At 41.7% G+C, this 72,089-nt stretch overlaps 1 pseudogene; it reads left to right on the forward strand.

Moving 5' to 3' along the window:
* Positions 1-35,388: 35,388 nt before the first annotated feature.
* On the forward strand, positions 35,389-36,522 carry LOC147435121 (uncharacterized; annotated as a pseudogene).
* Positions 36,523-72,089: the final 35,567 nt, after the last annotated feature.

Consider the following 72,089-nt stretch of genomic DNA (forward strand, 5'->3'; position numbering starts at 1 on the left):
GTGTTTAATAGGACTTATCCTGCAAAGTTTTAATAAATATTTTTGTTTGGAATAAAGTTTGCTCATTCCAGCATTCTTCCATAGTATAGGACTTCATTCTACTCGTTTTCGTGACGTTTCAAATTTTGACCCGGGACACCTCTCGGGAGCCAGTTTTGAGGGTGTTATGGTCAAAATTTGGAAACGTTTTGTACGCGGCACTTGTAGTCCTCAACACGAGAAAAAATATTGCTTCTTTGAATTTTACAGATTCCTTCATTTTGATACCCGTTTCAGCCCGTAGATTAGAGAAAAAGTGAGAAAATGTTGTTTTTATAGAAATTGCTGACTTGTAGGTAAATTTTCGGGCAAACTAAGCAGGATATGGATTTTTTGCATCACACAACTTTTGAAGAGCTCGACAAGACAAACAACTTCATATGAGACAGCCCCGATCAAATTCAGAACCAATTGGGAGTTACGGCTCGCTAAAAATTAAATGGTCAGAAATTTGCTAACTCGCGAGTGTGGGTTGCGTTTTTGTGGTTTCTGTGCGTTTGAATGCAAGACGTCTCTTTCCGATATTTTTGGGACCCTTTGTAAAAGACTAGAAGAAGGTAAAAATAAACCACTTTTTGGTGTGAAGAAGACATCCCGTATGCAAAAGGAGGCTATTCTACTATGATGGCGCCTTGAGATTGAGAGTGAAAGTGAGAGTGAGAGTGAGAGTGCGATTGAGAAGTTTGCACAAGATTGAGAGTGAGATAGCTCGGTGGTGGTCAGGAGGTTTATACGAGCTACACTCTTCTTGTACCCGTGAATTGATAACAATATAGATCTCTGATTTCCTGCGTCTACACTGTGTACTTGCAAATTTGTGTTATCCAGTTGTCTCGTCACAGCGTGATAAGTAAAACAATAGTAGCATGCCTCCCTCATTTTCACTTTGGCTTGTTCCATCTTCAAATCTCCTAGAAGAATGCGACTTAGATAAGGCTTGAGTCGATAGCTATTGACCTTCCTAGGGTGATTATTTCCATCCAAATTTATCAGTTGGTAGTAGAAGCATGTATAGGCTTTCTCACAATGTAAGGCTTTTCCCATTTATTCTCAAACTTAGCACCAAACCTATTGTCAGACGTACTATTGTAGCGAAGGACTAGGCTCTTCTCTTTAGTCCCTTTGCCATTGAGACCGTTTTCAAGGTTCTCCTTGAGTTGCAAATGTTTCTTATCGTAGAACCTGTATGCCGACTCTCTTTTACACTCTAGCTCCACCATAATGAGGATCCTATTGATCCATGCTTCATCGCCCTTCTATTCCAGTTTACTTGTAAGCTTTTTAGTAGGAATGTCTCGGGTGGTGCACTATGTAATTAGGTTAATGTATAACGTGTTGAGAGAGAAGGAGAGAACACAGAAGTAGAACCCCAAAGTGTGTAGAATACACACATGAGATGATGTATATATAGAGGGGACCTGGGTGCCATATATAGAGAAGCCATATATTGAGTAGCTTCACATATAAGCTCAACACCCCCGCTCAAATAAGGGTCCCTAACTGTGGATGAAAAAACCCTTGGGGGATCAAGGGAAAAACCCACAGCTCTATATACACCCACCGTTATATTATAAAAATCATTGAGCTACATCACTCCTTTTACATTGAATGTTTTATGAGGAGTTACATTACTCCTATCCTATCAAATACAATAATGAATACAAAGGTTCAATAAAGAGGTGTAAAAGCTATCGATTAGCTTGTAATCAAAAGTGTCTCCGTGAATCTGCTGTGTAGCTTGTCATCAATATCGCATCACCAAACATGTCTTCATGTTGTCATCAATATGGCATCACCAAACATATCTTCATAAATCTTTTATTGTCACCAAGTTTGTCTTCATAAAATCAATTCTTTGATCAATCCTACATAGATCATAGACTCCAAAAAAAAATATGTCATGAAAATTATTAGCATCGTTAATGAAATAATTACGTTCACAATGCCATAAGAGATGGTTCGCGACGCCACTCTTTTGACGACATATATACACACGACAACATATGGTACATAAAGTATAAACGTAAAAGTACAAAATGTGTGATTACGTGATACAAATGATATGTGTATATACTACATAAAACAACATTTATCAATGTAGTGATCAATGAATACCATCAAAGTATTAACAAAATATCATCATTATATCAATAAAAATGAATAAATGATCATGGTATCAACGAAAAGCATCATGATATCACCGAGAATAATCATTGTATCAACGAAACAACATCATGGCATCACCGAGAATAACCATGGTATCAACGAAACATCATCATGGCATCACCGAGAATAACCATGGTATCAACGAAACAACATCATGGTATCACCGAGAATAACCATGGTATCAACAAAACATCATCATGGTATCAACAAAAATCACCATGGAATCAACGAAATATCATCATGGAATCACCGAGAATAAGCATGGTATAAACGAAATATCATCATGGCACCACCGAGAATAACCATGCTATGCTATCAATGACATATCATCATGGTATCAACGAAAATCACCATGACCAAAGTATTAACAAAACATCATCATGGTACCATCAAAATCACTATGGTATCAACGAGAAATTATCAATAAAGTGACGTAAACTATATCTCTAAAAGAATAATTATACGAGAATCAATGAACGAGTATATCATATAACAAAAGATCATGTACCAACAGTAGCTCAATAGAATTTGGACGATCATCAACGGCTCGACTGAATCGGAACGATGTGTAACTGGCTTCTGCAACAAAGTTACGCCAGTAACAAATATATGATTGATGAAGAAAAATATAATTGAGAAGTTTTCAATTATGAGAAAAATCAAAAGCAAAAAGTAAAATTTTGATTTTCAAACATATTCGCAGTCCGAGACGATAACCCAAAATCGGTGCAGAATTTAGAGAAACTTTCCTCTGCAAAGTTATAGACCACATCGATTCCAATCCCCATCGCGGGTAGTTTCTTCTGCAAAGTTGTAGAACACATCGATTCCGGTCTCTCACGCGGGTAGTTTCTGCAAAATCGTTTTCAATAAGCAGAAAAATCAAAAACAAAAAACGAAAATTGCTTTTCAGGTATGTACGCAGTCCGCGAACGATAACTCAAAATTGGTGCAGAATTTGAAAACACTTTCTTCTGCAAAGTTGTAGACCACATCGATTCCAGTTTGTTACTTAAGTAGTTTCTGCAAAATCGTTTTCAATAAGCAAAAAAATCAAAAACAAAAAACAAAAATTGCTTTTCAGGTATGTACGCAGTCCGCGAACAATAACTCAAAATCGGTGCAGAATTTGAAAACACTTCTTTCTGCAAAGTTGTAGACCACATCGATTCCGGTCTCTCTCGCGAGTAGTTTCTGCAAAATCGTTTTCAATTAGCAAAAAAATCAAAAAACAAAAAGCAAAAGTTGCTTTTCAGGTATATACGCAGTCCGCGAACGATAACTCAAAATCGGTGCAGAATTTGAAAACACTTCTTTCTGCAAAGTTGTAGACCACATCGATTCCGGTCTCTTTGGCGAGTAGTTTCTGCAAAATGGTTTTCAATTAGCAAAAAAATCAAAAAACAAAAAGCAAAAGCTGCTTTTCAGGTATATACGCAGTCCGCGAACGATAACTCAAAATCCGTGCAGAATTTGAAAACACTTTCTTCTGCAAAGTTGTAGAACACATCGCTTCCGGTCTATTGCGGGTAGTTTCTGCAAAATCGTTTCCAATTAGCACAAAAATCAAAAATAAAAAGCAGAAGTTGCTTTTCAGGTATGTACGCAGTCCGCGAACGATAACTCAAAATCGGTGCAGAATTTGAAAAAACTTCCTTCTGCAAAGTTGTAGACCACATCGATTCCGGTCTCTCTAGCGGGTAGTTTCTGCAAAATCGTTTCCAATTAGCACAAAAATCAAAAAACAAAACGCAAAAGCTGTTTTTCAGGTATGTACGCAGTCCGTGAACGATAACTCAAAATCGGTGCAGAATTTGAAAAAACTTCCTTCTGCAAAGTTGTAGACCACATCGATTTCGATCCCTGCAGCGGGTAGTTTCTGCAAAATCGATTTTTATCAGGAGAAAAATTGAAAACAAAAACGTACTGCTCTGATACCATGTTGAGAGAGAAGGAGAGAACACAGAAGTAGAACCCCAAAGTGTGTAGAATACACACATGAGATGATGTATATATAGAGGGGACATGGGTGCCATATATAGAGAAGCCATATATTGAGTGGCTTCACATATAAGCTCAACATAACGTGAGTTTGAAAGGAGGGGTTTTAAAATGTAAAGTATTTTAGGTAATTTAACAAAGATACATTAAAATAAGGGGTTTTTATATTCAATTTTGGAAAAAAGTCCTAAAATAAGAGGTTATTTTACTCATTCAAAGATGTTAAAAGAGGGGTTTTTTTAATACCCCGGAATATTGGATGGTGAATCCCCAGAGAGGAATGTGAAGTTTGAATGGTTGCAAAACTTGTTGTCCATACACTAAGTGGAAGGGAGTGAATTGTGTAGCATCTTTGTAAGTTGTCCTAAATTCCCATAATGCCCTATCCAAGAAACCATCCCATGACTTTGGATTACTTTTTTCCATTTTCCTTGTATTTCCTGCAATGACCCCGTTAGCTTTGTCAACCAAACTATTTGAGTAAGGATAACATGGTAAAGGTGTGCGGATTCACCACCATACACACACACTCTCTCTCTCTCCCTTTCATATTCCTATCATCTTGCTACTTCCATCTTGAGGTGTGCGGATTTGCCACCTCTTGTATGAGAAGTGAGCATACTCGCAAGTTTCCCCTACCTCATTATCTTCCTTACTAACATGCACGAGTAGCAAGCCCATTCTCACTCATTCACCACTCCTCTCACCTTATTCTCCAACCACTCCATTCCACATTTGGCCGTGGATCTTGAAATTGTTTTCCATGGCATGCTTCATTGTGTATACGCCACCAACTAAACCAATTATTGAAGACCCTCCCGAAGTTGAAGACCAAGAAGAGGTGCTACAACCCAAAGATGTCCTTCGGCATGAAGACAAGGTACTACGACATGGTAAGATAATCCGACGGTATCTTATTAAGTTCAAAAATTATCCTTTTGAAGATGCTAAATGGATGCAGGGAGTATAGCTTAAGGATAGTATGAACCTTGTCAATGCTTACAATGCTACATTAGAGTAAGCAAATGTACAACTCTCTTTTAAATGACTCATGTTTTTGTCTTATAAGACTAATCCTCTTTTTAATTGTGCACAAATTTAACTAGTATGCATGCTTAGAATCATGTTTGTGATGATGACGTCTCTCAAACACCAAGTAGAATTTGTCACTCTACTTTGGGAGAATGAAATGGACTAAAGAGCAGACATGCTTGCGGCAGCTATGTCTCCCAAGCACCAAATGGATTAGTCATCCATCTTGGAAAGATGTTGTAGGGTACAAAAGGGATCCTCTACCCGCTAAGTACGATTGACTAATGACTAAGGCTTTATCTCTTCTACGTCATAGTCGAGGACGACTATGATTTTAAGAGAGAGGTAATGTCATAAAATCTAATATCTAACCAACCCAAATGATTTTCTCATATTAAATTGATCACTTAATGTGGGAGAATAAATGGGAAAAAGTGTTAAGATATAGATATGTGCTTATAGATCTATCTCAACACGGGGCCAATAGTAAAGGGGCCAAAATGGGAGATGCTCTATCAAGAGCAAGGCTAACCAATGGAGCATAAGACCTTAGGGTTAGCTTCATTGAAGACCTCCAATAATGTGTGTAAAAGTCCTTTGACCTTAGGTAAGCTAGGGCTGAGCTTGAGGTGGAAACCCGGCCCAAGCTCAAGGTGCTGGTCCTGCTTGAGGTGCTTGATTAAGATGCTTGAGGTGCTTGAATGGCTCCATGCTTGAGGTGCTTGACTTGGTGCATGATTAAGGTGCTAGAGGTGCCTTGAGAAGCTTTCCTGAGATGCTTTTGGGAACACCCCCTACTTCAAGTGCTTAGTCATGCTTCATGACTAAGGGGCTTGCTCATCCAAAGTTAAAAATATCCCTACAAGGAGGGGGGTGAGCCTACAAGGGGGGGGGGATGAGAGAGAATACACACACACACACACACACACACACACACACACACACACACACACACACACACACACACACACACACACACACACACAAGGGAAGCCCTAGCTTGAAGAGGCAGCAAGGACACTTGTCAAGTTCCTCCCCATATTTCCCTCATGGTGTGCCTGAAGCCTATTGGTTGGCCACCCAAGGGGTCCAATGATAATTTAGGATATTTAATTAATTGATTTTGCATTTATCAAGTCCTCTCTCTCAAAGGAGAAAGGGGGACACTTGTCCCAAGGCTACCTACCCATGTTGCTTGTAATGGCTCCTGCTTGTGATTGGCTAGGCCTGGAGGGGTCCAATGAGCTTCAAGCATGAGCTACAAGGGGGGGTCAACCCAAGAAAGCTAGGGGGGTGCTTAGGTGGTATACTCACCCACACACACTCAAAAACACTCTCATTGTGTACTATGCAAAGTGCAAGAACTCCCTCTCCTTCTCCAAGCAAGTAGAGGTTGAGAGCCTACACCAACACTCTTGGCTATGGAGTGCAAATCCATCCAAGATCCATGCTTCAATGCTTGAGCTTGCCATCTATTTCTTCTTCATTACTATGCTATTATGTATGCTAGCACAAGAGTTATGATAAGTGAGGAACTAGCTCTTTCTCGTATGAAATGTTTCTTCTTCCTCTTCCCTACCCTCATTCCCTGCTAGCTCTCTACACCTTCGAAGGTGTTTGAGGTCTTGGGACTGAGGCTTGGTATAGTTAAAGCTTTCTTTAAGTTTAGGTTATGCTATGATGGTGATGCATGAAGCTTTCCATCTTCATTGCTTCACCTAGGTCACAAGGAACACAAAGAATGTATTGTAACAAGTCTCTCTTTATGGGAGAAATCATAATACAAATGCCTATTGGAGGGGGGACCAGCTCCACATAAATCCGGTCCTCAACTGTTGTCATGTTCTCTAAATTCTCTCTCTTGCAAAAGTATTGTCCATGCCAAGTTAACTAATTGCTATAATTATGTTGCTATCTTCAATTATGTCTACCCGCTATGCTCACAAAATCATTTCTTGAAAGTACTCTCATTAAATTCCGCAACTCTCAAATTGAATAGGCAAATTCCATTACATTGGTATCAGAGCATTTGGTTTCTCTTTTCTTGCTTAAGAAGAGAGGTCCATAAGTAGCCTATAAATGGTTGATGTTGTTAATTATAATAGAGTAAGTGGAACTGGGATCTAATATCGGTTTTGTTAAGTCCACTATGTGGGGGATGGTGCACACCTCGGAAGCTTTGGACTTAATAATGGAGTCTTTTTAGACTTGCCTACGGCTTTACCATTATTGAGCCATAAGAAGTCCGAAAGGAGCTAGCCCTTGGCAACTCTGCTATGTTAGACCTACTCCTCTACTCTCTATAATTAACCACTTTGAGCCGTGGGTGTAGATACTTAAGAGCCGATTTCCAAAGGCTAAGAGGAGTGGCAACTAAGGTTTTGAACTGCCAAAGCATACACTAAGTATAAACATAAATTTTGTTAACATGGCTGACAATAATCAAGAGAGTAGAATGAACATTGATAGCTTTGATTTTGCACATGAAGGTGCTAATGATGATGCTCCCATGTTTGTGAATTATCTCGTCGCTAGGTTGCAGCAAGCTATGGGCAACTCTGCTTTGCAAGCCGAAGTTACTCAACAACTTCGTTCTTAAGGAATTTCCCTTCCTCTCCCAGAGGAGAGAGAGCTTAGGAGGCCTCTTGAAGAGACCCCCAAAAGAAGACTCTCTCCCATTCGAGAGGAGTAATCCAAAGAGAAAGAAAGCAATGAAAGTCTAAGTTCTTCTAAAGAGGTGGCTCCACAAAGACGGCGGTCTAAACGATCGCCTACTCCTCCCAAGAGGAAAAGAGCAACCTATAGTCCTTCTCCTCATCACTCTGAAAGGCAAGACAGGAAACAAAGGAAGAAAAGGGCTAGGAAGAGGTCACCCTCTTCTCCTTCTTCTTCACCTTCCTCCTCTTCCGATGAAAGTTATGGCTATTCTCCTAGAGAATACAAGAGGGGAGGACATCGCAAATCATTTCCTGCATGGCGAAGGTCACAAAAGCTAAAGAAGTTCAAGGAGGGAGGAAAGAGTATCTCTTTTCTCACCTACGATGGCACCTTTGGTGATACCGACAAAGTGTTGGCCTTCATCCAACAATTTGATGCGGCCTTTGGGGACGAGGGCTTCACAGAGTCCTCCAAGCTACGCCATGTAGCTATGCACTTCCAAAAATCAGCTCGTCAATGGTGGGCTAGCCTTCGTGGAAATGGAGTAGCCCCAAAGACATGGAAAACTCTACGAGTTTCCATCATGAAGCAATTTTTTCCAAGCGATACTAAAGATAAAGTTCTTACCGAATGGCGCGGCTTGAAGCTTCTCTCTCATGAGTCTATCAACAAGTATGTAGACAAGTTTTGGGATTTACATCTCAAAGCTACTGTCTTTCAAAAGATATACTTTTCCGAGCAAAGACAACAATTCTGTGCGGGATTACCTCAAGAGATGGCCGAATACATCAACTCTCAACGGCCTGGTACTATTACCGAAGTAATGCATCACACCATGGTTGCTTCACGCATCAATTTCCATCAAGGGGCTAGAAGTAATGTCAAGCCCATGGAAAACAAAGATAAAAATGATGCAAAGGGGAAATCCAATGCTTAAAATAAATTCCAAGGCACTTCCAACAACAACAATAACAACAACAACAATCGGTCAAAGGAGAAGGGAGTTTACAAAGGTAAAAACAAACTCTCTCCTGAAGAGCTTGAAGCTTTTCTCAAGGACCATAAATGTTTCAAGTGTGGGGAGAAAGGACATGGCTATCGTTCTTGCCCCAAGAAGAATACTCGCAATGAGACTCCTAGGGCTTCCACCATCGAAGCTCCAAAAGAGGATCCTCATTGCAAAGGATCATCACTCTCCTATGCTTGGGGAAAGGTAAGAGAGAATGATGCCTTCATCTTGTTTGACCCGGGCTCTACTCTCAACTTCATATCAATAGAGTTTGCCACCAATTTGGGCATTCAAGCTTTTGAGATGGGAGATATAGTAACAGCTGATGCAACTTTCAAGGGACAAAAAGCCTCCGTTACTCCCTTGATTGGGAAGTTGAGGCTTCATGTCCAAAGCTATGTCGACAAAGAAGACTTCTTCATCTCTCCTCTCCAACATCAAGATGTTATCCTAGGGGCACCATGGTTTGATCGCATGGCTCCAAACATGAAGTTCCCTGAAAGGAGAATTTACTTCACCTACAGGGGAAAGAACATGTATATAGATGCTAGTGAGCGTGGTCGCACTATTCCACTTGTAAATCCTCTTTCTTTTGATAAATCAATGAAGAGCTCAGTTTCTGCGTACATGATTTATGTCAAAGAGTCTCTAAAAGCTAATAATGTTTCATCAAATGAAAATGATAGGAATCAAGAAGAGTTAGACTTGTCTACTTTTCTAAAAGGATTCCAAGATGTGTTCATCGATGATATCCCTATGGACCTACCTCCAAAACGAGGGGATGATGACCATCGTATTGAGCTCCTTCCAGGAAGCTCACCGCCTAACAAACCTCCTTATCGAGTCTCACAAGCTCAACAAGAGGAGATTATGAGGCAAGTACAGGAATTGGTAGACAAAGGGATGGTGAGGCCTAGTTCCTCTCCCTTTTGTTCTCCAGTACTTTTAGTGAGAAAGAAAGATGGTACATACCGTATGTGTGTGGACTATCGAGCACTAAACCATATCACTATCAAAAACAGATTTCCCGTGCCTCGGGTAGAAGATCTATTTGATAAGCTACAAGGCTCTACCTACTTCAGTAGGATTGACCTTAAGAGTGGCTATCATCAAATAAGGATAGTGGATGAAGATATCCTAAAGACCGCGTTTCGCACAACATTTGGTCTTTATGAATATGTAGTCATGCCTTTCGGCTTGACTAATGCACCAGCTACTTTCAATCGTCTCATGGAGAAAATTTTTAGACCATATCATAAATTCACTGGAGTGTTCTTTGATGATATCATCATCTACTCCAAATCTTTGGAGGAACATAAGCCACATCTCCAAGTGATTTTTCAAGCCTTGAGGGAAAACAAACTTTTTCTCAACCAAAAAAAAAGTGAATTCTTCCTTCAAGAGATTCAATATCTAGGTCATATTATCTCTCACGATGGTATTCGTATGGATCCATCAAAGTTAGAGGTAATAAAATCATGGCCTAACCCAAGGAATCTACATGAGCTAAGAAGCTTTATTGGTATGTGTGCATACTATAGACGCTTCATAGCAAAATTCTCTCAAGTAGCAGGACCACTACACGACTTAACAAAGAAGAACGTTAAGTTTGTATGGACTGCTAAGGAGCAAAATGTTTTTGAAAAACTCGAAGAGAAGCTTACTTCCCAACCAGTCCTCGTGCTTCCGGATCTCTCAAAACCATTTGAGGTCCAATGTGATGCTTGTGGTGATTGCCTTGGAGCGGTTTTTCTTCAAGAAGGGCGTGCCATAGCATATGAGAGCCGAAGGCTCAATAGTGATGAACGAGTCTTGGGCATTTATGAGAAAGAGCTTTTAGCTGTTCTACATGCCCTATATACATGGAAGCACTACCTATTGGGGACTCCATTTATCCTACGAACCGACCACCAAAGTCTCAAGTATTTCATGACGCAAACCAAACTTTCTAACAAACAAATGAGGTGGGAAAATTTTCTTTCGCAATTTAATTTCCATATTTCTCACATAGCTGGTAAGCACAATCAAGTTGCCGATGCACTTTCACGACGACCAAAAGTTAATGCGGTGTCTATAGCTACTCACAATGATCTATCCTCTATGATAAATGAGTATGCTACTGACCCTGACTTTAGAGACATAATGTCAGCCCTTGCTTTGGGGAAGAAAGAGGAACCATTCACCTTGCAGGATGGTTATCTTCTCCACGGCAATAGGCTATGTGTTACCCATTCCCTTCGTGAGAAGGTTATGTATGAATCCCATGCTCCTCCATATGCAGGGCATAGAGGTATTCAACCTACTCTCCGAGGAGTAGAGACTTATTTCTATTCACCTACCATGAAAGTGAACATACAAGAGTATGTTTCAAAATGTGTAGTATGCCAAAAGACCAAGTATGATAGAGGGAAGCAACCTGGATTACTGCAGCCATTGCCTATTCCAAATTCACCATGGGAGAGTATATCCATGCATTTCATCTTTGGATTACCCAAGTCTATCCATGGGAATACAGGAATATGGACAATAGTTGACAGGTTTAGCAAGCAAGCACATTTTATTCCTGTCAAAAAGACTATTAAGGCACATCAAATGGCAACTCTCTTCATATCTCAGATTTTCAAGCACCATGGATTACCCACATCCATCGTGTCAGATAGAGATCCTAGAATGACCAGTAATTTTTGGAAAGGTTTTTTTGAAAATATAGGAACAAGATTGAATTTCTCTCCGGCCTATCACCCACAAACGGATGGCCAAAGTGAGATAGACAATCTTACGATACTCGATCTACTCAAGACTTATGTTACCGAAGTAGATCAACGCTCACAATGGGAAAAGTATTTACCTCTAGTAGAGTATGCGTACAATAATACTGTACATACTTCTATGGGGAAAGCACCTTTAGAGATCATAGAGGGAAGACCTAAAAGTCCCTTGCTACTCAAAGTACATGGGAAGATCTTCGCCGCCGATGAGTATAGCCGTGACCTACAAGAATCTTTTCAAAAGATTAGGGAGGCTATAGCCATCTCTCAACAAAGGCAAAAAGATGCTGCTGATAAGCACAGAAGAGCCTTAATGTTCAAAAAAAATGATTGGGTCTTACTCAAGTTTCCTAAGGCTCGATTAAGGCAAACGACGGGCAAAAATCCTACGGGCCATCAAAAGTATTATGCTAAACTAGAAAAAAGATACTATTGTCCTTTCCAAATCTTGAAGCCCATCAATGAGACGGCTTATCAACTCAAGTTGCCCAACCATTGGCTTATACACAATGCCTTTCATGTAAGCCTACTTAAGCCCTACAAAGGAGAGCCACCAATTGAACCAATTATTGAAGAACCTCCCGAAGTTGAAGACCAAGAATAGGTGCTACAACCCGAAGCTATCCTTCGGCATGAAGACAAGGTACTACGACATGGTAAGATAATCCGACGGTATCTTATTAACTTCAAAAATTATCCTTTTGAAGATGCTAAATGGATGCAAGGAGTACAACTTAAGGATAGTATGAACCTTGTCAATGCTTACAATGCTACACTAGAGTAAGAAAATGTACAACTCTCTTTTAAATGACTCATGTTTTTGTCTTATAAGACTAATCCTCTTTTTAATTGTGCACAAATTTAACTAGTATGCATGCTTAGAATCATGTTTGTGATGACAACGTCTCTCAAACACCAAGTAGAATTTGTCACTCTACTTTGGGAGAATGAAATGGACTAAAGAGCAGACATGCTTGCAGCAGCTATGTCTCCCAAGCACCAAATGGATTAGTCATCCATCTTGGAAAGATTTCGTAGGGTAAAAAAGGGATCCTCTACCCACTAAGTACGATTGACTAATGACTAAGGCTTTATCTCTTCTACCTCATAGTCGAGGACGACTATTATTTCAAGAGAGAGGTAATGTCATAAAATCTAATATCTAACCAACCCAAATTATTTTCTCATATTAAATTGATCACTTAATGTGGGAGAATAAATGGGAACAAGTGTTAAGATATAGATATGTGCTTATAGATCTATCTCAACACGGGGACAATAGTAAAGGGGCCCAAATGGGAGATGGTCTATCAAGAGCAAGGCTAACCAATGGAGCATAAGACCTTAGGGTTAGCTTCATTGAAGACCTCCAATAATGTGTGTAAAAGTCCTTTGACCTTAGGTAAGCTAGGGCTGAGCTTGAGGTGGGAACCCGGCCCAAGCTCAAGGTGCTTGTCCTGCTTGAGGTGCTTGTCATGCTTGAGGTGCTTGATTAAGATTCTTGAGGTGCTTGACTGGCTCCATGCTTGAGGTGCTTGACTTGGTGCATGATTAAGGTGCTAGAGGTGCCTTGAGAAGCTTGCCTGAGATACTTGTGGGAACACCCCCTACTTCAAGTGCTTAGTCATGCTTGATGACTAAGGGGCTTGCTCATCCAAAGTCAAAAATATCCCTACAAGGAGGGGGACGAGCCTACAAGGGGGGGGGGGGGGGATGAGAGAGAATACGCACACACACACAAGGGAAGCCCTAGCTTGAAGAGGCAGCAAGGACACTTGTCAAGTTCCTCCCCATGTTGCCCTCATGGTGTGCCTGAAGCCTATTGGTTGGCCACCCAAGGGGTCCAATGATAATTTAGGATTTTTAATTAATTGAGTTTGCATTTATCAAGTCCTCTCTCTCAAAGGGGAAAGGGGGACACTTGTCCCACACACACTCACAAACACTCTCATTGTGTACTATGGAAAGTGCAAGAACTCCCTCTCCTTCTCCAAGCAAGTAGAGGTTGAGAGCCTACACCAACACTCTTGGCTATGGAGTGCAAATCCATCCAAGAGCCATGCTTCAATGCTTGAGCTTGCCATCTATTTCTTCTTCATTACTATGCTATTATGTATGCTAGCACAAGAGTTATGATAAGTGAGGAACTAGCTCTTTCTCGTATGAAATGGTTCTTCTTCCTCTTCCCTACCCTCATTCCCTGCTAGCTCTCTCCACCTTCGAAGGTGTTTGAGGTCTTGGGAGTGAGGCTTGGTATAGTTAAAGCTTTCTTCAAGTTTAGGTTATGCGATGATGGTGATGCATGAAGCTTTCCATCTTCATTGCTTCACCTAGGTCATAAGGAACACAAAGAATGTATTGTAACAAGTCTCTCTTTATGGGAGAAATCATAATAAAAATGCCTATTGGAGGGGGGACCGGCTCCACATAAATCCGGTCCTCAACTGTTGTCATGTTCTCTAAATTCTCTCTCTTGCAAAAGTATTGTCCATGCCAAGTTAACTAATTGCTATAATTATGTTGCTATCTTCAATTATGTCTACCCGCTATGCTCACAAAATCATTTCTTGAAAGTACTCTCATTAAATTCCGCTACTCTCAAATTGAATAGGCAAATTCCATTACAAAACACGCTAGGCATGGTGAATCTTCCCAAAAGGAAGAAAACATGAAAACTAAAGGGGAATCTAGCAGAAAGCCGTCCAAGTCACGACGTAAAATTGACATTGTAGACTTCTCTTTGGGTGAATGTTCTAAACCATATGATTTGGTTCAAGATTTTTCTGTGCAGGGCCCAAAAATCATCTGGCCCCAATTACTCCACCTAGCACCTAGGGTGAGGAGACAATGGACAAAGATGGTTAGCACGATACAACCAAAGCCAAAGATAGCTTGGGCTATCTCTGGGAGGAATCTAGATGACATACTACCAGTGATGGATGCTTACATCAAAGGGCAACACATCTCCAATATCTAAACCGATGGTGGCGCACAAATATGCGTCATGAGTGAAAAAATGATGCATCGTTTGGGTTTACAGGTGAGTCGGCCGGCACCATGCCGAGCCAAAATGGCAAATAATTTAAAAGTTAAATGTGTTGGTGTCATAAATGCAGTTAGGATAAAGGCATTCAACACCAAGGTAGATGTGGACATCTTTGTCATGCCACACAAAGGGGAGGGCTATACTATCATTCTAGGGAGGCCTTGGCTTATGGCTATGAGAGCTAAGCAGGACTGGGACACCGGCATAATCCAGATGAAGGATGCAAAAGTAAGGCCAATACTTTACGACATGAAGATAGGTCAACAACGCGACATAGATCTAGAAACCTCCGAGGATGAGTTTTCTAGTGGTGACTCTTCAACCACTTCAAAGGAGGAGTCAACAGTGAGTGAAAAAAGTGACAGTAGCATTGAGGTGATGGGGATAATTCTCAAGGACCCTAAGAAGATGGAGCAACCTGATGCCTCATCATCAAACCAAGGGGAGACACCAGGTATGCAACCTCTGGTACAAGCAAGTAATCTACATCAAATGCTCTCTAGTGAGTTGTGTGGGAAGGAGCGTGAAGATTATATTTTGATGCTAAGTAATTTTACCACATTGTTCATTGATGAATATGATAAAATCACTGGCATCACAGTAGTTCAACATCACATTAAGCTCAAGGAGGGAAGTAAACCTGTAGTGCAGAAGCTCAGGCGGCTAGGAGTAATTCAACAAGACGCCCTACTCAAAGAGGTGAGGAAATTGCTAGAAGCTGGTTTTATCTATCCTGTTGAAGACTCAGATTGGGTTTCTCCAGTGGTAGTCACACCAAAGAAGAATGGTAAGTGGAGGGTTTGTGTTGATTACAAGCCTCTTAATGCAGCCACAAAGAGGGACCATTTTCCTCTTCCTTTTCAAGACGAAATACTCAATGAGGTAGCAGGACATGAGCGCTACACGGTATGTGATGGCTACTCAGGCTACTTCCAAATTAGCATCGCTGAAGAAGATCAAAAGAAGACAACCTTCATCACACCATGGGGATGTTTTGCTTACAGAGTTATGCCTTTTGGTCTCACTAATGCTCCAGCCACTTTTCAGCGATATGTGACATTTGTTTTTCAGCCATTCTTTGGAAAATCAATCCGTGTTTTTATTGATGACTTTTGTATCTATAGCTCTCACTCTCTTCATTTGGAGAAAGTTTATGAAGGTCTAGCTAGGCTACAAGCTTTGGGGGGCCAACTCAATGTGGAGAAATGCAACATTGGTGAAAGCAAGGTTACTCTTCTTGGCCATGTGATCTCGGCCAATGGCATTGAAGCTGACCCAAGCAAGGTTCAAGCCTTGTTGGCTTTGACCTCTCCCGCCACAACAAAGCAGTTGGTCTCTTTTCTTCAAAAGGTGAGGTATTTGAGTAGGTTCATTCACTTGCTCTCCCAAGTGGTTCTTCCTTTACAACAAGTTACCCATCAAGAGATTTTCACTTGGAGTGAAGAAAATGAACAACAATTCAATGAGGTAAAACAAATTCTATCTTCACTTCCCACCATAGCACCTCCAAAGTGGGACGAGCCATTTTATGTAAACCCTAGTGTGGGAAATGACACACTTGAGGCTGTATTGATGCAAAAGGATCCTCAAACTTCGTTCATGCGTCCTATCTACTTCTCTAGTCGAATGATGACTCCATCAGAAAAGGGATACATGGCAGTGGAGCACATGGTGCTTGCATTAATGTTTGCTACCACCAAATTTCGCTCTTATTTATTGTCTAGACCATTCATAATCTTAACAATGGAAGAAGTATTTCCTTATGTAATGCAGCACATGGATGTTTCTTCTAGGATTTCCAAATGGCTCACAAGGCTACAAGAGTTTGACTACACAATGCAAGTGGATAACTCCACAAGGGCCAGTCTAGGAGGTATTCTCACTCATCGCCACTATGAAAAGAAGCTAAAGATAAAGCCAAATGATCAAGATATTACACCTGTGCTGGAAGTCCCTAAGGTAGAGGAGGCTCACTCTCTTTTCTTTGATGGAGCCTACAAGAGGAAAGTGGACAAAGCTGCAACAGGCATTGTCATCTTCAACGAGCAAGGGGATAAGGTTTTCTCCATTGGGAATCTCTTGGATTCTCACTCTGACAATGAGGCAGAATATGCAGCCTTAACTCTTGGGTTAGAGTGGTGTGTGACACAGGGCATTCAACGGTTAAATGTATTTGGTGATGCCATGCTTTTAATAAAACAAATACAAGGAACTTGGGCTTGTAAAAATCATAGCTTGCTAGGCCATTTGCGCAAAGTCAAGGAACTTTTAGGGAAATTTCAAGTTGTACAATTACATCATGTCCCTCGAGTAGAAAATCAAGAAGCAGATGCTCTAGCTAGAGAGAAGTTGCAAGATGTTTCAATGGTGGGTTCTATCAAGTTGAAGCTGCCTCTCTTCCAAGGTAGCAATGCTATGCATGACATCATGAGTTTCTTGGACACAGGAGAGTGTCCTAAAGATCTTACTAAGGGCCAAAAGCAGTGGCTTGTGCGCAAGTCAACAAAATACCGCCTTATCAATGACGACCTCTACTGCAAGGGTAAGGATCAAATTCTTAGGCGGGTACCTCTCTCTAGAGAGATCACTGAAATCATTTCAAGTTTCCATGATGGTGTTTGTGGAGGACACTTTGCACTTGATATCACTAGTAGAAAGATTCTACAAGCCGGGTTTGTATGGTCTAGTCTACATAGGGATGTGCATCATTGGTGTAAAACATGCAAGGAGTGTCAAAAGGCAGGGGATAGGAGGCTCACATATGAGCCACAGACTCCTATAATCTCATATGGACCATTTGAGAAATGGGGAATTGATGCTATTGGGCCTTTGCCAAGGAGCCAATCAGGTAAATTTTATATCATCATGGGTGTGGACTACATGACCAGGTAGGCTGAAGCAGTTGCCACCACCCGGATTACAACTAAGGAAGTGGCCAAGTTCGTATTTGAAAACATTTGTTGCCGTTTTGGCCCTCCTCTTGAAATAATTTCTGACAGGGAACCAGGTTTTAGAGGAGACCTTGTAGGAGAGCTAATGGAGAAGGTAGGTATCTCACGACGACACTCAACTCCCTACTACCCACAATGCAATGGTTTGGTGGAAAAGGTAAATGGTATGATCTGCAAGATCATCACTAAACATGTAAACAATCACAAAAGTGATTGGGACAAGCATCTTATGGCTACACTTTGGGCTTATCGCACTTCATTTCGCACATCCCTTGGGTTCACACCATATCACTTGGTGTTTGGTAAGGAAGCCATTTTAACCATTGAAGTACAATTGGCTAGTCTCAGGGTGCTAGCTGGGCAGGTGGAACGTCCTAATGCTCATCTCCACAACCACATTCTTGATCTAGAGAGGCTTCAACTAGACAAAGAGGATGCTATCAACTATTATGCAGCACAGTCAGAGCAACGTCGATTTACCTTCAACAAGGGACTTAGGTCAAAAGGTCTCAAGAAAGGTATGTTGGTCTTACGATATGATAACAGGTTTGACACTAAGAAGGATAAAAAGTTTTCACCCAGATGGGAGGGGCCATTTGTCATTAGAAAGCGCTATGCCAATGGCAGTTACCAATTGATGGATGCAGATGGTAGGCTCCACAAAATACGTGTCAATGGATGGAGGTTGAAGCAGTACTTTTTGAGATTTGATCAAGTACCTATGATGGAAATCCCCAAGGAGGGAGACTCCTCCACCTCAATTGAAGAAGAATCAAGTACAACGCTAGAGGCATGAATACCTCTAGCCTTAGAGGGAGGGCTAATCAGGCAAGCTTTTCCATGCATGGGAACCCCCCATATATTTTTGCCCTTTTACCAAAATATTTCTTATTATATAAGTTACTTTTGATTTTTTCTTCCTTTTTCACAAACGTTTTAGCCTTTATTAAATAAATAATACTTATGCTAATCAATCACGATGTAGCATAAATAATTAAGCTTTCTTTGTTGATCTCTCTTTTGACCTTAAATATTAAATATATATATTCTAAATTACATTATATATTTTAGTATTTCTTAATATATTTTTCATGTATGTATATTATTCCACCCTACCAAATATTTTATTCACTAGTTTTCATTTTCAAACCTCAACCCCACTTTCAAATTTCAATCATTAGAAAATTTCAGAGGTCATTTGGAGGGCCTTGTAAGAAATTGTATTTCTCTCTCTAGAAACTTTTTTTAAAATGCACTTGCACCTTGTGAGTACGTCCAAAAGGAAAACCAGACACTCTGAAAAGTAGATTTATATTCCCAATCGTCCTTGAAAACGGTCACTTTTTTATTTAATGCGAGCGTCTTTTTCAGGAGGCAGAAGCGGCGCATTCAATGCAGCTTACGTCATCACTGAAAGTTGAAAAGTCACAAACTTTAAAATAGTGATAGATTTTGAGGATTTTGACACCACCAATGCATCCGGAACGCCAAAATACCTTAAAAACGAATGTCTACTTGTCTCATTCCGACATCCAGAGAGGCAAAAAATGTCAAAAAACCCCAAAAAATGGGCTTTTTACTAAAGGCGCGCGAGGAGGCATTCTAAAATTTTAGAATGCCCCTGTGCGCGCCGTTAGTACAAAGCCCATTTTTGGGGGGTTTTGGACACTTATCTTTCCAAAAAGGCCCTTTTTAGAGGTTTTTGGACATTTTTCTCTCAAAAAGCTCCCTAAAAAAAAGAAAAAAGGGTCTTTTTACTAACGGCGCGCGAGGAGGCATTCCAAAATTTTGGAATGCCCCCTCGCGCGCAGTTAGTACAAAGCTTTTTTTAGTGATTTTTGGACACTTATCTTTCCAAAAAGCCCCTTTTTAGAGGTTTTTGGACATTTTCCTCTCAAAAAGCTCCCTAAAAAGAGGAAAAAAAGACCTTTTTACTAACGGCGTGCGAGGAAGCATTCCAAAATTGGAATGCCCCCTCGCGCGCCATTAGTACAAAGCTCTTTTTAGTGATTTTTGGACACTTATCTTTCCAAAAAGCCCCTTTTTAGAGGTTTTTGGACATTTTCCTCTCAAAAAGCTCCCTAAAAAGAGGGAAAAAGGGCCTTTTTACTAACGGCGCGCGAGGAGGCATTCCAAAATTTTGAAATGCCCCCTCGCGCGCCGTTAGTAAAATGTTCTTTTAGGGGTGTTTGACATTTTTGGCCTCTTTGGATGTCTAAGCGAGGCAATTGGACATTCATTTCTAGGAGATATGTGTGTTCCGGACGCATTGGCAGTATCAAAAGTTTCAAAATCTTCCACCACTTGATAGTTTTGTGACTTTTTGAGTTCTAGTGATGACATATCCCGTATCAAATGCACCGCATCTACCTTCTGAAAAAGGTGCTCGCATTAAATAAAAGAGAGTGCTCGTCTTCAAGGACCACTAGATTATTAAATGAGGAGAGGGACACCTTTTATATTTTTGTTAATATCAATCTATTTTTCTACGTAACGTAGGCTCTTCTCTCATTGGAGGAGCTTATTTTTCTCTCTCTACCAAAAGGCCCTCCAAAAGACCTCCGAAATCTCCTAATGAATACCTCCATCTAGATGATTGCCACTCTTTTCAAAACTCTAGGTCATGTTTTCATACACATGAAGGAGCTTACACTTGAAGGGAAGAGAGAAGTCCACTCAAAGGGACCAACAAAAGACCTTTGCAGCCACAAATAATACATTATTTGGCTGAATTTTTTAAGTAAAGAAGAACCCCGAATCTGAAGGAGCGTTCAACATGAAAGATGTAGCTCGTGATCTCAACTTTTAGCTTAATTTTTTTCAGAATTTTTGGAGTTATGAACACGGAGATATGATTTTTGTAGTGGACCCTAGTTTTCTCGTGTAATGGTGATACAGGCCATCCCCAATTTTCTTCCCTCTAGAATGGCTATGGTTCTACAAGTCTTCAAGCATGATTACAAGAGACAAGGCTCTTTTAATGAGGTCTTGGCAAGTCTAGAGTGATTCTATCACCATTTTTGGAGGATCCATCCTCATCAACAACTATCCACCTTTGACAATCTCTCTTGTAAATTTCTTACCTCTCTCTTCTCTCCCTAATAAGCTTATGTCTAGCCAAAGCTAGACTATTGTAAATATCTCCTATCCTCTACATCCTACCCACATTCTCTCATCTTCTCTCTCTATTGACTCTGGTATTTTAAATAATGAGGATACAAGATAGAAGCCACAGTCACATGCACACCATTTTCCTAGTCACCAAAGTGGGACACTCACCTCAAATAGAAATATTGCTAAATCCTCCCCTCCTTCCCTATATAAGGAGGCCATGAGAGCTCACTAAGGGAGAGAACACACACACACACACACACACACACACACACACACACACACCTATCCATACACACTCTTGTGCTACATGCTTGTAGCATGAACCCTAATCACATAATCACAACACCATCATCATCACCATCACCATGCACAAAAGATGAGCACCACACCTCCACACCACTTGTAATTAAGGGTTGAAGGCACAATTTCAAGAAGAAGAAGGGTGGACACACTCATGATATTCCTCGCCATCAACTCCCATCTCTCCATTATGCCTCCTACGATCTTGTCCCCTTCTCGTTTTCCTACCATACGCTACCTATTGTATTCATCTTTTGCAAGCAATCAACACACTCCATCTTGGTGCCATACTTTGTGTCGCTTTGGATACATCTCATTCTGAGTATGGTATATGCTTGTTCCTTGCCTTTTTTTTTTGGCTTATGTAAAGGTGTGCGGATTCACCACCATACACACACACTGTCTCTCTCCCTCTCATATTCCTATCATCTTGCTACTTCCATCTTGAGGTGTGCGGATTTGCCACCTCTTGTATGATAAGTGAGCATACTCGCAAGTTTCCCCTACCTCATTATCTTCCTTACTAACATGCACGAGTAGGAAGCCCATTCTCACTCATTCACCACTCCTCTCACCTTATTCTCCAACCACCCCATTCCACATTTGGGCGTGGATCTTGAAATTGTTTTCCATGGCATGCTTCATTGTGTATATGTATGCGTCCTAGCCGCATATCTTGCTAGGTGGTGCCCCTATTGCGTATTCCCCATGATGAGGCCATTGTGCATAGTCTTGGTGTAGAGGCCACCGGGTCTATTTTTTCACTTCCTCCTCTCAGCTCCTTTTGTTTCCATATCCACACTTGGATTTACAAAGAAAGGAAAATCCAACACGGTGGAATTAATGTTGGAAGCTTAGATAATACCATCATTATGCCCTTGAAATACTCCTCTAATTCATCACAGCATGAAAAATCTATTGGTTGTGTTAGCTTTTGGAGTGGTTGCAAAAACTCAAAAGACAAACGAATGAACCTTGCCATGCAGTTTACATTGTGGATAAATGATGTAACCTCCTTGATGCTTCTAGGCGATGGTATTTCCATGAGAGATTTTGTCTTGGATGCATCCACTTCAATTCCTCTTTGTCATATCCTATGGCTAAGCAAAATGACTTTTTCTTCCCTGCTGTGGCACTTGTTTGGGTTGAGCTGCCTCCCAAGGTTGTCTAGTTACTGCATTCCTTCTTATACCTTTTGCACATGTAAATACTTTGAGATATAAATACAAATTTCATGAATGAGCACCCTTACGGGATTCCCAAAAAAATCTTGGAGCACAAAATTCATGAACAGCTGGAAGGCTTCCGGTGCATTAGTTAGGCAAAAAGGCATGCATGACTCAAAATGCAAAACATCCCCATCCGGGGGGATTCACCATGGAAAACTTACCGCACCACGTAAGTGTAAGGGAGGGGGATTTTTTTACAAGCTACATAAGCATATAAGTTAGGGGTAGGCCCCCAATAATTTATCCCCAAGCTTAAAAATAAGGGAGGGGGGTATCATTTTTTTCTTTTTTTTTTTTTGGGGGGGGGGGGGGCCACAGATACTATTACCTATACTTTTCTTTGTTTTATCATGTTCTAGATGCTTGAAGATCTAGCCTATAGCCTTTATACTATCTTGAACCAAAACTGAAGGCCACATGTCAGTGCTCGAAACAAACCTCATTCTAGTGTATTTCCACCTACAAATTTTAAATTTTACCTCTTGAAATTAATAATGTGGGTTTTGGCAACTTTTTAAAAAAAAAGCCTATTAGGTTTTTTAAGTGTATGCAAAGGAAGAGGAGATAAACTACCTTTTGAATATACAAGGATACGATAAATATAAGGGAAAATAAAAAAGTTATGTAGTTTTTTTAGAATTTTAAAGTGCATTATGTTCTTGAAGTGAGGAATATGACTAAGGATAGTGGGAATAGAGAATCAGGATGCCTTAATCAGGTTAATGTAAATTTTAAAGACTTTACTGTTGCTACTAGGCTTACCTAACATTCAAATCTAAATAAACATTATTTTTGGTTGGCAAGGCTCCCGCCCCTTCGTGTCATCTCGACTCTTTACAATTTGCCTTGTGAGCTTGTGACTTGTGAGCGTTGTCTATGAGTCCCCTCTCACTCTCTCTCAACATTTGTGGCACACGTTGTCAGGAGTTTTTTGGAGCAAGAGATTGCGCATATGTACATATACATGCATGGTGCATCAAATAAAGGATTGCCCATTTTCCTTAGCCAGGTGGTTACGTGGGGCCCACATGTGTACAGGTAGGACAGCATGTACATAGTGCATCGATTTTCACTATTATCAGTACTAGTGTGTTTTTTCTACAATAAGGAGGAGTTGGTAGCGCGTAAAACTTCTCGAGGAAGCTATCCGCGGGCCGACGACGTGAGGTCAGCAGGTGCGTCAGATGGCATCTAGTGGCGTCAGGAGGGCGAACGAGGTCAATATTTGCACGCGGATGAAGACGGACACAACGTGGGTGTTTTCTTGTGAGAGTTACGCAGAAAGGTCATCATTAGGACCACTTTTTGGGGCCACTTCACGTGGTGGCGAGATGCATTATTGGAAAAAAGCTGAGTGCCAGGTGTGCGAATGATGCAAAAAGGTGACAACTATGCACTGCGAGGTCAGTTTTTGGCCCGTTCGGGGTCCGTTTGAGGTCATCTAAAAGGCCAAGGGTGCCCAAGTGATAAAGCTAAGTGTGGGAACTGAAAAAACTGAGAGAATACCAGAAAAAACGTGGAGAAGAGAGGAGGAAAAGCCGCATGTGTGTTTTTGCTCATTTTGGAGCCTGTTTTGGCCGTAAACTGCTCATCCTACGTCGGATTTGAGCACTTTGACATTGTAGACTGGGGTTTTGGGCAGTTCCGGACGCGATGGCGCTGTCCGTTTTGCCAAATTCCTCCCTCTTTTTTTGCTGTTTTGGCTGTGTAAGTTTCTCCTATGAGCGAAGTTTCTGCTCCAGTTTGTGATTGTATCTGGTATCTTTTACCCATATTGTGTGAGTTGTTTGCCCCATTGGTGTTGGCCCAAGCTCATTTGTATCTAAACATCAAAAGTTCTCCTCTTTTGAGCTGAGTTTTTTGGGTGTGTGTGTGTGTGTGTGTGTGTGTGGAGTGGGCAAGTGGATAGTCTCTCTCCTCTCACTCCAGAGGTGTGTTCCCTGTCTCGGCCAGGTGTGTTGTCTAAGCCTAGTGGTGCCCCATAGTGTGTGTGTGTATCTTCCCAAGAATGTGTGTCGGGTCGTTATAGAGGCGCTGTGTGTGTTTTCATCCCGCTCACATTCTTTTGGTGCCCCCACTGAGGATCTTCTTCGAGTACCTTCTGCTTCGAGCTTCGAGCTTCGAGCTTCGAGCTTCGAGCTTCGGGTTTACAGGTTGCAGGTTGCAGGTTGCAGATTACAGGTTACAGGTTACAGGTTACAGGTTACAGGTTACAGGTTACAGGTACAGGTACAGGTGATTCACACAGGTACAGGTAGCTGGAGTACAGTGATATACTAGCAGTGATGTCACTTGCAGTTGTTGTGGGAATGCATCACTTGGCGCCTATTTGAGCGCATTGTCGGTTGGGTTGTACGTTACTTGTGGAAACTGCCATTGTACGCATTTGTGGAGCCATACTTGGTTGTATTTGGCAGTCCCAGCCATTTCTGAGACTTGGTCTGGAAGATAGTCATTTCTGAGACTTGACTATATGCGATTTGCATTAGCCTTCGTGTGAGGGTCGATAGCGTGAGGTTTTTATTAAGCTGGGGGATTCTCAAATGTGGAGATCCTTTCGGTGATACAGGTAGCTGGAGCACCCTTTTTGTGACCTCGCCATAGGCTATGTACTAGTGAGTCCAACTTGATGCTCGGGTTCTATTGTTGGCAGTTTATGCATACAGATACAGTCTATATTTTGGGTTCTCATTGCTCTACTTCTGGGGAAACTCTGTCAAAATTTTTCCAAGTTATGATTGCTGGTTTTTTGGTATTTTGAGCCATTTATGCTGTTATGCTGCTGAAATTTTGGCAAAATCAGAGGTTGAGTCAGGTGTGCCTTCTTGGGAGCTTCATGGTTGGCTTTAATGGATGATCAAAATGGCCCTCAGTTCACTCCTTTTCATTTAACTCAAAGAATTTAGATTAATGTTCATGTGTCTAGGAAGATCTTTTTCCAGCAGCGCCTAGTCTTTATGTTCGGGCCAAGAAGATTAAGAGAGATACTGGAATGTCCTTTGCCTGTTGTAATTCCGATGATCAACTATGAAAACTCATTTGATGTACATGTGTTTGTCCTTATCTAAAGTTGAGCTCCATTGAGGTTTCTGGGGATTCAGTCAGTCAAAAGTTGTGGGTTCTTGCGCGTGTGTTCGAAGGGGTTCTCAAAGCATCATAATTTGGGTAGCCATGGCTTTCTCTTATCCCGAGTTTCATGGAAGAAGTGATGAAGATGTGGAAGAATTTTTGGAAAAGATGGAGGTTGCCTGCATTAGCAACCAGATTCATGACCCTACGCAAATGTTACGCCTTCTCCAAATTTGTTTGAAGAGTGATGCACGAGTTTGGTCTAAAGCATTTGAAGAGGAGTTGCATGTGGCTGATCCACCTGTAAGGTTGAGTTGGGACAATCTACGACATGGGTTGGAAGTGGAGTTTGTGAAGATAGAAGATCCTAACAAAGTGTGGCAAGAAGTATAGGCTTTGGTGCAAAAGGAAGGTGAGCCAGTAGATGCGTACATACATAAGTTTTCATTGGCATGGGAGCAAATGTGCAAGGCTTTAGCACCACAGGTACCCCCGCCTGACATGATGAAGAAGGACAGGTTCTTGGCTGGTCTTTGGGAGAATATACGTTGGAGGGTGGAGCTAAAGAAGCCTAGGACATATGAGGATGCACTAGAGGTAGCAAGGAACAAAGAGTGGAAGCTGAGGAAAATGAGCCAGTTAGGGGTGGAGTCTTTGCCAATGAGGTCTGAATTTCAGCCTATAGAGTCTTTACAAGGGCGCATGTCAGGGGTTCATCATGAACCAGTGGTTCCTGTTACTACTCAGGTTATGCCAGCAATGGTCACTACAGCAGTGCAAGATGATGGGCTAAGGCAAGACATGAGGCAAATGGTAGATTTGATGAAGAATCTCAGCCTAAACATGCTAGGTCAAGTGGGAAATAATCGAGGTCGAGAGAGGTTTGCAAATCAGCAAGGAGGTGAAGAAAGGCCTAGGAATGGTGTTGGACAAAGTAATAGTAGGTTTTGGAGGCAGACGCCCACGTGTTACAATTGTGGAGAGTTGGGTCACATCAGCCCGCAATGTGATAAGCCACCAAGGATGGGGGGAGACATGTATCCATTGCCAAGACAGGTGTTAACTAGGTCAAATGATTATGGCATCGAAATTAAGGGAGATGAAGGAACCAGTGGACTAACCCAAGAGGAAAAGGGAAAGACAAAAGTGCTAAGTGTAGTCACCTTGGAGAAGGCATCAAAGCTAGAGGATACATTAGTGATGCCTATTGGGAAGAGGACCACAGAGGAAAAGGAAGGAAGAAGTGCCCCAGGTCCTAGTAAGAAGAAAGGAAAGAGCCATGAAGGCGAGGATGTCAAGGCCAAGAGGAAAAGAAGAGCTCGTCGAAAGTTTCATGTTTCAGATTTTCCACTAGGGGATGGGCAATTAAGCTATGACTTGAAGGAGGATCTGACGAGCAGGAAGGCAGATGTTACTTTTGGGCAGCTTATAGAGATGGTGCCTAAGCTAAAGCGACAGTGGAAGAGGATGGTTAACCCAATGGAGAAAGAGACAGAGAGAGGTTCAATGAAGGTGTTGGCAATGGACGAGCTACCAGACATTTGTCCAATAGTAGATGTGTGGCATAAAAGGAAAAATTTGGGACAAGGTTATGTGGATTGCGGAGCCCAAATATGCGTCATAACACACTCATGCGTTGAGAAGATGGGTCTCACAGTGGCTGGGGTGCCAGGTTTTCGGATCAGATTGGCAAACCATCAAAAAGTAAAATGCTTAGGTGTTGTAAAGAGCTTAGAAGTGGAGGCATATGATGCAAAGGAAGTGGTTGATTTTCATGTGATGCCAGCAGGGTTGGGAGCATATCCTATTATACTGGGCAGACCATGGTTACGTGAAGTAGGAGCTATTCAAGATTGGCGACATGGTACGATTAGCCTCTATGGAAAGACAAGTACCAAGAAGCTTTATAATATGGACACAAGGAAACTATTAGAGGAGCTTTATGAAGATGAGGATGAGTCTAGTGATGAAGAATCTTCCACGGTGACAGATGAGGACAGTGATAGCACTACTAGCAGTGACGAGGATGCTGATGTTGCATTTCTTTTGATGGACAAAGAAATCCAGGAGGTTGGTTTAGTTGCATTTGCGAATGAGGTTGAAGATGAAAGTGAAGGGCCTTATGAAGTGATTGAAGGGCTGATGCAAACCAAGGTTGAGTTGTCAAAGAAGCAGGAATTAATGACGCAAATGATTAGTGGAGACCTCTCAGCTATGGAGAAGGATATATTTTTGCATATGCTGGCTAGTTTTCCTGATTTGTTCATTACTTCATATGAAGAGATCAGAGGGTTCAAGGGTGGAGAGATGCATATAGAGCTGAAAGAAGGTGCTAAGCCAGTGCGGCAAAGGCTAAGAAGGATGGGTCAAGAGCAAATGGAAGCCTTGCGGGTAGAGGTGGACAAGTTATTGAAGGCAGGGTTCATAGTTCCAGTGGAGACCACAGAATGGGTGAGTCCAGTTGTAGTCAGTCCAAAGAAGGATGGGAAGTGGAGAATTTGTGTGGATTTTAAACCCTTAAACGCAGCCACTAAGAAGAACCCATATCCTCTTCCATTCATCGATCAGATCTTGGATTCAGTGGCAGGTTATGAGAGGTACAGTGTGTGTGATGGTTTTTCAGGCTATTTTCAATTGAAGATTGCTCTTAAAGACCACACAAAGACAACTTTCATTACGCCATGGGGCTGCTATTGCTACACAGTGTTGCCGTTTGGGTTGTCAAATGGACCTTCCTTCTATCAAGAGAGAGCAAATTGGGTGTTGGAACCATTCATTGGTAGTTGTGTTAAAGCTTTTATGGATGACTTCTGTGTCTATAGCAATAGGGTTGATCACCATGAGAAGCTGCAGATGGTATTGGCTCGATATGATGAATGTGGAGGACAACTAAATCCAAAGAAATGTCATCTAGCACAGCCAAGGGTGAATTTATTGGGCCATATGGTGTCAGAAAATGGCATTGAGGCTGATCCAGATAAGGTGAAGTCTATTATTCTTCTTCCATCACCTATGAGTGCGAAGAAATTGGCAACCTTTATACACAAAGTGAAGTACATGGCACGGTTTATTCCATTGTCTTTGCAGCTTCTTTATCCATTACAGCAAGTGGCAAAGCATGATCCATTGCAATGGGATGAAAAGTGTGAAGAAGTGTTTCAAGAGGTGAAAGAGGTGTTAGGGGGGTTGTCAGCCATGCAGGCTCCTGATTGGAAGAAAGTGTTTTATGTAAATCCATCAGTAGGGGATGAAGCCATTGGAGCCATGCTATTGCAAAAGGGGAAGGGCAGCCATTATATGAGGCCAGTGTATTGTGCAAGCCGAGTGAAGTTGGTAGCGGAGAGAAAGTTCTCGGAAGTAGAGCTAGTCATGGCCAGTGTAATATTTGCTTGTCGACGATTTCGTCATTACTTGCTACCACGGCCTTTTGTTTTCTTGACGAGTTATGCCTTTTTGCCACAGTTAATTAATGGTACTAACATGTCAAATTTGGTGAAGAAATGGGTAATTGAGCTGCAAGAGTTTGAGTTCTCTTTTCTAGTGGAAGATAGTACAAGGGCTACCCTAGCTGATTTGTTGACCTACAAGGAGAATCCCCTTATTGTTAAGGAAGAGGTGGTGAGAAAGGTAGTTGAAGAAGTGCCACAGATCAGCAATGCACATGTGTTGTTCTTTGATGGTTCATACAGAAAGAGCCATGATGCAGCTTCAGGGGGTATAGCACTTTATGATCCAGAGGGGAAGCTAGTATGCAAGAGAGGGTTCAAATTGGATGCTCATAGTAACAATGAGGCTGAATATGCTACTCTGGAAGCCGGATTACACATTTGTTTGAAGCATGGGGTTCGAAGGTTGAGCATAAAAGGTGATGCCTTGTTAGTGGTGAAGCAAGTGCTGGGTGTGTGGAAGAGCAAGAACACCTCATTGAAGGAAATGTGCTTCAGAATTAAAGGCTTGTTAAAAAAGTTCGAAGCATGGAGCATCAGACACATTGAACGTGCTCTAAATGGAGAGGCACATGAAGAAGCTCAAGGCATGATTGGGGAGCTATTCGTGTTGAGGACCAATTTACCTCTTTATCATGGCCGGGAAAGTTTGGCTCAAGAAGAGGAGTTTTTGCTAACAGGAATCATTCCAAAGGAGATTCAGAAGTCTAAGAAGTATGGCTTTGTGCGTAGAGCATACAGGTACAAATTGATTGGTGATGTCTTATACATGAAAGGGGCTGATCTCGTGTTGAGACGTGTACCTCGGCGGGAGGAGCTTTACAGAGTGTTGGAAGAGAATCATGAAGGAGCATGTGGTGGCCATTTTGCTCTAAAGATCACCTTGCATAAGATTTTGCAAGAGGGGTATGTATGGCCTAGTTTGCACAAGGATGTTCACCATTGGTGTAGGTCTTGCAATAGGTGTCAAGCATTTGGGAAGAGAGTGTTGAAGCCAGAGCTACGAAAAACCATTATGGCGTTTGATGTGTTTGAAAAGTGGGGGATTGATGCAATAGGCCCGTTACCTATCACAAGCAGGGGCAAAAGTTATATTTTGACGGCAGTGGACTATCTTTCTAGATGGGCAGAGGCTATAGCAGTAAAACAGATCACTGCAAAGGATGTGGCAAAATTTGTGTATGATGAAATATGTTGCAAGTTTGGGGTGCCATTAGAGCTACTTTCAGATAAGGGGCCAGGATTTAGAGCTAAACTGCTAGACTTCTTATGCACAAAGATGAAGATTAGGCACCAGCATATCACTCCTTATTACCCGCAGTGTAATGGCTTAAATGAAAGATTCAATGGTGAGTTGGTACAAATTCTTTCTAAAGTGACAGAGCACCAAGGAAAGAATTGGGATTTGGAATTGCCTAGTGCATTATGGGCTTACCGTACTTCGGTGAAGACAGGTACAGGGTTTACTCCATTTCATTTAGTGTATGGAAAGGAAGCACTATTGCCTGTGGAGGTAGAGTTGCCTGCGGTCAAGATGTTAGAGAAGTTGCTTGGGTCGCCTAGTGATGCATTCAAAGAGAGGCTCTTGCAGTTACAAGAGGTCCAGTTGGATAGGATGAGCGCATTGGAGCATTATGGGCAGATGCAGGATAAGGCTTTGGCAAAGATAAATGAAAAGGTTAAAAGTAAGGGTATCAAGAAACATGACTTGGTTTTGCGCTACAATAGTAAGCTGGACAACACCTTCCAAAACAAGTTCCAAATTAAGTGGGAAGGCCCTTTCAAGGTAGTGGAGTGTTTTCCAAATGGCACATATCAGCTGGCTAACCTGGATGGTTTTCTACATAAGTCAAGGGTAAATGGGTTGCGTCTTAAATTGTATCATGCTAGATTGATGATGGTGGAGCAAGATGAGCTGTCTATGGATCAAGCAGTGTTGGTGAGGGATGAGGAGACCTGTGATGCGGCGAGTCTCATATCTCTCTTTGCTGCTGCTGATCATGAATGATCTAGCAGGCTAGGGGATGGGCAAATTATGTCAGGAGTTTTTTGGAGCAAGGGATTGCGCATATGTACATATACATGCATTGTGCATCAAATAAAGGATTGCCCATTTTCCTTAGCCAGGTGGTTACGTGGGGCCCACATGTGTATAGGTAGGACATCATGTACATAGTGCATCGATTTTCACTATTATCAGTACTAGTGTGTTTTTTCTACAATAAGGAGGAGTTGGTAGCGCGTAAAACTTCTCGAGGAAGCTATCCGCGGGCCGACGACGTGAGGTCAGCAGGTGCGTCAGATGGCATCTAGTGGCGTCAGGAGGGCGAACGAGGTCAATATTTGCACGCGGATGAGGACGGACACAACGTGGGTGTTTTCTTGTGAGAGTTATGCAGAAAGGTCATCATTAGGACCACTTTTTGGGGCCACTTCACGTGGTGGCGAGATGCATTATTGGAAAAAAGTTGAGTGCCAGGTGTGCGAATGATGCAAAAAGGTGACAACTATGCACTGCGAGGTCAGTTTTTGGCCTGTTCGGGGTCCGTTTGAGGTCATCTAAAAGGCCAAGGGTGCCCAAGTGATAAAGCTAAGTGTGGGAACTGAAAAAACTCAGAGAAGACCAGAAAAAACGTGGAGAAGAGAGGAGGAACAGCTGCAGGTGTGTTTTTGCTCATTTTGGAGCCTGTTTTAGCCGTAAACTGCTCATCCGACGTCGGATTTGAGCACTTTGACATTGTAGACTGGGGTTTTGGGCAGTTCCGGACGCGATGGCACTGTCCATTTTTCCAAATTCCTCCCTCTTTTTTTTCTGTTTTGGCTGTGTAAGTTTCTCCTATGAGCGAAGTTTCTGCTCCAGTTTGTGATTGTATCTGGTATCTTTTACCCATATTGTGTGAGTTGTTTGCCCCATTGGTGTTGGCCCAAGCTCATTTGTATCTAAACATCAGAAATTCTCATCTTTTGAGCTGAGTTTTTTGGGTGTGTGTGTGTGTGTGTGTGTGTGTGTGTGTCTGTGTGGAGTGGGCAAGTGGATAGTCTCTCTCCTCTCACTCCAGAGGTGTGTTCCCTGTCTCGGCCAGGTGTGTTGTCTAAGCCGAGTGGTGCCCCATAGTGTGTGTGTGTATCTTCCCAAGAGTGTGTGTCGGGTCGTTATAGAGGCGCTGTGTGTGTTTTCATCCCGCTCACAACGTGACACAAGCTCTGTCAGATTTTCTCATCCCACATCTTCAAAGATTTTCTTTGTGAGTCTGTGAGTGCTGAGCAGTGAGAACCTTAGAGCATGCCACATTGTCTCTCTTTGCTGACTCTAACCAAGAAGTAGGAGAAACACAACAAGAGGTAATTTGACCACAGAGAATCACCTTGCTGGCGCCTTCTAAAGTGGACGATTGATCCTTATGAATGGGATTGTATGGTACCCCTTCCCATTTTGCAAATGTGCACATGTGCCATATGTGAGTGCCGAGATTAGCCATTGCCGCCAATGCAGCCCACTCTTAAACTCTCACCTCTGTTTAAAAAGGTCCATTTCTTGCTTTCTAATCTCTATGGGTTGCCCCTCTTGTGAGATTTAGTATTCAACTTTGTCGTACACACCCATTTTGAGTCTTTCCCTCGACACAGATAAAGTGTCTCTCTCCCTCATGAAGGACCGCTACACTTGCATCCTTAGGGTTTCCCAAACGCTTCACCCCGGGATGCATCCCCCCCCATGTCCACATACTTGCAAAGATGACCTCTACATTTGGATTACTTCTACATTTGAATTTTCACAGATTGTCTATGCTCTCGTTTATGAAGAAGTTGACACACACATCATAAGAACTTCACGACACATTTCCAAATGAAAAAAGGGTCTTTTTTTCCAAATAATTTACCACGTTCAAGGGGGGGGAAAACCTTCACATTATCTTTTCCATTTAGGAAAGCTACTAGTAAAATACACCCATGTTAGAAAATGTGATTTGCAGCTCATGGAGGGAGGATGACGATGATAAGGCATGCATCCCCTTTATATGCTTGATAAGAGTGCGTTGCTAGAAGGCATAACCCACAAGTCACATTACGAACTCTATGTAGTTGAGTCCAGCTCTCCAGCTTCTGTAGCCCGACACTGATTTCCATTTCTTGCCAAGCTGCACCTTCCTGTCCTTAAATGCTGAAAAACTCATGGGAGAGAGAGAGAGAGAGAGAGAGAGAGAGAGAGAGAGAGAGAGAGAGAGAGAGAGAGAGAGAGAGAGAGAGAGAGAGAGAGAGAGAGAGAGAGAGAGAGAGAGAGTGCATAGCACGGAGCCTGCCCATGCCTTGCCTTGCTTTTGCATGCGAGGGTCTTGTCTCCAGTCCAGTCCACACACACACACACACACACACAGACTTAGAGTAGCCCCATCCACCCCATGCAAAATATATATATATATATATATATATAGAGAGAGAGAGAGAGAGAGAGAGAGGAGCACCCTTCTATAGCTCTCACCAGCTCCACCCATGGTAGTTGTCAGCACTTGCATCGGCCCACATGCAAGATGTCGCCTACACTCACATCCTCCAACCACCCTCTCTATCCCCTCTCTTGTCTAGATGGAAAGTGTGAAATAGAGGGATTTGGTGAGATTTCCTTAAAAAATAAATGGGCACCACCCTACTCTGCTCATTAACAAAAAAAAGTTGCTTAGTGTGGCTTGCCCTCAGTTACTCAGTAGTGCCCTCTCTCAATGCCCTGCTGCTCGTGGTATCATATGCCAACAACTCGCAGAAGCTTGCACAATAGCCCTCAGCAGTCGGGTAGCCTCAGGCTCGGAAGGGCACCAAGGTTGACTGAGCCTCACCCTCTATCTCTGTGTCTTGTTTTTAATTATGTACATCTCCTAATGGTCATTTTGCAGGCATCGTGATTTCATCACTTTTTTGGCCTGCCCAAAGGGCTAAGGCGATAGTGATGTGTTCCCTTTTTGGCCTGCTCAAAGTGCAAAGGCTATAAAGACGCTTTCTTTTTTGTCTGCCCAAAGGGCTAAGGCCATATTGATGTGTTCCCTTTTAGTTAGTGAAAAATCTCATATGTAAATTTTGGCCTGCCCAAAGGGCAAAGGCTATAGAGATGTCTTCTCTTTTTGCTGACTAAAATAGAAAAAAGATTGAGTTGTATTTTCAAGCATTTTTTGATAGGCCAAAAATGCTGATTGGTTGAAACAAGATAGTGGGCACTCATTTAAATTGAGAGTGTGTAAATCTAACGATGGACATGTCTTGAGTTTCCAATATCAAGTGAATGTTCATTGCTCATTTACAAAGGAAAGGATATATATATATATATATATATATAATATTAGTTTAAAACGATAGGGGTGGTCGTCCATGTGTTTGCAAGTACACATGCCTAAAAGGGTGCACACATGAGCCTGAGATTCCACCACTGCGGCTAAAAACCGTGACCTGGCTAGAATCTTACTGTCACTGCGTCAAATGCGTTTAAGTAGGGCTTGCTACACAGTTAGACGTTGCGGCCCTACATTCCAGGTGCTAAGAAAAATAGGAGAGAGTGATTTTCACGGGTTAAGTGCTCTCATGTGCGCAAAAGGGTTTCTGCGGTAGCCTCCTGAATTCCCGGCTTAAGTACTATCTGTGTTTTGAAGATCTCATGTGCGTAGCCTTTGATGCCCCTCTCTTTCTTTTCCTCCGTGAAAGGATCGGGGTGGTCGTGCATGTGTTTGCAAGCACACATGTGACATGCCTGATGCCCCTCTCTTTCTTTTCCTCTGTGAATGATCCACGTGGTTTGCCAACGTGGGATCATGGATGCTAACGGCAACCTTCCTAACATTTTCATGAGTGGTGGGATGGGTCTTATCGCATCGGGTCACGGGTGATGGGATTGCACTAAAGACTATGTTAGGGTTATGAGAGATTTTTGACTATGCACTCCTCCATAGCGCTACGTTTGGGATGGCCTCTCCAGCCATGGAACTTCTCTCTGTGTGGGCTCTTCCCCCGTATGCCATGATGTTGCACTTCCTGCTTGGACTATCGGAGGCTCTATCCATGAAGAGCTTATTGCTAGTTTCTCTCATGTGAGTGAGTTGTGTTTTTTTAGGCTACCTTATTTTCCCTCTTAGATAGAGCAGGCATCTAAGTGTGTTTCTTTCTTGCTTGCAGGAGAGTTAACTGAAGGTCGACGATAGGGCAAGGTGTTGATTACCATCCTCCAACGTTGCAAGAGAGGATTTTTTTCTTCAAATGAGGGACCGCAAGGCCTTTTTGCATGCAATTTTCCGCCCATCCACTATCGACGTAAGTGCGCTATCTAGGATGTGAAAGGAGCCTGTGAGGGTGGCTTGTGCTCCACTCAGGCTAGTTCAAGAACTTCAGCCCTCAAGGCCTCAGATGCATGGGCATACCTTTGGTTGTGGTCCCCCCAAGTCTGACGTCGTCGACATGTTGACCTAGCTTGCCTCAGATCACATTATCCTTGCCTTGCTGCATTGTTGGTCCCAAGATTGTTATTTGTGTCTCAACTTGTCAATCCCTCTCACTGGGTGTGAGCCTACACTCAAAAGCTCATGATCATCTTGCGTGGAGAACATGCAGCAAAGGCAACTTGGATATTTGTCTGCGTTTTTGAGGTTAGTGGTGTGGCGAGGTTTCTCTTATTGAAATCTTGGTATAACGCTTTGTCTGTTGTGCATTTATTGTTAAGGATATAAAGCACAACATAGTGATAAGGAATCCCACAAGCCATTATCTAGAGATGCATCTCTCTCTCTCTCTCTCTCTCTCTCTCTCTCTCTCTCTCTCTCTCTCTCTCTCTCTCTCTCTCTCTCTCTCTCTCTCTCTCTCTCTCTCCCCCCCCCCCAGGCACAATCATGGGCCACTGGATGTGTGTGTGTGTGTGTTGTGGCCATGACCACCATGCTAGACATCTAACAACATTGCCACCATGGTGGTTCCCACGTGTGCCATGCCAAACTAGCACTCTCCCATGCTTTCTCGGTTGTACAGTTCTCTGCAAACGCACTCTCAAATTTTCCTTCGATCTCTCCTTTAAGACATCCTCAGAATCTGCCAGCAAGTCGTCGTTCAACCATTTGATTGAGTTTCGAGGCAAGTCTCTTGTTCTCGCTTGTTGGTTGGGACTTCGGGGCTCCAGAGTCTGAGTGCCCTTGCAAATCGACACTCATGAGATCAGTGTGGAAAACCTTGTTTGATATTTTGCAATTGTTGACGAAGGTGGGATTAAGATTATTTGAACTGCAAGTTTTGTGTTGCGGCTCTAGCCATTGTGCAAAGTGGGGGGGAGGAAAGTAGCAAGTGGGCTAGGTGGGGTCCATGCATAAGGGCATTATCTCATGGAGGAACACTCTGCCCAGTTGTAAAGCGCTTGCATTTTGATAATGTGTCATTTCCATTTTTGAAACTCTTATGCTCATGCTTAAGTTTGTTGTCCACAGATTTTGACCATTCGTGGCCCTTTTCACTCCTCTTGGTAAGTGTGAAGCAAATTGCATTTTTTTTAGTTTTGTTATCACTGCCGATCGATTTTTATTGTTCTCTTGTAGCAAGCTTGCAAGAGTTGGCACAGAGGCCCTAGGGAGCAGTGATGCAGTGCTCCACACATCAACAACACTCTGCCTGTTTTTTGTGATGTGACAGCTTCAATGTTCTTCCTCTTCTTGCAACTTAGTCTCAATTTTTAGTATCCTTTCAGATGTTTTTGGCGTCATTACAAGGTTCCCATTTGTTCCTCTTCTTTCCACTTAGGCTCATGTTAATTGGGGTTCTCAGATGTTACTTAATCTGAGTTACTTAGTCTTCTTTGGTTCTCAAAAAGTGGGCTGGTTTTTGATGCTCAAAAGTCAAGGTGAATTTGAATTGCTTTGTGTATTGTTGTGCCATGTTGTTGCAAAAAAATTGCTCATGTATTTTTTTATAAAAAAATAGACTAATGCTCAAGCTCATGTTTTTTTGGTTAATTTGTGTTTATATTTTGTGTTTGTTTGTTGTTAGTGCTCTAATGGTTGTGCTCGTTGCCTAATATAAGTCACAAAGTTGTGGCTATGGGAATTTTTGCCACCTTATTGTTTTGAATGAAGGTTGTCTATAGTTAACCTAATGATATACATATATATTTTAAAAATATGCACGTAAAGGGAAGCACAGGGCTCCAAGGCTGAGGTTGTAGCTAGTTCTCATTTCTCGCAATGCCAGCCCAATAACGCATAGCAAATGTATTTTACAAAGCAATTCAAACTAATGTGAGTGATTAGATGATAGATGATGCTTTGCAAGAGTAGCCTTTGTGGGAGTCTTACCATACACCGAGCAAACTTTATCGAGCAAATGGTAAAACCGAGCGAGACCCACATGTGTGTGTGTGTGTGTGTGTGTGTGTGTGTGTGTGTGTGTGTGTGTGTGAGAGAGAGAGAGAGAGAGAGAGAGAGAGAGAGAGAGAGAGAGAGAGAGAGAGAGAGAAGGGGGGGGGGGGATGGATGTTAGGCTTTCTACTGTCCTTACTATTTCCTTCCATGTCTAGATTAGTTTTAACTTGAAAAATCGGCTAGATTAGAGTCCATGTCTTATGACTTATCCAAAAATTCAATAGCAAAGTTGAATTTGTGCTAAAAAAAAAATGTAGCATAAGCAAAAGGTTTACTTTTATGAGTTGTGCACGAGCACAAACTCCTTCGTTGCAGACTTGTCAACAGAGCAATATCTGAAACCTTTGTAGCATCAATCACATCAGACAAAACTCGACAATTTTTATCTTTGATGGTTGTCTGCCAATCCACTGCTCTATGAATCCCCTCCCAAACATAGAACATCTTCTAAGAAAGGGAGTGTAGCAATTTGTCCTTCATACTCTTGGCCAATTTCCTTTGCATTGCAGAATTGGAACCCTTAATAGAAATCTAGCTATTATAATGGAGAGAGCCCTCTGTAGAAAGCCTCGTGGCAACAAAGGGAGGGATCGTGTCTTTTGCATTGAGATTTTCATTATTTTCTTCAAGAGAGTTTTGAAACTAGAGATACAAACTGTTGATTCAGTACAACCTCCTCTTTGGTCACGCCCCATGGACCTCCATATATGTTCTACACAAGAATTATGAATGGGCATCTATGTGTGTGTGTGTGTGTGTGTGTGTGTGTTTAATGGGGCACTGTCATTTCCATTCGGCATGGAAGGAAATAGTAAGGGAGGCGAGAGCGACAGTAGAAAGCCTAGAGTGCCCCCCCCCCCCCCCCCCCCCTCTCTCTCTCTCTCTCTCTCTGCGCTGGAAACTTTCCTTTTGTTTACTACCTCATCATGCCCAGTCAAAAAGATGTCCAATGTCATTGATACTACACCACCAGTTGTCCCATTTGCTCCAAATGGGTCATAGTATAGATACATTATATTATGTGTTGGCTGTGTCACAACTGCCTCGCACAAACCTGTGTGCGGATACATGTGCACGAGAGGCGCCAGCACACTCTTGAGAATTTCTGCAGGCATATCCTTGAACCAATGTTTGGGAAAAATCATTTTTCCAAACTCCTTTTCTTGAATTTGCCAAGAGCAAATTTTAAAGAATTAGGTTTATTTTTAGGGTTTTTACACTATTTTTCTCTATTTTGGGACGGAATTTGTCCTCTTCCTCTTGGAGTCAATCGGCATTTTTGAAATTGAAAACGGCACGATATTAAGCTGAGGCACATTTTTCCCAAACATTGTCTCGAACAGCACGTCGCATGTATACCTCTCCGACCATGCAGACATGTGGCTAAGAGCGCCTTCCTATAACACGGACAAAAACGCGGCCAGTAGAATGCATGCTTAGTGTGGAGAGTGGTGCCATCTAAATACCGCCATTCCCATACGCACCGCTGCAACCGGGTATTGGCTGTGGATAAAGTTTAAACAGTTGACACCTACCTTCCAAGCTAGCCGTTGCAGGTCACGCTATGAAGGTCACTGGCCTACAGTTAGTGAGTTACCTTCTCCCCCCGGTCAAGATGCACGGCGGCCATTGTGGGGAGTGGTTCAACCACCCACCAGACTAGCAGCGGCTTCAACCTTTTCGGCAGTTTAGTCGGGTGTATGGGAAACGCAAGTCGTTGCGAAGGCCCGCTCAGCGGGGCGAATTTGGAGACTCTATGGGAAGGCGCTCTAAGCAAAATAATCTTAAAATCCTTGATGCCATTCTAACGGTCATAGTCTAGCTGCACAATCCCCTGCTCCTGCCATATAGTACGTAGTTGCTACACTATGAAAGCCGATCACATTGGACCAGGAGTCCATGTTGTCATAATTCCCTGCCGCATCATGCACTGTTCTGATGTACGACTACTATGGAAGAGTCCGGTGCATAATCCTTTACTCATAGACCACATAATAGCTCAGCGAGAAGAGGAAGCACCTCATGAATATGAGCACATTAATGGGCCATGATGCGATTATATTCCCACATGGAGGGATGCACTCAGAAGAAAATGGGGTACTCTCACTGTCTCAGGCCCAGAATTGAAGAAAAGGGAGTTGCAGAGAAGGTGCATCATGGCCTCCTGCTACAGCCAAAGATGTAGCTCCAAGCGAGCCAATGTGTTGATGTTCACCAGGTGACCCAACTGAGTAATGGCCTTGAGTTGTTTGCAAGCTGGAGAGGTACTCTATCTACCACAATGTATCGGGCTCCATGGACAGTTTGATAGAGTAGCCCTCCATGTTATAATATTGGGCTCTCTCTCTCTCTCTCTATGTTGAACACTTATAGTCTATCATGTACAACACATGCAGAGAAGCTCTTGGAGCCATCTTCAACAATGCCTCTATCTCTACCGTTTTGAGCTTGAAACACCACCGCGCCCACGCGTTATACCTTCGGGCAGAGTACCGACGTCAGAGATCAGGGCAAAGAAATCCTTTTGAGAGTTGATTCCCACACGGTCCTTAGAATGCCTCGTCCCTCAAGCACTGCAAAATCTGAACTTTTACATCACACATTGCTACGTAACTAGAAGCGGTTTTCCCTCCTTTGGTGCTCGAAACACTACTGCACCGACGCGGCATACTTTAGGACACAATATGGGCAGATAGGAGCATAGATGAGCAATGCTGAGGATTAGAAGTGGCTTGCCCTCGTTTGGTGCTTGAAACCTTCCTGGGCCGACGCGGCATGCTTTAGGACACAGTACGGGCAGAAGCGGCTTGCCCTGGTTTCGTGCTCGAAACCTTATCGCACCGACACGGCATACTTTAGGACACAGTACTGGCAGAGATTGCAAATTAACCATGCTGAGGATTAGGGCCTGTGTGAACTCTTTGCTCGCGTGTTTGAGAAGCTTGATGGCGATTCACTTGCACATGCAAGCTGTATGAGCCAACGATGGAGAGAGGTGGCCTCTCAAGGTTACCTATGGGAGGAAGTACTCTGCACACAAATCTGGCCCTCTCTCTCTCTCGTCCCCTCAAGGCTGCATGGCTCTACTCCAACTGAAGGGCAGCTTTAAGTATTTCTACAGACTCTGCACTCAAGCTCAATTGCAGCACAAGAAAGGGTACCTCAAGAGGTCCAAGCTACCGACCCTCGTGCTGAAGGAAATCTTCTTCCTCATTGAAATTTCGCATCGCGGTCTTCTCATTTCGTCCGATGTGGTTTGCAGTTTGGTGCTCTAAACCTTACTGCGCCGGCGCGGTATGCTTTATGATAGGCAACCGGCCATGATTGGAATAAAGTCACATTGGCTGACACAATCAGGTATTCAAGGCTAGCACCACGATAAATTTGCATGCTTATAAATGACAACAAAGAAGGTGAATTTCTATTCACATAAACGGCACATCAGTCCACTACAGAAAATGGCCGACAACACCTACATCCAACTCATGGAAAGATTGATCACAATGACTAATATAAGACATGAACCAACCAATATGAATGGTCTTGCTCCTTATGGCCTTCCATTTCAGGCATGCCCAAGACATTGCATCAATGTTCGGGAAAAATCCAATTTTGCAGACACACAAAATTCCCTTTAGGGTAGATCGGAGAGGAAATTTTCAAAAAATATTGGATCTTTTGCAATTTAACTCTATTTTCTATCAGATTTTTTGATTTCTCAACCGGTTCAAGGCTAAGCCGAGGCACACTTTCCAGCACGTTACATTGCATGAAACAGTGCCGCGCCGGCACGGGACAATTTTGTGCACTGTCTCGGGCATGATAGAGAAGGAAGGAGAGGGAAAAATGAAGGCAAAAGTAGCCAATTTGTGAGGGGTCCAAAACTAATGTATGCAATTGCTGAAGTGAAATATTTGGAGCTTTGGTGGGTGTTGGGTAAGCTGTGAAAAGCCAACAGCTCAATGAGAGATAGAAGCACCCAGCCACAAGATAAAATCCCAAGTTTTTCACATGACCGAAGGGCTAGTCAAGGGAGAGAGAAAATCTTCCATAGTCACACAAGAGCAAAGTAGAACACCAAGTGTTGCACATGACCAAAGGGCTAGTCAAGGAAGAGTTCCATAGTCACACAAGAGCAAGACCAAAAAGATGTTGGTGTCTTGATCACATTCTCTTTCACATTACCTAAGACTTGTTGAAAAAGAGACTTCGGGCCAAGTTTACTTCCAATTGGGGTGTCACATATTATACTACTATTTTACCATTCTCAAGAATAAATCTCATCTTTTGACAATCTAATTTTTCTATGCATGAAGCAATGTCATATTTTCTCTACAAGAAGCTCAGGCCAAAAAATGGGTCGGCATATTACCATCTATGGCCCTACACGTGGGCAAAAATTGGTGCTTATGATCGATAGTTGAGAGACTCCAATTTTTCATTGAGATCACTAACATTGTTTGGTGAGCATGTGAATCTTGAACTCGACTACAATGAAGTAAACAAAATGTTTTACACTCTAGATCATGAATTTTCCTAGTTTTAGAAGGTTGAGTTCATCGAGCATCAAGCTACACCTTTTGTTGGTTATGGAACATGCTTAATAAAGTTGTGGAGCATGCTTGAGTTATGGAACATGATTAATAAAGTTGTGGTTGATAAAGGTTTTCTTAGCCCTAAATTTAGAGAATTAATGCTAGATGAGGCAATGGAAAATGAATTGCAATATGCAATCTCTACTTTGGTGGAGCCAAGAAAAAGATACTTGAGAAGGAGGAAAACATGCAAGTTTACATGTTTCAATATGTGACAAATCAAACATAGGCCTTTATGAATCCACATGTGCAAATACGTCTTTGGTAGTGCTACAAAGTGTGCATTACAATACTTACTTGAAGGACATGCAGACATCCACAAGACCAATCATGACAAACCTTGCAACCTAATTTATGAGCAAACAATCTGAGACTCCCTCTAGTAAAAGACTAGTAGATACAACTCAATCGATAGTTTTTGAAATGCAAATTTCAAGAACAGAGATGATAGAGATTCAATAAGTGAAAAGAGTGTACGCAAAACACCTCCAATCTTTATTGATCCAAAAGAAACTCTTGAAATATACAACCATAGACTTGAGTTAAAGATATGGCCAAAATAGCATCTGCCTAGAACAATCTTGGCAATTTGTTGAAAAAAACATGGCAAGAAATTACATGTTTCGATGTTCTCCCTAGTAAGAATGCATGTTGCATGGTAGATCTATAAATACAAGCTCAAGTAATGCTAAAAATGGGTTTTCAAAACCCTAATTTTGGGGTAGGAGGAAATATCTAGTAATGGGCACAAAACCAAGAGAGAGGGCTTGTGGAGGGATTTTTGTGGTTTTGCAACAAGAGCAACACTCATGCTTGAAATATTGATGAAGCGATTGTTAGACCTCCTTGGCCTACCCTTGAGACATAGGTTGTGGATGAAGAAACTTGCCTTCTTCTATGGGAGGTTGAGATGTTGAGGTAGCAATGCAGTAGCACCTACCACTAGCCACCTTCAAGGCAAAGTGGAGCACAACATAGATCTTTTCATTGTAAATTTGAAGATGGAAAACATGAGAGATTAAAGCTCAAAAATAATCAAGGTGTTCCTTGATAGGATTGCATTGGTTTGAAACATGCAAGCAAAGCAAACACATGTATTTTGTGTTTTTTTGTGTGCTAATCATGAGTTTGTGCATCATGCTACACCAACAAAACTAGAGCTATTCTAGGGGCAAGGAGGAGCTAGAGTTTTAACATACCATCATGCCCTTGACAAGCTATTTTTTGTTAGCCTAGAGAGATTAAGCAAGAAAATATTTGTATTTGTATCAAGTTTTTGACAAGCTTTTCTCGAAAAAATGTGTTGCTCGATTTTGTTCGCTCGGAATATAGATTTCCTCCCTTTGTGGCCTCTTTGTGATGCATTGCAATCTTGTGCAAACCTTTCATTACAAAGAAAAAGTCCAGTCTGAAGCCGCTTGGAATGCTCCATTCACCTCAATCATCCTACAGAAACATTTTCCTACGCATATTAACATATTACAAACAAGCTAGTCACAAGAATCCGACTCAGGTTGTTGGTGGTAGAGTTGTTTTGTGATGTCTTTTTGCATAATATTTAAAAGATAAGTCTTCTTTGTAGCAGAATAAGAACTCGTTATTTTGCATGGGTGTAGGTCCAAGAGCGCTTTTATGTGGATATCAAAGAGCTACCTGAGAAAATTGTTGCTATGACTGTAAGTTCTCATTTTTAAGATGATGTGTTGTTCTTTACCTTTCGGAGTTAATAATGCCCTTCTGTTTCTTTGGATGATGATCATCTTTTATGTACTTGCAGTGCCATCATAGAAGATGCCGTTGGTTTTCACTTAGCTTCACTCTGTTCAGAGGAGCGGGGCAACCTTGTTAAGTGCCTCAAATTTGTTCTAGTGGAGTTGTTTCTTGAGTTGGAGGAAAGTGATCATTGAGGTGTCTGCTTGGAATAATGTTGTTTCCTTTTCAAAGCCTATTTATTTGAGTGAAGCTGGAATCATTGAAATATCTGAAAAGCACATCTAGTCTTCAGCATGGCTGGGGTCATTTGTGCTTCGAGGCACGAGCTTCTTTGCTTTGTGCCTAAGTAACATGTAGAAAAGGTCAATTATTGGCCAATTATTTCCTACCATCATGCTTAGCCTGAATTAGTGGTAGTTTTTGTTATCTGCTATTGTGCCACTTGAGAGAGTGTTAAGCTTCTGCCTTGTGCTGACCTTCAATGTTTAATCACAAATTAACTCATGTTTGGCATCAAGTTAAAAGACATGGTTATCATTGTACTGAAAAAAGTTTTTGTATTTTTTTTTAACAAATCAATTCATGTCTGCTGTGAAGTTAAGACATGGATAATGTATTCTAGGAGAACTTCATTGATATCGAAGCCCAGGATGTGTTTACTTAAAAGGGACAAGTTTGTTCTGCTGTTAAATATGCCGTTTGTGAAGGCTTCACAATATCTTTGTTTACAACGGACACATATGACATCATACATATCAGGTATCTGCAAAAAATATGATGAATTGTCTTTCAATTCAGGTAGATGTATCTTGCATATATATGTAGAACAGATGTCAATTGTACACAGAATTTTGAATTTAAGAGGTTTAAAATGAACTGTTGTCTTAATCATCATTAAATAGAAGAGTAGTGGGTTCTTGAAAGTGGCATGCAATGAATGCTACTATCATGAAAATTTTGAATACTTGAACAATCTAATTAATTACCAGTTTATGTTTTCTCGGGGACTAGTTTTGTGCCAGGTTGGTCACCTTGGTCGGTCTGCCATCAAGGAATTTTAGAGCCTCAGCAAGGTTTGTATGTGTTCTGTGAAGCTTGAGAAGTCTACAAGAATTTACAGCTCGTCAGAAAGAGTCCGGGCGCAGCTTGAGACCGATGTCAATTGTCGGCATTGCTGAGTTGGATGAATTTTTGACATTATTCAAGACACTGATATGAGAAATGAAATTCGAGACGATATTTTCATTTAGGGGCTACTGGATGTTGATAAGGTTGTGGCAAAGAAGCTCGACAAAGTTCTAACCGATTGCGAAGAGAATGCCTTTCGGCCCCAGGGGATTCACTCTTTATACAAAATGGGATGCCACGTGCGAGTGGACAACTTTGATAAAACCCCTATATACAGCTCATACTAGGGAATATGACCCCCCTTTTTATGCTTATATGACAATCAATGAAGAAAACTATCATACCCCTATCTTACATATAAAATTTAGGTCTCACATAATCTAACTGAGTAAAACTAGTCAAAGAATGTGTAGCATAGTGATTGGCAGCGTACTAAGGAACCACTTTTGTTGATAAATAGATGTACCCTCAATTGTCTTAGTTTAAATTCCAATCTATGTGCTCGATCAGCCTGCACTCTAGCTACTCATTCAATTCTGACCCATCCAAAGCTGGTGTAAATCAACGCTTGACCTACTCCAAATCAGCCCTTCTCTATGATTGGCTTGATGTAAAATTTGATGTGTCACCTGAAAAACAAATTCCCTTAAATTCATATGAGTTCTAGTGCACACTCATGACCAATCGTTATAAGTAATCAGCCCGAGTGAGGTCCCCCCCCACCCCCCCCATAAATGTGATACCCCCCTCCCTTGTTTTTAAGCTTGGGAGATAAATTATTAGGGGTCTACTTGGTTTAAAAAAACCCTCCCCTGGTGCAATAAGTTTTGTATGGTGAATCCCCGGGCTTTCGATGAATGCAATCACCTATACCTGCATCTTAAAGGCATGTGGCATTATACGAGATGGTGCTTAGTCAAGGACTGTTGGAAGAAGATGTTGTGCGAGACAATTTTTTGATTGTATGCCAAATGAGGGGATAGATGCCAAATGTCGTGCGAGCCGGTCCTTGGCCAATATATATGGCAAGTGTGGTGTCACTACATGGGAAATGGCCGCCCACTATGAAGCCATGGCCTCCCAAAAGCAAGTGGTCGCCCAAAGCTAAGGGTCTAGTGGCCGCCTGCCAATTAAAAGAACCACCCTACACTAATGTAGACGTGAGTGGAAAAAGGGAAAAAGAGGAGCCAAGGCGTGCAGATAGGCAGCGAACAACTAACAGCAACAAGGGGGGAGAGGGTTTTTCTTGCATAGGCTAGCTCAAGCCTCAAACCGGTTGGGCCATGAAGGCAAATGTGTTGAGCTTGGCAGGGTGACCAGATTTGGGGCCATCCCCACCGCGTTCAATGCACCTCCATCCTCCACCAGCCTCGGCTAGTAGTGGAAGTTTCATGCACCCGATCACCAATGGTGCCGTCGGTGGGTAGCAAGGGGAGTTATTTATGGAGAGGAAGAGGATGAAGGAAAGGAGGGAGATGAAGCAGGCAAGAAAAGGACGACTTCATCTCTTGCTCTCGTTCTTGACCTCAAGAGGAAAAAAGACTGCAAAGAAGGATTTCTGTGTGTGTGTGTGTGTGTCCCTTTCTCTCTCTCGGGACCTTGAAGCAATAAGGAAAAGAGAAGAATCTTGGTGAAGCGAGGGAGGAAGAAGAAGAAGTTTCAGGCTCTCTCTCTCTCTCTCTCTCTCTCTCTCTCTCTCTCTCTCTCTCTCTCTCTCTCTCTCTCTCTCTCTCTCTCTCTCTCTCTCTCTCTCTCTCTCTCTCTCTCTCATTGTCGTTGGTAAGAAAAAGGAAAGGGCTCAAAGTTGAAGCGCATAAAGGCATCATAAGCAAGTTCAAGGGGAAGAGGGAACTAGGAGATCTCGTATGTGAAGGAAGGAAGCAGGAACCATTTCTCTCTCTCACTCGCGGAACTAAGTAAGAAGCCACTTTCTCTTGTTCTTGAAGAATCTTGAGAAGTCGGAGGAGGAGAAGGTCGTCTCTCTCTCATGCATGAGCAAGAAGAGGACGCTCTCTTTTTCTTGTTCTCGGAAACAAGCAAGGCCCTCGGCAAGGGAGAGCTCGAACAATCGGGGAAGGATACCTCTTTCTCGTGCATAAGCAGGGTTAGAGCTATCGAAGCTCGATATTTTTTGCACATAAGAATGGATAAGAAGCTGGAAAAGAGTGACACAAAGAGTAGGAAGGAGTTTTGCAAAATCCAAGGGCAATTGAAGCAGATAAAGTGACAGAAGAAAATTACCATCATCGTCATCAATTAGAGATTGACTAATTATCTTGTTAAGTCTTAGTGTCTTTAATGACCAAGTTAATCCTATAAAATGGGAGCTTAAACTCCTAGTTATCAGATGATCCAAGTGATGGTGATGTTAACAGTTCGCCTTGGCTAAAGATTAAGTTGTACTCAAACTTATAACTTAATTAATTGATGATCACTGTGATTGCCAGAACTGTCTGCTCTTCTTTCTCTTTCACACCTCTCAGAGCCAGACGCCCGTCGGCTCAAGTTTCAAACACATATCCCCCGACATCTTCATTGAATCTGATGCGAAATGAGCCAAGGTGTGAGGTGCAGAATCTGGAGAATTTAGAGCAGATGATGAAGTTTATTGAAGAGTTAAGTGCAAATGGTTTTAATTATAAGTCAACAGTTTCAGATTTTTTGAAGATGCTTCAATTGGTTCAAGGATCTCTGCTTGAAATGGAGACCATGAAGAAGAAGAATGAAATGGATGAAGATTTGGATGCAGCTTTAGATGCGGTATACGACGAAAGGCGAATCTTTGATGGATATGATCAAGAGGGCTACCTAGAGTATTATGAGTTGGAAACCAAGTTAAGAGCGATACCAAAAGAGGTAATGATCAGATCCTTTGATCAGTTAGTGAGTTCAAATTTGAAGAAGCGGTTTCAAGAGGTTACCAAAGCCTACAATAACAACTGGGAATATTTCAAAGAAACTATTGTACAAGTAAGTTATGAGCATTATGCAAGCTATCAAGAATAGAGTCCAAGTCTACCAAGTGTCTCTTCTATTGTCTTCTTCGTTTCCTTGTGTGATGAGCGATGAGTTTTTTGACTCTTGTCACTCTCATCAATTTGTTTTTTACTTTGAGATCCATGATACCTACTTCTCCTTGCATCCCTTCATCTCTCCAATGCCTCAAATGACTAGAATGATGCAAATTCTTTGATTCCTCAATCGCTCCCCTCCTTGGAGTGACCTCAGTTTCATAATTCCCAGGGTGCTGAGACCGGTTGATCTCCTCTCGGATTGGATTGACTTGTTCTGGATTCTCCATGAAGCAAGTTGTTGGTCGTCGATCACAATCACAACCTTTTTTTCTCCATTGTTGAGGAAACAAGCACATAAGACAGTGGAGCTCTAGTTGAGAAGTGTCTAAGTTTTACTAATTTTGTATCCGAGTTAGGACTAGTTTTAGGTGTCTTGATTTTCTATAATCTCTAATTGAATGTATAGCTGGTTGATTTTGCCTCTTCTTCATTCAACATAGCTCTCCATGTGCATTCATTTAGACATTGCAGACACTAAGTTTTCTTACATGCATACTATTTGCACTAATTTTTGTTTCTAGCTTACTAGCTTCACTAATTTTGCACTAATTTTACTTACTTGCATGATTTGATTGTTAAAGTTGCACAATTTGATGCAATTGTGGCATTTTTCTCTTTTTATTTTCATGCTAATTGTTGGGCTTATGGACATTGGCCTAAAACTCTCCAACCTCTATGCATATCACCCCTTGTAAAATCAATTGTCTAGTCATCCTTCGAGCATGTGAGGACACATGGTCTAGCACACATGGCATTTGGAGTTGCATACGAGTCCAATGAACTTCCTAGTCATTCCCCACTTGCATAAATTTACCCCCATTCTAAGGAGCCACTCTTGGCCTTTGGGAGATACCACTAGACCCTTGGGAAATATAATAGTGACCCTTGAGAGGTCCACCTTGCCATATGTTGCTACTATTTATGTGGCAATAGATTGTACACACTTCCTAAAAAAAATTCTATCATTTAATAACTAAGTATTGTTATATATAATTTTGAACTTTTTGAATTGTCCAATTGATCTCTCTAATTACTCATTATGAATTCTACACTAATCGTGCCACCTTAACCCTAACCTTTCAACTGCTATCAAAGCCACATAGTGTTAGGGTCAGCCCAACTTGGGCGAACACATGAGTGTGAACATATTGTAAAGGATATTTAATAGTCCAATAAGTCTAATGCAACCTCTCTTTCATTTTGTTCCAATCGTGCCTTATCTCCTCTCTCACTCTCCTCACTCAATGTCTATGCGTGAGCGTGTGGGATTCAAGCCCTTGTCTCTTTGAGCCTCTACTCGCATCAAGTATCAAGTGGTATCAGAGCATCATGGTTGCAAATTGGGTGGAAATCCAGAAGTACCAAGAGAGAGCAGGCAGTTGGGGGTTCATCTGGCAGCAGACTTGCTAGGTAGCCAATGGTGGCCATAAGAGGGGCAACCAACAACACTCATCAGATGTTTGGGTCTCGAACCATTTCAAGAATAAGAAGACCTCTTCTATTCAACATGGTACTCTCTCATGTGATCGAATGCACTAATTTGGAAAGGGAGATCTCCCGGTTATTGCTAAGGAGTAACTAGACAGCTGAGCCAACTCTAGTTCCTAGTCAAAGCCAGATGCCTTTAAATAGAGATGCTACTCACAGGATATATTGGGTAGCATCTTGTATTTTGCAATAAGTAGAATTGCTAGCCACAGAAACTGCAACATGTGCCACTCTCAACACAGAAGCTTCCATTCCGCTCGTTGACCTTGGCAATGCCTTTGAGCCATCGTATATCACTTATGTTGAGGAGAAGGTAGCCATGTTCACAGCATATTTCCATGGCTAGTAAGGCCATAGCAAGGCACAGACAACACCGCAAGCAAATAGCTAGTGGTAGTACCAAAGGGCGAGGAGTGTGAGAGGCCTAACGTCATGGAAATAGAATCGGATTTTTGTTTTACTATTTTTTTTTTATCATTATCAAAAATCTTCATAGCCTTATTTTATTTTTAGAAGAGGTTCGCACTTTTATGCACATCTGAGAATGATGTATCATTGTATGTCAAATGAAAACTTTATCAGTTTTTCCCACAGTTATGATGACTAATTTTTTTATCTAGATGTCTCTCAGTGAGATTAACTTCAGAAGAAATCTGTTACAGAAATACTTTATATGAGAGGTTTTCTTAACAAGTTACAATATGAAGTTGATACTACCATGATGGGACATATTTAGTCTTTCAAATTCATTATTATTCAACTTGCTGTTGTCGGTGATCCTCTCTCACAAAAACAGCTGATTACACTTCTCCTTGACACGGCGAACGACTCTTCTTATGATAACATTGTTACCATTCTTTCTAATAAATATGGTCTCGATTTCAACCAAGCCTTCATGTCTCTAATTTAATACTCTAAACGTCAAGAACAAAGTAATGTTGGTCATGATAGAACTATGATTTCACAAGAGGATACTGATTCACAAGCAATGTGCTTTTTATGCTTGAAGGCGTCTATTTCAATGAGGAAACCGCAGATGTGGCCATCGTAGTAATATTTTCTCTCGTCTCAAACTTCCTAATAAGCAATGCTCTTACTGCAACAAAAATGGTCATATTGAAGATGATTGTTGGGTACATCAGTATGATGAAGAACACAATATTACCACTAAACAACCACGTTTATTTAGAGATTCTTCTTCTTCTTGTGAATATTGTGGGCGATTTGATCATCCCACTCATATGTGCTATAAACATCGATTCGACATAGATCGTAATTGAGCATATGATACTGAACATGGAAACAATAGTGTACCAAAAACAAGTTGCATCCTATGTTTAGTTGTTCCAAACAGAATACTTCATGTACGTGATGAATCACTTTTTGTTGTCTTTTGCATTTGATATGGTGGATGTTGGAGAGATTCACTCGTGTCCTGGAATTCAGATTCAACGAAAATGTACAAAAGGTATTTTATTCTTTCAACATTCAAAGTTTATTGCAGATACTATTCAAAAACATGGTATGGAATCTGCACATTTGGCCAACACACCTTGTCTTGCAAGTTCTACAAAGAACACTTCTGACAGTGGCGGTCAGTTTGTCACAAATCAACCTTATGCTAACTTGATTGGATGTCTTCAGTTTATTGGCATGAACATTCATCCTAATATTTGATTTGTTGCTAATTATCTTGGACAACATCTTGCACGTCCTTCTCTTAAATATTGGTATGCAACAAAGCATGTAATGAAATACTTAAAAGGCACTACAGATTTTGGTTTGGTCTATTAACACTAGAATGGTAACAGGACACTTTTATGTCCTTGGACACTTTTGTGTCCTGTTAAGTGACCATTTTGCTTGAATTATTTGAAGAATATGAAAATGAATTTCTAGGTGCTATATATCCACAAATTTGCCCTATGAGCTGAAAAAAACTTAGAAATTTTTTTGGAGTATCAATCTCACCATTAACCTTACTCTTGCACAACATTTTTGAACCTAAACTGTGTGAAAAAACGGGTCCTGTTTTTGGCTTTTTTTCAATTTTTGGCAGCTATACCACTCTAAACCTCATGTTTGTGAGGTTTATATGGCTAGAGGTTAGGCCTTCATAGTTCTCAACATGTTTTGATGCTTGTAGGGAGAGCTAAGTGTTAAAATTGAAAGTTATGACCAATTTACAAGAATTGCATAATCCTGTTTTTGGCCAAAATTAGCACTTTTATTATTTTTTTGGTGGCTTTCTTGATATCCAAATTCAATTTTGATTGTGTAAGTGTAATGTATAACATAAAGCTAATCTTCCTTGAGTTTTGGGGCACCTAATATGCTATATAGCATAGTATATGATGATGGTTGAGTTTTTTGATTGCTAAAGAATACGATACATTTTAGAGTAGCAAGTATAACTTTCTCAATATTGCTAGTTTCTTAGGCCAATTGTACGTGTGTATTTTGTAGGTAGTAACCATATCTAATCATAGACTACAAACTTGGCTAGATATTGAGTAGTTTCTATGGGTTTCTAGAGGTTATAATTCTAAACCCAGTTTTTTCATGTTTGCTGTATTTAGCCCTTTATCATTGCCCCCAAAGTTCCAATTGTAAGAGATCCATTGTCCTTTTGACATGCTCCATGGCTCCTTTTGAATCCAAAGTCCCAAAGGGAACTAAGAAAACATGTATATAGTATCTGTATTGAGCGTGACTATAGAAACTTTGATGATAGGTCCGCAGAATGGCAAAAATGCAACTTTTTTGTACCTATTTTTTTTGTCCAAAAAAAATTGGTGAGGTAAAAGCAACCATATGTTTTGGTCACCAACCCACTGAAGTTAACGGGGCATTTTATCTCATGTCCTACAAAAATCCCCACTCTTATTTATATGCAATCAACCGTAAGAAATTGCTGTTTTGGGCAAAATGCACTGGTCCATCAACTTTGAGGCTTGTAGTGACCAAGGGATGAGAAAAATTAAAAGTTTCTCATTTTTTCCATATGTAGTAGTTATTGAACTATAAGCTCATGAAAGGATTTTTCAAAATGAGTGGATCTACTATGGTTTTGGATTTTTTTCCCAAAACCTGGAAAGGACACTTTTATGTCCTATTAGGTTACCATTCTAGTGTTAAAGACAACTGACATCAGATGCTATGAAATCTCTTTCTCTTTTGGGCTACACAAATGCAGACCGGGCAAGCTCGCATTTATTTATGCAATCTACTAGTGGAAATTGCTTCTTCATGAATGCTTGTCTTTTTTTTTTTGACCAACAAAAACAACACTGTGTTGTAGTTTCTACAACTAAGTCATAATATGTTGCAGCATCACTTGCACCTCGTGAGCTGATCTGGCTTCAACAGATGCTGTTTGATATTGGTCACTCTCCTCTTTCTATCACACCCTTGCGGTGTGACAACCAAAGTGGTAAATGGGTAAACCTAAACCCGAGGTTTGGGCGTAAATCAAAAACCCCAACCCGCATGATGGTAGCTCATAAGTAGCACTAGGTTGTGAGAAAATCTAAAACTCATGGTTGGTGAGTATACCAAAAACTTGTGGTGTCATGGGAGTGTAAAACTTAAATCAAGGGGGCGTATGATGATGATGATGCCAAGTTTGGTTGAAGGAGATGATTGTTAGGGTCAGTCCGACTTTGGTGAACACATGCATGTGAACATATTTTAAAGGCTATTTAATAGTCTAATAAGTCTAATGCAACCTCTCTTTGATTTTGTTACAATTGTTCTTCATCTCCTCTCTTACTCTACTTGGTCAATGTCTGTGCGATAGCATTACTGAGTTTTGATTTGTTTTGACAGCATATTTAGCCCCCAATTGAACAACCAGAATGTTATCCAAAATAGATCGGCCCCTGAAAAAACCCCGTCTGGTTTATATGAATATGTTTCCTTAACAGAGGGGATAGTCTTATAGCCACTGACTTAGCCAGAACCTTATACAGTAACCCCATCATGGTTATGGATCTCCACTGTGATGGAGTTGAGCAGGATTTTTTTTTGGAAATGAGTTTTACAATTCCTTCTTTGAGATGAGGGTTAGTAATCTGTGATGCCTAGATAGCATTGATTGCCTTCATAACCATACATTTTAGATGTGGCAAAAAATGCATCAAGAATTCCTTTGAAAGCCCACAGGCTCCAGGTGTTTTGTCATTTCCCAACTTAGTGACAACATAGTAAAGTTCACCTTCCTCAAAGTAGCACTCAAGCCTCTGGGCATCATAGTTGTTAATGCAAGAGTCCACATAAGCTAACATCACCTCCGTTGCCTGTTGTCTTTCCTTAGCAGTATCCACTGGTTTATTTAAAATGGCATTGAAGTGATCCACACACGTTTGCATAAGGTTCTGGCTGTCAGTGACTTCAGACCCATCTTCTATTATAATTTTAGTGATAGACTCTCGATTATGTTTGGTTTTCAGCTTGTGAAAAAACCCCTTGGAGGTGTCATTTACATCTGATAATTCTCTTACCCTGTATTTGAATCTGCTTTTAGCAACCTCAGCCTCAGATAGATAGAGGAGCACCCATAATATCCTCAATTTCAGTACATAGCTGTGTGGTTACGTGGCCTTTATGCACTTGATCTAGCAAAGGTTTAAGTTTGGCACTCAATTCAGCCAGCAAGCGCGCATTGAGTTCCGGTTTTTGTTGGACGTCCATCGCCCTCGAGATGCGTGCGTGCCACATCCGCCGTCGATCCCATGACGGGTCCTTCATTAAAGACCCAGTGTTTCTTAGTCAAACAAAGACAGGCTTCCTAATGCGTGAGTGTCTTGCCCCTTCGACATAGCAAACTGGCTAACTCACATGTGTTCGATCATTAGCCGCTGCACGCACTTATCTCGTGGTGTTGTCCCCTGTTAGATTATGTTTTGCAGCTGTGCTGGAGTCCAAGAATGCGGCAGTACGGATGCCCTAGTCGGTCATGCATCAAGCGGCCACCATCGAGCTCTCCCTCACCAGTTCAAGCCGTCAATCATGAACCGACCCTGTTATGTTTTGGAATCACGCTCCATATTGAAGACAAGTACTCCCTTCCACCTACAGGCTGATCTAGCTTCGATTGTATTTTATTTTAGTGCCAGTGACGTTGAGGTTTTGTTAATGCAGAGTCGCTTTATTTGTCTTGCACAGAGTCTTCGTTAATTAATAATGATTAACAAGATATAGAATTGTATAATTACGCTGTCGAGTACGAGAGCTGGCTGCAATCAAATCCTACGGCATTGGAGGATGAGAGAGGCATACGAGTGATGGACCATTGCCTTCACAGTCGGGGAGGATCCTGGTCGAGGGCCGGGATGAGGATCCTGGCCGCCGTTCATCCGCAGCCCATTCCTCACCATAATCGTTGCATGCACCATAAGCGTTGCATGCACCATAATCGTTGCAGCTTCTGTTCTCTCCAATTAACTGATGCCGAATCAGTCTGTGGAATGGGCTGTGGTAATCCTACGTGTGTCACCTAACTACTCGCAGTCCAGCCGCGCCTGTAGTGCAGTGCCTCTGGGTCTGTCCACCTCCCCCCGACGTCTGTGAAGGCCGGGAAAGGTCGTTCAATGACTTTTCCTGTAATCTGCGCTCCCAAGCTGAATCGCGGCCTCCGCCTGTCGCCAATTGGTTGCCCGCATTACAGGGCTCCCTACGCCTTCAGAGTCGGGGGGTTGAGGGAGTGAGGATCCTGGCCGTTCATCCGCAGCCTATTCCTCACCATAGTCGTTGCATGCACCATCATTATTCAAGCACGTCAGCAGCCGGAATGCAGCTTCTGTTCTCTTCAATTAACTGCTGCCAAATTAGCCTGTGGAATGCTCTGAGGTGCTGCCATCTCAGCCATGGTAATCCTACCTGTGTCACCTGAACTACTCGTACTTCTGTTCTTGCAGTGCAGTGCCTCTAGGTCTAGCCCCCTTCCCCCCGACTGCGAAGGCCGGGAAAGGTTGTTTAGTGACCTTTCCTGAAATCTACGCTCCCAAGCTGGATCTCGGCCTCCGCCGATCGCCAATTGGTCGCCCACATTATAGGGAAAGGTCACCGAGCGACCTTCCCCGACACCTTCACAGTCGGGGGTTGAGGGACTGAGGATCCTGGTCATTCGTCCGCAGCCCATTCCTCACTATCAGATTTCAAGCACGTCAGCAATTGGAATGCAGCTTCTGCTCTCTCCAATTAACAGCTTCCAAACCAGCCTGTGGAATGCTCTGAGGTGCTGCCATCTCAGCCGTGGTAATCCTACCTGTGCTACCTGAACTACTTGCACTCATGCGCTGCAGTGCAGTGCCTCTGGGTCTGGTCCCCCTCCCCCCGACTTTGAAGGCCGGGAAAGGTCGTTTAGTGACCTTTCCTGTAATCTACGCTCCCAAGCTGGTTCTCGGCCTCCGTCGATCGCCAGTTGAGGGGCAAGGTCGACCTTTCCCTACGCTATAAAGAAGAGTACTCTTGAGTTGAACTGAAGTTTGAAACACCACGGGGAGTGCCTACCGAGAAGCATGCTTTTGGATGGAGCCAACAAGCTAAAAATGAGGTTATAACCCCGCTCCATAGGCATGTTAAAGGCGCAAGTAAAAGGCCCTCGTGAATCCAAAGCTAAGCTTTTTCGTATTTTGGTGGGCCCGTTGCAGAAACTCCCAAAGGTTACCCTGCTTTTTCAAAAGGGGTGCTTGAAGCACCCTCAGCACCCTCTATATTATAGAATCTCCTTTCCTTTCTACAGGTAGCAGCACGTTTACCACCATCATTTCATCATTTCTACAGGTAGCAGCACGTTTCCCACCATCATTTCCAGACGGGATAGAAGAAGGACCATAACTTTTTAAATAAGAGAGAGAAAGAGCTCTTTTTATGCTTTTATAATGTCATGTTTGTCCAGGTGGACATCCATGTGTGCATAAAAATTTTCATTTTTCACTAGAATTACATATGTTTTTCTAGTGTACATGAAGTTTGTTCATGCTTGGCTACATACAAATTAATTGCTAATGGAGGTATTCATGGACATGAATCTGAAGCACTTATAGCCATTGATATGGATATTCATATTGGTTATAGGTTATGTGAGATGAGGGCATATAGAAAGTCAAGCTCCAAAATTTTCACTCCATTGAATGGAAAGTGCCTCTCAAAGTCCATTTTGTTGAGAGAACTTGATTGCATGTTGTGGCCTCTCCTCAACTTCTACTTCCTCATAGCCACCTATTAGCTATTGAGACCAAGCAATCCTGACTAAGATATCTTCCTAAATAAATTTGGCTAACCGGCCCCAATTAGCTTTCTAGGAGAAACTTTATAAGCTAACTCTGTTGTAGTGCAAAAATGTTTTGTTGAAAGTAGCGCAATCCTTTGTGGCACACATTCGACTTTTGTCTTTTGGCATCTCTTCATTATTCACTCCAACATTTATCTATTGACATATCCCATATGTGAAAATGACCCATCTATACACTCACTCTTTCCTTGTCTCATGGATCGACATTCATGTCGAGCACAGTAAGCTTTGATTTCAGAATGAAATATTCTATAAGGGCTTACACAAAGGCCTCTCCATTATCCTACTCACCCTTCTCTTCCATCAAATATCAATTTGAACTTTTTGAACTCAAGAGTTGTGTGGCCACATTAATCAATCTGTCTTTAGCAACCTCAACCTAGTTCTCAAATGCTCTTGAATATATTAAATCCACTACACTAACACCCATGAATTTTGCATACCATAATTGGGGATATGGGCTTCACCTGAACATACATGTTTGACTCATTCTATGCCAAGTCTGATTGTAGATTACTCCTCCTAGAGGTTAATCCTCTTAACCGTCGCTGGTTCTAGTCACACACCATGATATTTGGACTTAATTTGCTACATCTAGAACCACATTTGTTGCTAAGACTATTAAGTTGTTTGCATATATCGTTCCAACAATACAACTTGGTCTTTGCGTATGGTATCCATTAACCCGCTCATTGCGGTTTCCCCCTCCTCACTTTCCCTATCTGAAGCACATCATGTTCCACTCCTCCACTCCTCCCTTCTTCCAATATTTTTGACATACATACTCATCAATGTGTTCCCTACGCACTTGCCTTACGTACCAATGGAAGTACACCACACATGGAATACATGATGGACAACATGTTCCCTATGTATGTGTTCTTCTCAAGTAGCAGGTATCCTACTGCAAGATTCACACATGATTCTTGGACACAAAATAGAGAGAAATAATGAGAGAAGTCACATACATCTTTCCCAGATGCAGATGAAGAAAAAAGCATATAGATAGTATTGAACATCGCTAGGACCTTTGGTTGCATGGCTCTATAATTAATAGAATTAGGCACCGTAAGCAAAGATTGTAAAATTTATAGCCTTGGTTCCATTGCCATCGATCTCACCACCAACCACCAAATATTCATCAACTTCCTCCACCGTCTCTTGCATCGTTCATACTGCAATTGTGAATGAGTACTTTTGGTCTTGAAATGTTGATTCAAAAAGCTATCATGAACATTAAACCGCTGCTCTAGTTATCTTCTAACTCCAAAAGAGGCAATAGGGGATTAGGTGTATATTCTGATCGACATAGAGTGGGAAAGATAGGTTTTGAGCAATTTTGGATTGGAGATGGAGTTCCATGACATGTTTTATATAATAGGGATATGTGTTCGATGGGCATTACTATCCATTTTTATACGTTGGTAAAGTCTACGATTTGTGCAAGAAGTTTTGAGTTTAGGGTTGCAATCCAAATTGATATCAACAACAATACAAATTCATATGGATAAAAACAAAGCTTTTTCGTACCAAGTTACTCTTGAAATTGTTGGTCTAAATAAACAAATAAGAGGCTCTTTCAAGTTTTTAAAGAAATAACTATCACTTTAAACTTACAAGTGTGACAGTTACATATCCAACAAATAATTTCCTAATTTAACTTGAAAAAACAATGAAATTGGTTGTATTTCATAGCCCAAATCTCATTGTGAACGATTTTAGGAACCATAGTCACAACCCTCATTTTATATGTAAGTGGAATAAGAGCAATGTCTATGTATTAGTTGGAGTGGGAAGATGAAGAGAGGAGTGCAAATCAGTGTTAGGTGATGAGTGGGTATATTCTCTCTCTATAGCCTATTAACAATAAAATGGAGGCAATTGCTCCTCATTCATATTGTGGAGTGGCCAATTAGTCAGTTTCCATGGCGACTAGTGGTCATTGATCTCCATTGCCCCCTCAATTATGCTTGTGCAGCCTTGCCCCTGGGTCCTGCTCGGTGGATATCTCTTGCCCAAAGTGCATGGGCCCAAATCCTTCTCTCTCATCTCGCCAATTCACATCGCCCACAATTATTAGCTTTCTCTCTCCTACTTCCAAGCTCCTGTGAGAAATATCCTTGAGGAGAAACGAAGCAAGGCTTTCTGATATGCAGAGCTACTGCGAAGAGAGAAAAACTGTCTCTAAGAGAAGCATTGCGTCTCTACCCGCATGATGTAGTAACACCCACTTCTCCCCAAGCAGAATCTCCTATATTTAGTAGAGTACGTTCCCTTGCCTTGTTCTTCTAGATATGGGAGAGCCTTTTGCGTATAATTACCATCCTATAAGTTTGCATCTTTAGCCCAATATGAGGCACTCAAGGGTACAACCATTGTAGGAGCACTAATTAATAAATTTTCTTTTCATGATCTAATCACCATGCTAAAGGTTCCCATTTCTGGCCCATTATGAGGAACTCAAGAGGAAAATCCATTGTATAAGCATTGAAGCCTCTTGGGATTATTCTTCCTACATTGCATTAAATCCACTTCTTCTTCTTCTTCTTCTTCTTCTTCTTCTTCTTCTTCTTCTTCTCTCTCTCTCTCTCTCTCGCTCTCTCTCTCTAAATTTTTCATCACCTCGGCAAGTTTGTCGATTAGACTCATGACCACGCATCCCCATGACTACATTAATTGTCAAACATGTTGTGGATTGAGTAGTTGTCAACATGTATGTGCTCTCTTAAACGATGTCAAAAGTCACTTGAATGCAGTTCAAAAGCAAAGCTAAACAAAGGCGGAAGATAGTCCTCTTGGTCCATGGAGAGATGAATAAGTAGAGAGCGTAGGCAAGCCCCCGTCTCGTGGCTTCCCCTCTCTAGCATCCGCATGTACTCCTGGCTCACCACATGGCACACGGCATCCAGTGGCAAGCTGTTTGGAACCCTGATCACATCCTTCTCAGCCTGATTTTGTTCTTGCCTGCAACAGTCGTGCTCGATGGTGATAAAGGTGGCCATCACCCCCTAGCTCTCTAACCACTTGACCAACTCCATCATGAGGTTTCCGGCGCACTGTGCAGTTGGAAATGGTAATATCACCACATTTGGCGTCCCTAGAAACTCGACCACCTTGCTACTGGCGCCATTTCCATGGAGAAGATGGAGTGGGAGCAAGCGCACTCCATACTAACGTCATGGAGAGAGAGAGAGAGAGAGAGAGAGAGAGAGAGAGAGAGAGAGAGAGAGAGAGAGAGAGAGAGAGAGAGAGAGAGAGAGAGAGAGAGAGAGAGAGAGAAACCTGCTCCTTTATTTGATGAAACCTACTCCTTGACCTCTCTATAGAGATTTCTTGATTTCTTGTAGAATGGTGAATTTGATCCTGACGAAGACGTTGTCGAGGGTTTAAGGGTTCGAAGATGTGCCGGGATAGCACCCAAGTGCTATCTGTGAGAAAAGTGAGGAGAGGAAGAAGCACTACATCGTACAGTACACCAATAGCTGCCTTGAAATAATATTATTTATGAAAACAGAAGGATATGCTAACATGAACAAGAAAATATGAACGTACGTTGACCAAACCGCACGGTTATCAGCACTATAATGTAATTAAGTTGAAGAATATGGAGTTTAAACTCCCTTACAATGGGTTACCCCGACTGATTACAGGTAAATAAAGAAATTAGCCAAGGGAGATACATAAAGGAAGTGAAAGCCGATGCAATCTCGATGATGCCGCCGGCTTCGCCTCTGAAAGACCTCCTCCTCTTGAGCTTCTTTCCCTTCCATAAAACTCTATAATCTCTTCTCTCCTTGATCTTGCTCTCTCCGCTCAAATCTCTCAACAAGCTCCTAAAAATGGCTAAAAAATTTGTTTTATAGCTCCCTCTGGTTGTTTTTTTGGTAAGTACCCTTATTGCATGTAAATTACTCCTTTTATAGAGCTCCAGACACTTGTCCTTGCGTTGCATGTGGAACTGCTCCTTAGGGTGTGACTTCTCTCTCTCTCTCTCTCTCTCTCTCTCTCTCTCTCTCTCTCTCTCTCTCTCTCTCTCTCTCTCTCTCTCTCTCTCTCTCTCTCTCTCTCTTACAGCTGCCATGGGATAGCCCCTCTAGCACTAGCGATATCACTAGTGGAGGCTTCCCCTTTTCTCTCAAAAATGGGGCCCGTATAGCAGGCATATGGGAACCACCCCTTAGCGGGCACAACTGCCACGTAATCACCTGACTCAAGCCACCGGCTGCCTCCGCGCACAACCTCGCACAGCCGTTGGTAACCAAAATCGCCACCAACGCCCACTGGGACACTTCGCACAGCGCCAACAAAGGCATGCCATAGCTAGGCACAAGGGGAGAGCTCACTCCCTATCACATCCACAAGAGGACTCACGCTTCAGGTTCAATACCCCATAATCCGAACGGCCTTGCCCAGATGTGGGATTATCCCTAGGCCACGTGGCCTCATTCCATCTTATCCACCCTTATACGCCTCCCAAAAGAATCATCACCCTCCAATATACCAACTTTTTTGCATGATTTCAACCCTTCATCTTTCCTTGCTTAGTGAACAGATGGCTGAGCCATCAAAACTTACTAGAAGCCTGCATCCTGTGCTTTGACTCCAACTGCACTCCCCTCTTTTTGACTTTTGCATGATCTCGAATGATGAGTACCAAAATTTAAAAAAAACATCCAGCATCACTTTAGCGCAATTGCCCCCCAACTTCCAATTGATATAACCTTCTGATCAGGGCTCCGTTTGGCAAACAACAACTTCTTGTCAACTCCATATGAAGTGCTCTATCTTTCAAAACTTGGTCGAACCCAAAATGATGCCGATGGCCCAATTCCCAATGCAGTCGGGCGGGCACATAACCAGCCCCCATCAAAACTTCAAATGGCCATAACCTGCAATCCATAGCTCTGATTTGCAATCCAAAAAGACGGGTATGCTCTGTAATTCAAGCACTATGGGTCTATACACTGACGTCCACTTGTCCCCAGCTACCCTATGCGTCGAGGATCTGCAATGCACTACAACTTCAAACTCAATAAATTTCTCACGAGGGCTCCGTTTGATGAGTCGTAAAGACAGGCTTGTAGAGCACTTCAAGTACTTCAATTCTAGTCAATAAAATCCCATCTATAACCATTTCGAGAATACTCTCTTTTAGAATTAACAAGGAAACTTTTGGCCCTTTTTAGTCGCATCTGGCATACTTTTAGCTTAAAGTTGTTATCAAGCCCTGCCTTTAAAGAAACTTATTTTGCCTCCTTCTGCTCACTTTCTCTCCCTACAGAGCTGTACTACAACACCCACCCCCTCTAAACCTACTCAGCTTCATCAAAAACATCATCTGATGCATACAATAACATTATCTTCTAGAGCTTGATCTGAATTGAGATCTTCAAGAACAGTCTCACCTTCTCGCTTCTTGAATATGTTGATCCGTTTTCCTGCAAGGCACCTTAAGGAAAATACCATGAAGTTTGCATAATTGATATGTTGTATTATCAAAAACATGAAGCACCATATATGGTCAAAAGCACCATTCAACCATTTTCCACATAGCAGTATACTGATTCTCCAAGCTACTGTCATAAACAAGTACCCAGTCACTCTCTTTGATAGCATGAGGTCGTAGTCTCTGTGCTTTCCATCTAATGTTGCTTTAATATTCAATCTTGCCTCTGTAAGCTTCTCTTTAGCCTTTCAATATCTTCTTGACGCCTCTCAAGTTGGCGAATATGTAGAGAAAGAAAATCTTATGTAGACACGCCCTCTTCTCATGGCATTATGGTCCAAGTCATAACCGCTTCCTCTGGAGGCATAATGGGTTTTTTCCCGTACATTACCTCAAGCGGCATAAAACCTTTAACAAAATTGTGTGTAGTGCGATCAGCCCATAAAGCAAATGGTAAGAGCTTCGACCAATATTCCCTCGACACACCTTTGCTAAAGTTTTAACAATAGATGGATGTCCTCTTTCACTTTTCCCATTACCTTCTGGATTATATGTTGTAGTGAGAGCCAATTTAATGCCCATACGAGCAAAAACTTATCGAGCTTCATCTACATCCAGATCTCCTCTATCAGTAGTAATTTTGCCAGCACATCCATACCTTGAAATAACATCTTGAGCAAGAACTTTCATACTGAACTGGTAGATTTGGTACGCAAAGCTCTCCTTCAACCTGGTTAGTAAGATCTTCTCTGGCAAGAACAATGTACCTCATTTTCCACACACCTACTTGCATCGTAATCAGGTTCACAACCCACTTGTAGTGCATAGCTAGTGGATATGTGGGATGCAATCCATCTCTATGTCGCACATTAGAATATTGTTGGCATATTAAGCATGTTTCCACAAATTTAGCCACATCTTTATACATACCTTTCCACTAGTATCGATCCTTAATTTTGAAAAAAGCTGCCTAGACTCCTCTATGTCCATCCCATAAACTTTCATTAAATCCTTTGATAACCTGTTGTTGAGTCGCTTTATCACAAACAACCCATTTGTGGTACCCCTCTTGGGCACTTTGGTTGCTTCCATAAATGTCCATCCTTCAGAAAATAGCCGTAGGGCTTTTTCTTGATCCTATTGTAATCTCGGTCACTCCATCCTTCTTGTCTAGTGAGAGTGCTAAGGTAGTAGCTAATGATAAGCCACTCTCCCTCACAGAATTCTTCAGAAAATACTTCAAAAACATGAGCAATATTACCACAAGTTGCATGTAGATAAGAAGATGTATAGAGCTTCAAGCCAAGATCATCACTAAGGGTAAGCATCTCTTCTTCATCTTCAAACCTAGGCCTTGATAACATATCTGTAACAGGATTGTCTCTACCTGCAATAAGACAAAATTTAGACTTTATATAGGCTATTCATCATAGCATGGAAATGTCCAGAGTAGTTTGCAATCATCCCTATCAATGGCAAGTAGTTTGTCTCTACCACGACTAAAGCTCCAATAAAATATTCTTTACCAGACCTTAGAGCAGTAGAAACACCCCAAAGTTCTCTCTTAACCTGTGGATAACCTCATTAAAGAGCATTGATCACCTTGGCTCCAAATTGAAATGCATACATGTTTCCTTTTGCATCATCTTGACCTATAGCCCATCCAATACCTGCCGAGCTAGTGTCAACTGCTAAAATAACTGGCCTTCCGCATTTGTAGTCGACTTTCCTCAAGGTCGGAGCCTCGACAAGCATCTTATTTAATTTTTTGATAGCCTGTGTGTGAACTTCTTCCCAAACAAACCTTTTACCTTTCCTTAGCAGTTGATAAAGCACCTTTGCAACATGAGCAAAGTGTGGCAACTAAATAAGGTAGATCATAGACACACCCAAAAACCAACGAGCTTCAATAATCAAAGAGCATGAGTCCTTCATCTTTTGGATAGCTTCAACTCTAGTTGGACATGGCCTTCTATCCTCAAGACTGCACATATGCCCCACAATTAAGACCTCCTTAGCACCAAATTTGATTTTTGACCTAAAAGTGTTAACTTCTTCAAGCCTGGATAAAATAGCATCACAGTCAACAATATGTTGAGCAACAAACCTTTAGCACCCCTTCTGATCTTTTACCTCATCTTTGGATCCTTCTTCACGTCCTTTAATTGGTAGATCATCTATAAAAGGCATGGGTATAGCTTCATTGTCTTCCTCATCATTAAAATGAACATGTCTTACCTCAGGTACAGTTGGGTTTGAAACCACCAGAGACCTCGACCCTCCTTCAAGATCTACCAAATATTCTTCATAATCATCCATAATTACTTAAATGTGCCAAACCATTTGGCTGCTAACTGATTCTGGCTCCTACACTTGGTATCTTCCGCATCCTCTTGATAATATCAATGATCTCCTCGTGGAACTCGCATTTGGCAATTCCTACAATATCACCCTATGTGAGCTCCACTTTGCTATTCAGAATGCGCTCTTCAAAAACTTTCTTTAGATCTGTAGCTAATTCAATATCAAATTTAATCTTATATGAGGGACCTATGGGCTTACCTTGCTTTTTGTCCTTGGGTGCCTCCTCGATAGCTACTTCAGGAGCGGGCTTAGGAGTAGAACCTTCCTCTTTCTTACTTCCAGATCTCGTTTCCCTTTTCGATGTTCGACTCAAGATGGGTTATAAATGATTTGATAGGTGTAATCCGTGCTATAAAGTGTTTGAACTCTTCAAGCACCATTAATGAGAAATTGTCTTCTTTATGTCTTCAAACCTTTGACTTTACAATGCTATATGCAAAGGTGAATTGGGAGGACCTTAGGTTCAAATTCAAGTCTCTTATCTCAAAGGTTTTCTCTTAGAGATCTAATAAGGATAGGTATAAAGCACAATTAGTAATATGTTAAAAAGTAAGAGTGAGAGGTAATGCAGTATCTGTTTCTTATATTCTACTTTTTTCTTTTTTAGTTTTTCAGCTTCTGCCTTAATGTGTTTTAGCTCCTCCTTGAGAGCCATCATTTTTGAACTGGAAGCTGACCCCTAGGCCGCCTTCATTTGCCACTAGATTTATATGTAGCCACTTGTTCTCTAGACTATAATGAGATTAATTACATTCTCTACTAGAGGATCCATAGACTTCTTCTTTTTTGTGGTGTGCACTCTTGCCTGGAGTTGTTCAAGGAAGGGTGTTGTTTTCCTCTTTTTATCAGACGAGGTTTGCTTCTCCTAGTGCCTTCACCGACCACCGTTCTCCTTACCTTCATAGCATTGGCATGCGTTGGTATGCAAGTAGCCTAGAAGGAGTTTTCAAGTATACCACACCTCAAAGAAGTTTTGTGTCTTGACTTTGGCTGTTTGTTGCATGATGCTATTGTATAGAAATTGACTCATATTGATCTTAGCCTTGGGATTCATAATTTTTGCCAGTAGCATATTGAATAACTTCTCAGAGACATAGATTGGGTTGTTTTTGAGAATGATAAATTCAGAGATAACTTTGTACATAGATAATAGTAATCTTGATAAATCCCTTAATCATAATATGCCATTTGTGAAGACCCAATCAACATTGTTAGGACCTGACCAAGTTATTATGAGATTGGGTTTCTCTAGGAGTAGCTTAGACTTGTACAACAACACTAAGTCCCCTTGTTTGAACTCTCTAACATTGATCTTGTTGTCATGCCAATGCTTTCTACATTGCTGATCTACCTCTTGTCCTTGCATGGCACACTGCCTAACCTCATCTAGATGCAATAGTTCATCTAAGCATTGCTTGAGATTAATGTTAGAGTCCATACCAGCTAGCCTGAGACTTGTGATTGCAAACTCCATAGACCATTCTAACGGGTGTCATGCTAGTGGTGACCTTGTAGGTAGTTCTATAAGCCTGGACATTTAAATTTTTTGCTTTGTCCCTCCAACACCTTAAACTAAAGCCTTCTAGTCAATTCCTTCCTTGCTGTAGACCTGAACTCTCGCTTTCATCCTCTCCTTGCTTTCATCCTCTCCCTTTTGTCTTCGAGTTGCCCGCCACGGCTCTCTGATCATGTCGTTTTTGGCTCACTCCCTCCCATAGCGTCATGCTCATGCCTCCTGCTACCGCACTCTATCTAATCTATGCCCATTCCACCCTCCCACAACACCTCAGGTCGGATTTTGCCCACCCATTACTCTACCCCTTTCTCACCCGTCTACCTTCGGCATTCGCCTGAAGCCATCTTCCAACCATACCCTATTTTTACTCTCCCATTCACCTTTGCATGGGTACCTTGTGAATGTTGCTTCTAGATGTACCCAACCCTTTAGCCACACACACCGCCTTTGATTCCATGCTTCTCCCATGATATCCCTACCTAGCTGCTTCAGCAGGAGGCATGGAGCGTCTGTCTTAATGGAGCTTCATCATTAACCTCCACCACCTTCTATGAAGCAACATTGACACTTGTTGCGCCTTCCAGTCTTGGTAAAAAGCAACACAAACTTTCTGGTTCCATTGCATGTTTGGCTGAAGAACATCATCAGCCGTGCCACTCTGAAAACTTGCGCTCCTAGTTGAGGAGTGTAGCACCACAAACAGCTTAGCACCGGTCAATATGCAAGAACCTGCTTCGGCTTTGACTGAACTATCTGATTCAGGAAGCCCTCTTTTGATTTGGTATATGCAGCAACCTAACCTAGTACTTTCACCATAATTGTAGTTTGGAGCTCACTTCTTCATCTACCATGGTGAGCTTGGTGCAGTAGCCTTTTGTTCCCATAACATGTGTAATTTGCTTTCCTTTTCCTATGCTCACTCTATTCAAGTCATGATGAGGAAAACTATGTTGCAGTGAATTCATAACTTCAAGATTATTTCTGGCAGGTGTGTGTGTGTGTGTGTGTGTGTGTGTGTGTGTGTGTGTGTGTGTGAGAGAGAGAGAGAGAGAGAGAGAGAGAGAGAGAGAGGTTGTTAGTATTTCTCTATAGGTGTTTTATTCTAGAAAGTTTCTTGTGGTCTTGCACACAAAGAATCAAGTGGAAACAATAAAGAATTATATCTTGTTGTGCTATTTGTAAGTATAGTTGCGATATTGCCCACCTTTGTTGTAAAGATACTTCCTAGCGGTAGGGAGAATGAAGGAGATGTGAAGACTGCCACATTATAGTTTTTGACCTTCACTCTTGCAATTGGAAGACTAGGTGAAGGTTCCTATTGGTGGGGATGTCATTTACAAGGTTTCACATTAGCATTGAAGTGGAATTGATGGTGCCATGTATGTTCAAGTAATGTTATGTAACCTAATTCAATGCATTATTCGTGAGTTTAATGTTTCGGATTTGGAATGTATAAGCATAGAAAGATGTACCTTATATGAGACGGTGTAGTTTATGTAGAAAGATGTATGTTTGTTTGTGAAAATATGAGTGTAATCGAAAGCGTCAGTAGACAAGGGTTCAAACAAAAGCCAGCTTCAAACCAAGCACTAGACAATGGGCATCCCCCTCATCATCATCATCATGAAAAATTTACCTTTTATCTTTTAAAATTAAAAAAATCAACATACTAGTTGTTACTGTCTTTATATTTGTATGAGTCTCATAACTTTGGACCTATTATCCGCCATGTGGGAAACTCCAAAAGAGAGAGAGGGGTTGGTCTTCATTATCGATCATCAATGCCCATCCCTCCCCTCACACGTACAAAGTCTCTCTCTCTCTCTCTCTCTCTCTCTCTCTCTCTCTCTCTCTCTCTCTCTCTCTCTCCCCTGCATTCCTGCCTCTCTTTATGTCTCTTGTCAAATAATACTGGCTGGAAGTAAGAAGCATGAGCTTGTCAGCACTTGTAGTTTCCAAGGCACATCAAAAGATTAAAAGAAGGAAGAGAGCAGAGTCTCAACGAAGGCATTCTAAAGATGACGAGAGTAAAAACTCCTCAACATTTTGATATGTCTAAGACTATTTTAACAAATATATGTTTACTGAATTTTATAAGGGAACTGTATGAGCTCATTCAAAATCTCTTACAAGTTAGTAGGGAGAGGTGGATCATGCGTAGAAAAGGGGGACTTCCTTAGATTGAGAGAAACAAATGGAGAGAGGATGTAGGGGAGTGTATGTGTGGGTTGTGCAAAGAGAAAGATAGAGAGAGAGAGAGAGAGAGAGAGAGAGAGAGAGAGAGAGAGAGAGAGAGGGAGAGGTTGTGTGTATTGGGGTATTAGTACATCCACAATGACAAAGAAGGGTCCTTTCTTTCAATCAAGTAACCGTCCACTCCCTCTCTCAGACTCTTAGACTCTGATCAGTCTTTTCATTCAATCATCAAGTTTCGGCTACAAGTCATGAGTCACAACATTTCTCTAGAGACTAATCATGCCAATCTATGCAAATTACACTCTTAAGACTGATCACACGTTGATTGATAGCTCGCAAGTGGCAAATTACACATGCAGATAGGACTACCCTACCAACTTAGGTAGAGGCAATTGTAGTCCCCTACTCTGTATTTGACATGATACTATTATTTCCTTCTATAGTCGTAGCAACAACACAATCTCTTTGGGTACATCGGTTTCATCTTTGACTAGTTAGGAAGCATATTGCAATTGCATGTCGCAGTTGCTTACTTTCTTAGCCTCAATATTTTCTCATGAATGATACCAATAATAATGAGAGAATATTGATATGCTAAATATCAAGCTTGTGGTGGTTTTTTCACATGCTCTTTAGCGTGGAATTTGGATGCAATGATGAGCTTTCAAAGTTATTGCAATGTTATCTATAGAGGACATTTTCTACAAGCCTTGGGAGAGATCGGCGCATGCTAACCAAAAAAGAGAAAAGTTTTTCTAGCAATAGGAAGACCATTTTATCATTTTAGCTATTTAGGAAGCATAGAAAACATGGAATTCATCTTCTTGGAGACATCACTCCTCCCCTCGCTCTTGTTGTTGCTCCCCATCATACTGCATGAAATTTTGAAAGTAGTGCCAATGTACAAAGAAAATGATCAAAATTTATAAAAATGTGCAAAGAAAACTACATACTTTTTAAAAATAACAATATTTTGAAATTTGTGTCAATGTACAAAGGAAACTATCAAACTTTTTTAATTAGTGTCAATGTACAAAGGAAACTATCAAAATTTTTTAGCGCAAGGTGCACTTACAATCCTACTGTCCATGATGCATGCTTGTCAGTTGCTGCAGATTCACATGTGTGGTATTTTGAAAGTGGTGCTACAAAGCACATTACCTCACATCGTGAATTTTTTACCTCTCTCGAGTCTGTCCCTCATGGGAATTCGGTCACTTGTGCCAACAATGCCTCTTATCCAGTTCAGGGAGTTGGAAAGATTGTGCTTACTGCTGCAAATGGCAGTTCATTCACACTTGTTGATGCACTTTATGTACGTGGGATCAAGAAGAATCTCTTGTCTGTATCCGCACTTGCTAGACTTGGACTTGTAGTCAAAGTTGTGGATCACAGATATACATTCATGATCTCAGTTTTGGTGATGAAATTGTTGCATCTGGCCTTTTGTCACGTGGGCTATATAAGCTCACTTTGTATGACAAGTGTGGACCAAATGTTGCAAATGCTGTTGCAGATTCAAGGGCTATTTCAGATGCAAAACTTTGGCATGCACGTTTTGGTCATCTGAATTTTGCCAGTTTGTTGCATTTGCAGCAATCCGATATGGTTGCTTCTTTGCCGCCTCTTGAAGCACCTGTCAAACATGTTTGTGAAGGCTGTATTTTGGGTAAGATGCAGCGTTCTAAGTTTCCAAAGGATGGTTCAGTTCGGGCCACATGCAGGTTGCAACTTGTGCATAGTGATGTTTGTGGGCCCATGCAAACTCCGTCCTTGGGCAATCACCTGTACTTTGTGACTTTCATTGATGATTACTCCAGGCATGCATGGGTATTTCCGCTTAAAGTGAAGTCCGAAGTTTTTATGTGCTTCAAACAATTTCTGGCTGGCTGAAAATGTCTCGAAATGTACTATGGGCACCCTCCATTCCGATTGAGGGGGGAGTATATGCCTCTTGAATTTAATGCATTTCTGGCTAGTCGTGGGATAAAACACCAATGTACAGTGCCTTATACACCTCAGCAAAATGGTGTTGCTGAGAGGAAAAACAGGTCACTGACGAAAATGGCACGATGTATGGTCAAAAGTCAAGCTTTGCCACATTCTTTTTGGCTTGAGGTCATCATGTGTGCCACTTATGTAATTAACAGGTGTCCTAGGAAAGCTTTGCAGTCTATTACTCCATATGAAGCATGGCATGATAGAAAGCCTTCTATTGAGCACATACGTGTTTTTGGTTGTTTGGCATATGCTTTGGTTCCACAAGTACAGTTCAAAAAATTGGATGATAAGGTTGTCAAATGTATTTTTGTTGGTTATAGTGCTGAAAGCAAAGGTTACAGGTTGTATCATCCGCAAACAAAATGTATTCTGGTTTCTCTGGATGTAGTGTTTGTGGAAGATTCTGTTCAGCCCTTGCTGTCATGTACTAGAGACAGTAATCTAAGCTCACAGGACATTTAGGACACTTTGTTGCCTCTTTTCAGTGGTGGAAATACGAATGTAAGTTCCAATGAGGCAAATGTACAACCTATGGGGGTTTCTGAAAATGTTCTAGATCAGCCTATTACTGATGCAGATGTACATGATGTACTTGATGAGGAAAGGGCTAAAAATGAGCAGGCTAGAGGTATGCCAAAATGGCTGGTGCACACTTTGCGTGACAGTAAATTGGATGCACCTTTGTCTAGTCGTACTCGTTCAAGCTCTATCTTTTTATAAAGCACTGAATTCAAAAAATTGGATGGTTGCCATGCAATCAGAATATGATGCACTTATAGAGAATGACACATGGACTTTATGTGATTTGACTCCTTGCAAAAAGGCCATTGGTACGAAGTGGGTTTACAAGTTGAAACGCAAACTGGATGGTGAGATCGATCGCCATAAGGCTTGACTTGTTGCAAAGGGTTATGCAGGGCAAAAAGGCATACATTATGAAGAGACTTTTGCTCCCACCTGTCGTATGACTATTGTGCGTTTTCTATGTGCATTGGTAGCTCATTTTGGTTGGGATGTACATCAATCAGACATTGTTACTACTTTCTTGAATGGTGACATATTTGAGGAAGTTTATGTAACACAGCCTCGCGTTTTTGTCATAAAAGGACAAGAGGACAAAGTGTGCAGTTGTAAGAAGCCTTTGTATAGGTTGAAGCAATCTCCTCATGCTTGGTATGAGAAAGCTGACACTCATTTGGTGAAACGAGGCTTTTGTAACAGTCCAACAGAGAGCACATTGTATGTAAAGAGTGAGGATGATGTACTTCTCATTGTGGTTCTTTATGTCGATGATTTTCTGATCACTGGACCAAATGAGAGACATATTGCTGAATTTAAGGCTGATTTGAATGCTACTTTCAAGATGAAAGATTTGGGGCTGTTGCATCATTACTTGGGTATACAGTTTAAGCAATGTAATGGTGGTATTGCTTTGTGTCAGAAAAGTTACATAGAAACATTGCTATGTAAGTTTGGACTTAAGGATTGCAAACCTATTGCCACTCCCATGGAAATAGGTTTGAAGTTGAGTCTATATGATGCTGGCCATCCTGCTGATGTCACTCTTTACCAAATTGCTTTTGGCTGCCTCATTTATGTATGCAACACGAGGCCAAATATTCAGTATGCAGTCTCACAGGTCAGCAGATTTATGCATAGACTAGGGTCTAAGCATTGGCAAGCTGTCAAGAGTATTTTCCGCTACCTTAGTGGCACTTTACATCTTGGCTTGTTTTATCCCAAGGGGGGATCATTGCCGTCAGACTTACATGCTTTTTCGGAACTCAGATTGGGCTGGTAGTTTTGACACGCGAGTGTCCACAAGTGGTTTATGTTTCATGCTTGGCAGATCATGTATATCATGGTTGAGCAAGAAGCAACCTACTATGGCCACTTTGAGTTGTGAGGCTGAGTACAGGGCAGTCTTCACAGCTACGGTTGAGTGTGTATGGCTCAGATGCCTTATGACTGATTTGGGGGTTGGACAGGACACTGCCAACACTATCTACACTGACAGTCAGAGCGCATCGGCAGTTGCGAGGAACCCAGTTTTTCATGCTCTCACAAA

This window comes from Adiantum capillus-veneris, chromosome 18, assembly GCF_014529385.1.
Source record: "Adiantum capillus-veneris isolate H3 chromosome 18, ASM1452938v2, whole genome shotgun sequence".
In the NCBI taxonomy this organism is placed as follows: domain Eukaryota; kingdom Viridiplantae; phylum Streptophyta; class Polypodiopsida; order Polypodiales; family Pteridaceae; genus Adiantum; species Adiantum capillus-veneris.